Below are 72,089 nucleotides of genomic sequence, written 5' to 3'. Positions count from 1 at the left end.
AGAACGCTGGTCCATTATTGGACCCTATTACCTTAGGCAGGCTGAACCTTGGAAAAATATCTTCTAGGATCCTTTTGACCACCATCTGAGCCATTTCTTTCTTCGTGGGGAAGGCTTTGACCCATTCTGAAAAAGTATCTACAAAGATTGGAGATATTTAAGTCCATACCTTGCTGGCTTAATTTCAGTAAAGTCCACTTCCCAGAATTGTCCTGGTCTCGTTCCTCATATGCGCTTTCCTGCAGGAAGCTTGGATGGGTAAGCATTAACTAATTGGCAGACCTGACAAGCTCTGGTTACCTGCTCAGCTATTTCTTTCCTCTGTGAGTCAGTCAATAGAAAGTCCTTTCTTTGGTCCTTTCAGAGTGCCTGTAACTTCTTTGAGCCTAAGTGGGTGAGCTGGTGTACGTCTTTGACATAAAGTTGGGCTTTTTGAAATTGTAAACTTGGCTCTGTGGGGTCCCAGAGTTCTGTATCTGTATCCTCAGATGAAAAGTTGCCTGAATGTTCTGGCGTAGCCAAGTTCCCTGATTGTTGTTCCCCTGGTGTGGAAAAAGTTGACAGGGTCACTCCGTTTAGGGCTGCCAATTTAGCTTCCTCATCTGCCCTTCTGTTTCCAACTGCCACAGGGTCGTTTCCCTTCTGGTGCCCTGGACAGTGCACTATAGCTAGTTCCTTAGGGCCCTGCACTGCTGAGAGAAGGTGGAGGATCTCATCTTTGTTCTTTATTTCTTTCCCGGCTGAGGTTAATAGCCCCCTTTGCTGGTAAATAGCCCTGTGCACATGAGCAGTGGCAAATGCATAGCACCTATCAGTGTATATGGTGGCCCTTTTGCCTGTTGCTAGTTCCAATGCTTTCGTAAGGGCAATCAGTTCTGCTTTTTGAGCTGATGTCCCTTCTGGGAGACCAGAGGACCAGATGACATTAGTTTTGCTAACGACTGCTGCTCCAGCCCACCGCTTACCATCTTGGAGGAAGCTGCTGCTGTCTGTAAACCATACGACTTCAGGGCGAGGCAGTGGCTGATCCTTCAAGTCTCATTGTATACTGGTTTCCTCTGCCAGTATGTATTGACAATCATGAGCGACGGGTCCTGATGATTCTTCTGGCAGCAGTGTAGCCGGGTTGAGTGGGGCAGGGGGTCCCAGCGTTATTCTATCTTTGCCAAGCAAGAGGCTCTGGTAGTGCGTTATTCTGGAGTTTGATAGCCACCTGTCTGGAGGCTAACGGATGATGCTCTCCAGGGCATGGGGAGCTATAATGGTTAGCTTCTGTCCCAGAGTTAATTTATCAGCATCTTTTATTAGAAGGGCTGCCGCTGCTATAGCTCTTAGGCAATGGGGCCACCTGCTAGCCACTGGGTCCAGTTTTTTTGATAAGTATGCTATTGGCCTTTTCCAAGGTCCCAAAATCTGAGTGAGCACTCCCCGTGCTATTCCTTTCTTTTCCTCAATGTAGAGAGTAAAGGGTTTTTCTACATCTGGGAGTGCTAAGGCCGGAGCAAATAGCAGCACCTTTTTGATATTATCAAAAGCTTGTTGGTGCTCAGGGGTCCTTTGGAACTGGGCATCCCCCTTTATCAGCAGGTATAAAAGGGCAGCCAGACTCAAACCCAGGAATCCATAACCTGCAAAAGCCGGCAGTCCCAAGAAACTCTCTGAGTTGTCTCTTATTAGATGGGGGCATTATCTGCACAACGGTTTGTTTTCTGGGCTCAGTGAGCCATCATTTGCCACCCCTAAGAGAATAACCCAGGAAGATTACTTCTTGCTGGCAAATTTGGGCCTTTTTGTCAGAAGCCCTTTATCCAAGCTGAACAAGCTCAGATAATAGTGCTTGGGTCCCAGACTCACAGTTCTCCTTGGTGTCAGCTGCCAGTAGCAGGTCATCCACATATTGGAGTAGGGTGACTTCGGGGTGTGCAGTTCTGAAGTCTTTTAGATCCCTGTGGAGGGCCTCATCAAATAGAGTGGGGAGTTTTTGAACCCCTGTGGGAGTCGAGTCTAGATTAGCTGGCCAGATGTTCCTGTTTCTGGGTCTACCCACTCGAAAGCAAACAGCAACTGACTGTTCTTATGTAGGGGCAAGCAGAAGTAAGCATCTTTTAAGTCCAGAACAGTGTACCATTTCTGCTCCGGATTCAGAGTGCTAAGCAAATTATATGGATTAGGTACTGTGGGGTGAATGTCCTGCACTCTGTTGTTGATCTCTCTTAGGTCTTGAACAGGATGGTAGTCCCCAGTTCCTGGCTTTCTTACTGGTATCATGGGGGTATTCCAGGCCGATTGACAGGGGCTTAGGACCCCAAGAGCCAGGTATTTCTGAATATGTGGCCTTATCCCATCCTTAGCTTCTTTGCTTAGAAGATATTATTTAACACTGACTGGAGAGGCAGAGGCTTTTAATTTTACTACTATTGGAGGTTGTTTTATGGCTAGACCTAACCCAGCAGTTTCTGCCCAGGCATCAGGATAATCTTTCATCCATTTCTGGGGTAGTTTGCCTGTTTGATCAGTCCTAGGGGGTGTGAAGAGTTGATGTTCATCTTCTACTGACATAGTCAAAGCCGTGACTATGGGAGTTTTTACTGAAGGATTTAGAAACTCCACTTGGGGACCATCAGGGTTAAAGGTTATTCTAGCCCAGAGTTTGGTAAGCAGATCCCTGCACATCAATGGGGCTGGGCATTCTGGGATTACTAGGAAAGAGTGGTGGACTTTTCCCTTTCCTAGGTCCATAGTCCTCTTAATTGTCCAAGCCCAATATCTGCTGCAATTAGTCCCTTGAACTAGGGACCTTTTATTTGATAGGGGGCCCAGTGGGGTCTTAAGGGCTGAGTATACTGCTCCTGTATCCACTTCAACGTTCACTGGGGTCCCCTCCACTTCAAATGTTACCCTGAGCTCGGGGAGGGGATCCGAGCCCCGACTTTCCTAGTCATCTTCTAGAGTCAGCACTGCAGGCTGGTGTGTCTACTTCTTTTGGGGGCACTCTTTGGCCCATTGTCCTTTTTCTTTACAGTAGGCACATTGATCTGAGGCCAGGGGCAGCCTTTGGTGTGGGTCCAGGTATCCCTTCCTGTCTCCCTGCTTTTTAACTTCTGGCCTATTTGCTGCTGTGACCAGGACCTTAGCCAATGCCTTAGTCTGCCTTTTGCTCCTTTCATTCTCCTTTTGTTCCCTTTCTTTTCCTCTCCTCTGTTTCTTCTCTTCCTCAGTTTCCCTCTTATAATATACTTTCTCAGCTTCTCTGACTAAATCTCTTAAGGTCATATCTTGTAATCCATCTAAAGGTTGTAACTTTCTCTTAATATCTAGGGCAGCCTGCCTGATGAAGGCTATTGCAACAGATGCCTTTTGGTCCTCTGCCTGAGGATCAAAAGGATTATATCTCCTATATGGTTCCATAATTCTCTCTAGAAACATAGAGGGAGACTCATTAGGCCCTTGGATAATCTCTCTTACCTTGGCCAAATTAGTCGACCGTCTGGTGGCTGCTCGGAGACCCGCTATTAGAGCCCGGCGATAAGTGGACAGATGCCCCCTACCTTCAAAGGTGTTGGGGTTCCAGTTGGGTCGGTTTAAGGGGAAGCCAGCTTCAATGATGTTGGGAAATTGGGTTGGTCGCCCATCTGGTCTTAGAATATTCTTTGTGGTTTCAAAGAGGATTCTCTCTCGTTCCTCTGTCATGAAGAGAGTCCCCAGGAGTTGTTGGCAGTCATCCCAAGTGGGCTGGTGTAAAAACATAGACTCAACTAAACCTGTGAGTCAGGTGGGGTCCTCAGAAAAAGGGGGATTGTTATTTTTCCAGTTATATAGATATGAGGAGGAAAAAGGCCAATATTGGTAGGCTTGCATTTCCCCCCCATGGCCATCATTAATCATGGGCCCGTAGGGTCGGAGGGGGAGGATCACAGCTTCAAGGTTTTTAATCATTTGCCACTGGCAGGTTCCTTTAGCCGGCCCAGCTTCCTCCAGGGGAGGAGGGGCTAGGGCTGCTGAGGGGAAGTCCTCTGGAGGGCACGGGTCTGGCCCAATTGCCTACAGTGGCGGAGAGGCTGAGTGAGAGGTGGGAGGATCATTTGGAGTGTTGGGGGTTGGGGAGTGAGGGCAGGGGATAAGGAGGGGGAGGAGAGTCCAGTAAAGTTAAATCTTGTGACTCAGGGAGAATGGAGGGAAGAGGGGGAGGAGCAGAAGGTTTGAGTGATAGGATCATGGGGGAAGAGGTAGGAGTGGGGGCAGGGACAAGGAAAGGATTCACCCATGCAGGAGGAGATTCACAGAGGTCCTGCCAGGTTAAGATATATGGCTGTTGATCTGGGTGGCCACGTGGCCCTGGCTGAAAGACAATATCTCTGACTTTTCAGATTAGAGGGAAGTGGAAGGATCCTTCTGGGGGCCATCCGACTCCGAGGGTGGGCCATTCTAAAGTACAGAGAGTCTTCCAGGTCTGGCATTTTACTGAAAAAGAAAGATTCTGGGTCCTTGAGAGGACTTCAGTCCAATGATCAAGGGTCAGGGACAGAGGCATGGAAGTGCTTTGTCCCATAATGGGTGATACACAAACAGTGACAGTAACGACACAGAAGCGACACAGACAATAAAGACAAACAGTAAACATTTAACACGAGTCCGAGACAAAGATTAGAACTGAGTAGCTGGCAAAACCTGATGGGCTAGACAATAAAGACAGACAGTAAACTCAACACGAGTCCGAGACAATGAACAGAACTGAGTAGCCAGCAAAACCTGATGGGCTGGCAAACCAAATCTGAGCAAAATATAACCGAGTCGAGGAAACTACTGTTCCTCAATTTCCCGAGTCCTCTGGAACATCCCCCAGGGACGTGGCCTGTGGCTCTGTGACACGTCTGTCAGCCACCGTCAGAGAGAGCTCACGCTCTTCACTGACAGCCACTTTGCCAAGCCCTAACCTGAAACCTGAAACCAGAAAGAGGCGCCTTACTTACCCCGAGAGGAGTCTGTTGGGGTCTTTCGTCCCCCGCTGCCGGACATCTCGCCGGGGCCTCCAGATGTAAAGCTCCGGCGAACGTCGGAGGAAAAGACCACCAAGAGACTGTCTCATGCAACAGCAAAAGGGTTTATTGGGGGTCCAGCATGCTGGGGCTCAGAGCTCACTTCAGAGGAGCAAAGAACAAAGAGCTCTGAGAACAATTTAAGCAGAGTTTATATACATTTTTTTGGAGAGGGCAAGGACTTTACATACATCATAGCATCCCTTAGTAAATCATCACATACCGCAAGAAAATCAAATAACAACTCTAAAACATAATTAGCACATTCACTGGCGGGAACAGGTTGGGTGGGGGTGATTGGTCAGTACTAAGAAGGGGTATACATTCAAACTGATTGGTTTAAGCCCTGAGGTATATACATGCGGGACTGCACGATTTCTGAGGAAAGGTGGTTGTTCTCGTTTAGCAACTAGGTGGTCAGGGGAGATTTCAACACACATCTAATGGGCAGTTCCGGGAATTGTTTTACTGCCACATGAATTTCAGCTTCCGAATGCAACTTAAAAACTTTTCAGGACAAACCTTATCCTTTACATTTCAATTTTTTTTATCCTTTCAGGATGAGGCTCCTATTTACATAGGCAAACCCTTGGCCCATAGTTAGGAGGGGCACTGGGCCATCCCATGCATTTGTCATGGGATCCTCCTGTGAGACCATAGGTAGATGGGAGATCCCTGTGAGGGCAGCCCAATGCTTATGGGCTGCTGTTTCTGTAGAAAATTTTGAACTTGAAATTTAAAGAAAATCTAAAGTAAATAAGGTTTTGTTAAAGGTATTGTGAGGGGACTTGGTGTAATGTCTCCCCTGTGTTTTGTAGCATGGTCTTTAATTCCTTGTGTATATTTTTATGATTTCTTGAGCCTCAGGGTTATAGGGAATCCCAATTAAGTGCTGTATATGCCAATCATTGAAAACTGCTTGAATTGTCTTTCTAGTATAGGCTGGCCCATTGTCAGTTTGAATAGACATGGGAATATTCATAATTCCAAAACATTTAAGTAGATGAACGATGACCCTTTTGTGGTTTCTCCTGTGGAGGCTGTGGCCATTACACAGCCTGAATAGATATCAATGATTACATGAATATGTTTTAAATTTCCAAAAGGTGCATAATGATTGACATCCATTTGCCATAAAGCATTAGGTCTTAACTTTTGGGGATTCACTCCAGCAGGTTGTAAAGGTCAATGGGGAGAAAGGGTGTGTTTTTGCAGTCTCTGAATAGCTGTTTGCAAGCTTCCTTAGTCCTGCTTTTGTACAACTGCCATGGCTGAGACCAGCAGAGGGGCTTGAGCTGCTTGTGTCTCTATATCCTGGGTAGCCAAAATACAGTCTTCCAATGTTCCATTTTGTACTGGCGCCACTGCTACTCTATTATCCTTATTTGGATTTTTCAGTTTAACTCCTTGGCTAGGGCTTTCCTACCTCCTACATGAGACACCTTCCCTTGTATGCCTTGTTTACTCTGTCAATAAACTATGGCAAGTCTTCTGTGGCTTTCTACCTTAAGCCCTGTATAGAAACTGTACCTCTCCCAGCTAGTAACTTCCTCCAGGCCCTTAGAGCACAGAGTCACACCTGATTGAAATAATTTGGTGGACCTGTAGTTTGTACCAGAGGTGAACTGTAGATTCCTTCCCCCTGCAAGCATTCAGCTGGGAGGTTGACATTTGTGGTATGGTTATGATCCCCCAGCTGTTCATATTCAACATAGAAAAATACCATCCACTTCAAAAATGTTGTGAGCTCAAGAGCTGCTCTGGCTAGGTCTTTCTACTCTTGAGGGCAATTAAGTTTAAGACTCCCTGATTGAAGCATTTGCTCTGCAAGCAACCCCCAGGACCCATCCTCTTTTACTGCCTTCTTTAACTCCTTCAGGGTACCCAATCTGTGTGGATACCAAAGGGCAGGGTGCTGTGTTGTGGGGGCAGTGTTGAATGAGAAGTCTTGTATTACCTTACCCCATTTTTCATCTCTTATTTTACATAGATCTTCAGAAGGACCTCTGGCCTCTTGAAATGGTTTCTGGGAGATCATAGCATGAGCCTGTCTGGCAGCCTGGTAATTTCTAAGCTATCATAGTCCCTTGCTGGCTTTGGCATTGCCTCATAAGGAAGCAGTTGCCATTGACTTAGGAAAGGATATAAGCTTTGCCTGTCAGTAGAAGGCACACTTGCACCATTTGTGGTTACTTCTTCCTGCACCATGAAGGCTAGCTGTCTATCTCCTGAACCTGTTGTGGTTGCTGGCTTTGAGGTAGATTTTCAACCCTGCTTTTTTCCCCTTGCCTGCCTCTCACAGCCTCATCTTCTCTCAGGGCCATCTCATTTGGCAACTTCTCTCAGTTTGCCAAATGGCTGTCACAATAGGAAAAAACAATGTAGTGGTAAAGTATATCCCTGTCTCACTTCAGCTTGCCACACATTTACCATTATCTTGTATCATATTGTAGGATCAAAAACATCAGTAGTGATAATCCACAGGCCAGTATCTATCACTACATCCCAAAGAATAGGGTACAGGAGAGTTTGCCTGTAGAATCACTAATGAGGACCTTCAGAGACAGAGCAGAAAGCAGGTCTGGTTTTATTGCACAGTTACCATGTATATATACTTGGACAATAGCTAAGCAGATTGCAGGCAGCCAACAATACAATTTCTGGCCAACTGTCCTTTCAATGACCAATCGAGGAGTGGGCCCTGGAGCAAGCTCTTGGACTGCAACACATGGCCTCACACCCATGGCTGTGCCTATAGGGTAAATGGTCTGTTACTCACCCACTTAGCATGAGGGGAAAGGCCTATCACTCAGACGCCCTTACTGTATGCCATGTATGCAGTACTCCATGCACTTGTCTCCACACCTGCATGTACATATAAACTTATTTGTTCATTAAAAATCAAGCTTAATTTTTATCATAGTTTCTTTTGCAATTTTTCATTGATGGTAAGTATGAAAGAAATTAGAGATATAATCTTTAAAATTCTTGATAAAAAATTGCAAGTATCTGTTTCAATTACAAACCTTAGTATAACAATTTATTGTCCAGAAACAAGACCATATTTTAATTAGTAATTATGATAATGTCTCATTTGGAAATATTTTATAAGAAACAGGAACTATCATTTATCTTCTCCTGGGAATATTTTGAAATTTTAATCATTCTATTCATGAAGTATATTATGTATATTCTATTTTGTTTTATTTTTTCATCTACAACACAATCCTTAACAACCTTACAAGGTTATGAAACATACTCTAGCAATAATGAAAAATATGAAAATTATATAATCACAAGCCAGGCCATAAAGCATAGTATTGCAACATATTTATTCAATAGTTCTTGCTGTGCTTAGTTGGTGGTAAGGCCTTAATAATGTAGCCTTGAAAAATCAGATATAGAAGTTGTTATGTGACTTATTTTGTCAACTTAGTTCATTGTTAAAAGAAGGAAAATGCATATCTGGAATGACAGGAAGTGTTTGCTAAACACATATTTGATAGAGAATTTGCATCCACAATATCAAATGAACATTAAAACACAATTATTAAATAATTTGATTAAACAATTGAAATAGACTAAGTGAGAATATACCAAGGTGGTGGAGATGTCTGTCACAAAATAATGCGTAGGTAGCATGCGGAATTCTGGATTCCATGTCCAGCGCTGCCCAAATCAACAACCACAAAAAATGCTTAAATTTTGCCATTTTCCTGTCAGAATATAGGAAAACATTAACATTCTTGAATTATCAGTTTCATACATCTTTTTGGCACAGATGGATTTATCTATGCACACTAAACATTGGTCTTCTCACTTCAACTGAAAAAGCCCTGATGCACATGGTAGGAAATCATGGGACAGAATATCCTGTCCTGTATAACACAATTCTGTATAGTACAGTGGTTGAAGAAAACAATGTTAGCTTCACAGGCACTGAGTAAGAAACATGCTCTTCCAGTTGTTTTGCCTTGGGAACTCTCAATTAATTTTTCCTAGCTTTGGGTTCCTTATGTGTGAGACAGGGATGGTGGTTCTGGAGGGTGATTGTGAGCATGAGATGAGGGAAGAAACATAATTTGTACCATGACTGGCAAACAGTCTCAACTTCCTTGGTTGGGTCTTATGGTACTGAGTGACAAAAGGGCCCTGTTGATATCATCCTGTGATTGTCTTCACAATGCCTTACAACTGTTATGTGAAGAAAGACAGTGTTTTGGATCAAATGAATCAGTAAACCTCTGAAGTAAAGGAAGAACTATGAGTTTTCTGTCTTCATGCACCATCTTCTCTGAGTAATATGAACACATTTTCTACTCCTTCCTCAAAGCCACTGAAACATGGAAGAGAAGAAATGGAGTTTTAAAAATAATTGGAGTTTAAAAATAATTAACTCACAAATACAAAAAAATAAAAATGGATTTGTCTCTGTGTCTTATATTCTGTTCCACTGGTCTTCATGAATGTTTTTAGTGCCTTTTTTTTTTTTTTTACTATACCTTAGTAGTATAATTTAGGGTTTGGTATTGTGAAGATGCTTTCTGCTTCACTTTTCTTGCTAAGGAATGCTTTGGCTATTCTGGGCCTCTTATTTTTCCAAATGAATTTCCTGACTGCCTTTTCTATTTTTTATGAATAATTTCATTGGAATTTTAATGGAAATTTTATTAAATCTGTATAGCATTTTTGGTAGGACTTGGTTGAGAGTCTCTCTGGTTCTGGGCTTCTCTTTAATGATGTCTTCAAATTCATTGCTTGAAATCTATCTGCTTAAATTTTCTTTTTATTCTTGATTTAATTTGGGTAGGTTATATGTCTCTAGAAATTTGTTGATGTCTTCAAGATTTTCTATTTAATTGAAGTAGAAATTTTCAAAATACTTTCTGGTTATTGTCTATGTTTTAGTAGTGTCTGTTGTGATATTTCCTTTTTAATCACAAATTTTATTAATTTGAATTTTCTCTCTTTCTCTTTTGGTGGTCTGGCTAAGGGCTTATCAATTTTATTTATTTTTCAAATAACCAACTTTATGCTTTGTTGATTTTCTGAACTTTTTATTTTAATTTAATTATTTTCAACTCTGATTTTAATTACTTTCTGTCTTCTGCTTTTGATGTTGATTTGTTCTTGTTTTACTAGGGCTTTCAGATGTAATGTTAAGTTATTTATTTGGTGACTTTCTATTCTTTTAAAGAATTCACTCAATGCAATAACTTTTCCCTTTAGAATTTCCTTTTAGTGTCCCAGAGATTTTTAAGTTGTGTCACTATTCTCATTTACCTCTAAGTATTTTTTGTTTAATCCCTAATTTCTTCTACTATCCAGTGGCCATTCAATAGCATATTATTTAGTATCCAAGTGTTAGAGTACTTTCTATTTTTTATTTGATTTCTAATTTCATTCCATTATTAATGGTAGAATGTAAGCCACAATGCAACAGAATAGAAGACACAGAGACAAACCGACATAAATGCAGTTATCTCATACTAGACAAAGGTGCCATAAACACACATTGGAGAAAAGATAGCCTATTCAACAAATGGTGCTGGGAAAACTGGAAATTCTTATGTAGTGAAATGAAATTGAACGTTTATCTTTCACCCTTCGGAAAACTCAGCTCAAAGTGGATCAAGGACCTGGAGGCATTAGAACAAAGACCCTATACTTCATAGGAAAAAAAATATAGGCCCAACTCTATTTCATTGGCTTAGGAATTGACTTCCTCAACAACACTCCTTAAGTACTCAAAGTAAAATCAAGAATCAGTAAATGGGATGGTATCAAACTAAAAAGCTGCTTCTCAGAAAGGAAAACAATTAAGAACTTGAAGGGAGAGCCTATAAAATGGGAGAAAATGTTTGCCACTTGCACCTCAGACAGAGTATTAATCTGTAGGATTTGTAAAGAACTAAAAAATTTAGCACCAAAAACAAACAAACAAACAAAAATAAAACAAAACAAAAAAACAAAAAACAACAAAACAAAACAAAACCAAAACCAAAAAAAAAAATCCCAATAAATAAATGGGCTAAGGAACTGAATAGATAGTTCACAGAAGAAAAAATACAATCAATCAACAAATATATGAAAAAATGTTCATCATCTCTTGCAATTAGAGAAATGCAAGTGAAAACTACTGTAAGATTTCATCCCATTCAAATCAGAATGGCAATTATCAAAAATACTAGCGAAAATAAGTGTTGGCGAGGATATGGGGGAAAAAGTACACTCACACATTACTGGTGGGACTGCAAATTGGTGCAACCACTCTGAAAAGCGGTATGGAGATTCATCAGAAAACCCAGAATGAAACAACCATTTGACCCAGCTACCCCACTCTTTAGCTCATACCCAAAGGACTTAAAATCAGCATACTACCGTGATGCAGCCACATCAATGTTTATAGCACCTCAATTCACAATAGCCAAACTATGGAACTAACTTAGATTCCCTTCATCAGTCAAATAAAAAAAAATGTGGTATATGTACATAATGTAATATTACTCAGCCTTAATGAAGAATGAAATTATGGTATTTGTTGGTAAATGGATGGAGTTGGAAAATATCATGATAAGCAAAATAAGCCAATTCCTCCAAGAAAAAAACCAAAGCTTAAATGTTTTCTCTTATATGTAGATGCTAATTCACAATAAGGGGAGAGAGTGTGGCTAGGGAAGAATAAAGGTAGTTTGGATTAGGCATAGCTGATTGAAGGGAGGGGAGGGAATATATAGGTAAAAAAGATAGTAAAATTAATCAGACATTATTACCCTATCTACATGTATAAAACCACATGACTTGTGTAATTCCACATCATGTACAACCAGAGGAATGAGAAATTATACTTCATTTATCATGAAGTTCAATAATGTGTCAAAGTACATTCTACTGTAATGTATAACTAATTAGAAGAAATTAAAAAGAGCAAAACAAAAATAAAACTGCACTGAGATTCCTTTCTACTTGAGGTAGAATGGTAATTATTGAGAATACAAGTAACAAGTGTTGGTGAGGATGTGGGGAAAAAGGTACACTTATACATTTTTGGTGGGACAGCAAATTGCTGCAACCATATGGAAAGCAGTATAAAGATGTCTCAGAAAACTTGGAATGGAACCATCTATTGATCCATTTATCCCATTCCTCAGTATATACCCAAAGGACTTAAACATCAGATGTAATGTCTTATAATGCAATCCCAAAGACTTGTAGGAGCATACTAGAAGTGGTTAGTGACTCTTCCTTAGACTTTTCTTTTTGTAGCTCTGCAGGGCATCATGAGATTGATGATGGGAGACACACACTAATCTCCACTGGGGATCAGGAATTCCTGGCGGAAAATTATAAATTGAGTAGAATTTGAGTCTCAAAAGATCCAGAGTAAGGTTTGCTGTACAAGATGTAAATACTGGCTCAGTAATTTCCTTGGAGGGAAATCATGAAGGACAACATAATTTTAAGTGCTACTAATCAATATTCCCAGAACTATGGAGCATGTAATAGGTTTTCATCTGAGTGAGGTGACAATTTGAAGTCTCATTACAGAGCTGTTGTTTTCTTTTCTTTTTGTTATTCTTTTTTTTTTCTGCAAGTAAGAGAAACTTCTGGAGATATTCTTAGATACAAATTATAGCATTTTCCCTGAGGACTTCTTCTTGCATGTCATGGTCAGATCTGAGCTGATTGCTAATTACCTCCTCAGCCCCAGAAATTTTGTCTCCCCTGAGGATGGTGGTGATGAGGATCCTTAAGGTTTATGATAGTGGGGTATCCAGGGGAATTAGTTGAGCACTGAATCATACTTGTGTTGACAATTTACCTGCAAGTCTAAATCTATATAAGTCACAGATTCTGGAACACCACCTACTTTTATCTCTTTTCATTCCTAATTCTTAGAGTAGACTGAGGAGAGAAGATGCTGGGAGATCAGCCAGCATTATTCTTGGACAGAGAAACATCATGGGTGGGAGAACCAGGAGGGAAATGGAAACTTCTCAAGGATCAACATAGGAAGTCTTGCTCTTTGAAGGTCTTGTTGTGTGTCTTCAGACAACCTTGAACATGGAAACCAGCAGCTCCTGCTCTCCTTCTGGGGTCAAGGATTTGAAATTCATTGTTAACAGCATCTTCTACTCCTGCCTCTCTGGATCCTACTCCAGAAGCAATGGCTATGGAAAATGACTCCTCTGTGACAGAGTTCATCCTTATGGGATTAACAGACCAACCTGAGCTGCAGCTGCCCCTGTTCTTCCTGTTCTTGGTGAACTATACTGTCACTGTGGTGGGAAACATGAGCTTAATTAATCTAATTTTCCTGAATTCACACCTTCACACTCCCATGTACTTTTTCCTTTTCAATTTGTCCTTCATTGATTTCTGTTATTCATTTGTCTTCACCCCCAAAATGTTGATGGGCTTTGTTTCAGAGAGGAACATCATCTCCTTTGCAGGATGCATGACTCAGCTATTTTTCTTCTGCTTTTTTGTCCACTCAGAGTGCTATGTGCTGACAGCCATGGCCTATGATCGCTATGTGGCCATCTGTCAGCCTCTGCTGTACAGAGTGGTCATGTCCTCTAGGGTCTGTTCTCTGCTGATGTTGGGTTCTTACTTGATGGGGTTTGCTGGTGCCATGGTGCACACAGGGTGCATGATCAGGCTCAGCTTTTGTGATTCCAATATCATCAATCATTACATGTGTGATATCTTCCCCCTTCTTCATCTCTCCTGCAGTGATACATACTCCAATGAGCTTGTAAGTTCTGTTGTTGTGGCAACTGTTGTCATTGTATCCAGCCTCATTATCTTAATTTCGTATGGTTTGATCCTTTATAATATCCTTCATATGTCCTCAGGTAAGGGTTGGTCCAAGGCCATGAGCACCTGTGGCTCTCACATAGTAACTGTTGGCTTCTTTTACGGATCTGGGCTGCTCACTCATATTAAGCCATCATCTTCTGGGTCTGTGGGCCAAGGGAAATTTTTCTCTGTGTTTTACACTCTTGTGGTGCCCATGTTAAACCCCCTCATTTATAGCCTCAGGAACAAGGATGTCAAACTTGCTTTGAAGAGAACCCTGAAGAGGATAACAAGCTGAGCTGAACCACAGGGAATGCCTTGGTTCCAGTATCCATTGCTGGATCTTTTTTTCTACTTCTTGTTATTCCTGATTACCTTCCTTCTGTTGTTCTTCCCTTTTCTTCATCTTTTATCCTACAGCCTGGGTAGGATTTCTAATGAAATATCTGAATATTTCTAATAAAATAATGCAACGTAACCAGTAGAACTTATTCTTGGATTTGAGACCCATCCTTCATCTAAATATGGCTCCATCCACCAGATGGAGATACTGGGCTAATGTGTTTCTTATCTGTAAGTAACACTATCTGTTATTTTTTCTTATATGTCTTCTCCATTCAAGAAAACCTGATGGTTTGGATGCTTAGCAAGTTAGTTTTATTGAATTTCTGACATAATTTTGTTGATCCATGTCCTATTTTAAGGTTTTTTTTTATTTCCTATTACTGTATTGAAAGACATATAGTGATGATAAAAATTGTGGTGTGGTAAAGTAAAAATTTCCAGAATTATTCAATCTTGTAAAGAATAAATGACTTTTGTTCTAGATTTTTAGCCTCACACCTGTAATAGTACTGTGAACTTTATTGGACCATGACTTAGTCTTATGGATACTTGAGAATGGATTTACTTTTGCAAAATCAGGTCTACATACTTTTAAAATGCAAGCTAAATCTGAGTATTAGTGCAGTGGTTAAGTGTTCACTTGTACATGACCCTGGGTTTGATACTCAGTACCAAAACAAAATATAAACAAATAACCTCAAGGTATATTTGGGTTTTTATGTTTATCCTTTTAAATGTAAATCTTTCTTCTGTTCTCCAGATGAGGAAATAGTCATGAGAGATGGTTAAGGCTGCAAAGTTGATGATACAGAGCACAGTTTTTTGACTCCATTGTGCATCCTATAAAGAAATGGAAGGAAAGAAAGAAGAATTGTAGAGAAACAGAGAGAACTTCTGGAGAGTTGTTTAGACTAAGCCTAAAAGTAGGGATTATATGGGGAAAGTGTTGTGAGCCAAGATGCCAAAAGCACAGGGCTCATCTGCAAGGCTTTAATTCCCAGTTAGAAAAATCCACATCTGCTACAGAAATCTCATTTTAAAGTGGGATAAATAGGGTGAGTTACAAAACAGCATTCCATTTTATTTATTTTTCAAGATGGTGAGGCTGAGCAGTTTTGGTAGTCTTTCTGGTCAGGTATATAATGTTTTCCTTAGTAGGATATGTTGTTTAACATATGATGTCTAATACATATGATGTTATTTTATTGGAGACAAAATGGATTATATGGTAGGAAACTGCTCTACAAAATGCTCTTATAGTGTATGTTGCCTGTGGTTCATCAGTACCTACATTGAGTTTAGGACAGATGCTCTCAGTACTTATGTCTTAGTCAAGGAACAGCAGCCCGTTATCAGTGTAACTTTCATATTTATACGAAGATCACAATTTTTGAAATGTTCTTAGCATTTGTTTATATGAATATTTTTAGAGGGAAATAGTGCCAGCAAGAACTTCAGTTCACCTTGGTTAAAATGATTGCCAATTGAGCAGAGAGTAAAAACTTTACATTTATTATAATTTTTCTTACTGTTTTAATGTGTATAAAAATTTAATTTCTCAAGCATTGTCTTAATGTTTGGTGTCTACTTCTATTCATGAGTTTATATTCATTATAGCATTGTTTGGGCAGAGTTCTTAGAACAGTTTGAAACTTTCTCTGAAGTACAAATTTGAAAAGAAAAAGAATACTAATTAAAGAAAGAGAATGAGGTTATGAAACATCCATGTTTATAAATCCTGGGTCCTTAATCAAAAAGGAAAATGTGAGTCCCAGGCATAACTCATGACTCTTACTGGCATTCTAAGTACTACATTGTCATCATCAGCACATCCTGGTGGAGAAAGGATCACCTAATAGCATGGCTCAGTTTTGTGAAATCAATAGGCTTATTTTAAAGATTGTATTGCTTTTACTGACCTTGCATATCTAACTGGTTTCACATTGTAATCAAAACCACACCTAGTGAATCTGATACAATTTTCCTGTGTACATATATGAATATACCACAGTGAATCTCAACATTGTGTATATCCATAAGACTAGGATCCTTATTAGAATAAAATATATTCCATGTTTGTATAAATATATCAAAATAGATTCTACTGTCATGGAAACTAAAAAGAACAAACAAAAATAAAAAGAGAAAAACCACACTTAAGAATATTTATAATTAAAATTGCTTCCAGATTTTTTTAAAATTATATGTCAATTAGATTGAAACTATTGGAGCTGGTTTCAGTCTGGTTTCAGTGGAGTTTCAGTCTGGTTGCTCTGGAAGATTTTAAACCAGAAACAGGTTCCTGGGAGGTCAAAAGTAAAGAAATCCCACTATGACTGGAAGGAACAAGAACAATGAAATAAAATATGTTTTCTGCTCCAGTATAATAGCCCAGCCAAAGCAGATCCCCATCATTTGCACAGGGGCTGCAGCAGTCACAGGCAGAGGTACACAGCATGTGTGGACAAGAGGCCTTTGGGCTGCTGGTGGAGTTTGTGTTTTGGGTGCCCAAGGAGCCACAGGGCTGAGTCTCAGGTGCTGTCCTACACGGTGTTGGGTGGCCAGGTGGGTAACCTGGACAATAGCTTCTTCAGATGAAAGTCCCAACTTCTATCTCCCTAGGGCAGATACTTCTGCCCATTTATAGTGACAGTGTTTAAGTGTATGTGCAACAGTTGAAGTGTGATTAATCCAAATTAGTATAAGCCTTCTGTAAATTAGGGATCCTTCATTATTTTCAAATACTTAAAATGAAAAGTGAAACTAATTCAGAGTATATTCAAAGTTAAATGTGTCAATGTGAGAGAAGAGCTCTTACATTATCTAAATGTAATTCAATTATGGAGTTCTAAATGATGTTTAAAATGATTTAAACTTGCTCACATTTTAGATGTCATGAATAAATATGACATGCAGAGCCTGTCTTTCTGTGCCGATTGACCTCATAGATCAGAGAGTAGGATAATGCTGAAGAGAGGGTGGGGAGGTGGGTAGAAGAGGAAAGGTTGTGCCCAAAGGGACAAAGGTTCAGTTTGGAGGAATAGATTTTAGTCTATTGCAGGATTGTTGACTATAGTCAATAACCATGTAGTAATATTTCAAAATTACTGAAAGATAGATTTTAAATGTTGTCACCACAAATAAGAATAACTGCAGAAAGGGTTAACTTGTATGATTTTAATACCCCACAATATAAATGTAATCATAACATTACTTTGTATCTCATGGATATATACAATTTTATTTGTCTTTTAAAATAATCTTCCTTTCATCATTTATTATTGATGGTGATTATTGAAGAAATTAGAGATATAGTCTTTAAAATTTGTTAAGAATTATAAATATCTGTTTCAAACACAAAACATGATATAACTAATTATGTTCCAGAAAAAAGTTTGTGTTTTCCTTAGCAATTATTAAAATGTCTTTGGAATATTTTCTAAGAAATAGGAAAAACAATTTGTCTCCAACTAGAGATATTTTAAATTTTGAGCAATTATATTAGCATAGTATAAAATGAATATACTAGGGGTTTTTTGCCATCTACAACATAATCCTTAAAAATTTACAAGGTTATGAAACATACCCTAGAAACTTACTGCATATTATGAAACCTATGTATTCACAAACCAGGTCATAAAACAGAGCATTTTAATATATTTTATTCACCAGTTTTGATTGTGTCTAGTGGTTGGTTAGGTCTCAATAATGTAGACCCAAAATATCAGTGAAAGAAGCTCTTATGTAACTTATTTTGTCAACTTTCAATCATTGTTGAAAAAGGAAAAGCATATCTTGGAATGATAGGTAGTATTTGCAAAACAAATTTGATAGAGGACTCGTGTTCACAATATAAAATGAACATTTAAAATGCAACAGTAAGGAGTTAATTAAATCACTTAATTAACTTTTGAAATAGGTTAAATAAAAATGGACCAAAGCAGTGAACATGTATGACATAGAAGAGTGCTTGGCTAGAATAAAAAATTCCTGGGTTTCATGCCCAACTCTGTGCAGAACAGCAACAATTTCACTAAGTTGTAGAGTATCCTTGCCTTCAATCCCTAGTATGGAAAAAACAAAACAAAACATTTTTTTCCAGAACATAAGGCCATACACTCCAAAATGGACTTAATTATCCTCTTAATGTATGAATATCACACATGTGAGGTGCAACTTTGCAAGGGCTCATATCAGTGGACAAATATCAGATCTTAAAACTTTCCATAATGTATGGAAAGTAAAACAAACAAACAAACAACAACAAAAACAAAAACACCACTTTTTATAAAGAAAAGAGAAATTAGTATTGATCTCAGATTTGATGGACATCTTGAAAATTTTGAAAGACAATGTGGGTGTCCAATTAAACACTAATTGGTGCCTTGTACAACTTGCAATCAGATAAGGACCCTAAATAATGGGGTCATGAAGGAAATGGAGAGAAGAAGAAGGCCTCTTCCCTTATATCCACTCTTTAGGTGAAGATAAAAGCAGAGTGACTTGTGGGTGTAGTAAAAGATACTCATAAAACATTGGAAGAACTCCATCTGCACAGTGGGCATGCAACCTATCCTATGAATTGTAGATTCAGTGTGCTTTGATTGTATCCTGTCCTGCTACTATAAAGGAGCATGTGAGTAATAAAATGTTCAAAATCTCTGTGTTGAGTCCTACAAGTTCTTTCTTTGGGATTGGTGAATAGTACTCTGAAACACAGTCCTTGGGCTGAACAGACAGTGACTTCTAAATTATCTGTACATCCCCATGCAAAAGGACTAAATATTATGGTGCATAAAGACAATTTTGGACAAAGAATCCCAGTATAACTGCCATCCAGGTACTATTTTTCAAGAATCTAAAGTATGATGTCTTATAACCAATGTGATCCAGGAAATAAAAGATCCAGGAAATGATGAATAAAAGTAATCCCAAACATGAGGTTGACAGATTTTAAGAATTCATATTTTGTACTACAGTCAGAAGATAATCTATCAATTTGGAAGTGGGTAAAGAAACCCCCAAAAATCTTATTTAAGAAAGTAAAATTGAATACCCATGGCTAAATGTACTAAAGGGATATATACAGAAAAATTAAGAAGAAATTGGAAAACAATGAAAACAATACATGGAATAGTATGAAAACTGACACAAAAGGGAATTATGGAAATAAAACAATCACAGGATATAATGGATTAGCTGTGTACATGTTTTTTAAAGTAGCATTTAAAACAACAAGAATATTGATACAACTGAATTTATGATTATAATCATATTGTTAGTAATTGTGAGTGGGGAATAGGAAGACCAGCAATGTGTGTATGCAGTGGTGGTGTGTGGTTACAAATCCTCAAATTTTGAAAATAACTGAGAAAATGATGAGCTCATGAAGAGCAGCCTTGGGAAGCATAACAAAATCTAAATTTGGTTTTTGGCACATTGAGCTTGTGATACATGATAGATATTAAATAGAATTATATGTGATGCAGACATAGCAGAAGGACAGGTTGTACAGATAGGCCAGTGGTTTTCAAGCATGGAGGATTTTGGCACTGCAGGGTTGGAAAGCTATGGTTCACCACCTTTTCTCTATTATAAGGATCATGGTCCGCAGTCTTAAAATGAAACAGATTTACAAGAGAAAACTACAACAGGTTTATGTAATGAACATTTCATGTGACAAAGAAAACTTCAGAAATGATGACCAAGAACCCAGGGAAACTTGTTCATTCTTATGGTTGGCTTTGGAGCAGAATGGGCTGATATGTAGTAATGTAGTTGGACAAAAAGTGTATGTAATATCTGAAAGATAATGAAATATTTGAACGGGAAACCCAATTCTTGGCACCTCTTTGTGAACTTCTTCTATGTTCTATGCTAGAAGCCTTTCTCAAATGAGGCTCTTATGAACCAGTCTCAGACAAGAAAGTTCTGAGAATTTCTTCATGGCCAACTCTAATACACAAAGGCAGAGGGAGGTGAGAATACTATTTCTATGTTTCAGGACTGATTTTGGAGAGAGGAGCTCTACTTTCAATAACCCACCTCAAGAAAGAAGAATTCTTGTTGTTTTTTTTTAAATGGCCCTCCCTTTAGTTAAAAATACTCAGCAAGCCAATGCACCACATTTCGGCACATCATTCTCTGAGTACCAGTACCTCCCAATGGATATGTTTCTGACTGAAGAAATTATTGATGATCACAACTGGTGTGTGAGCTTGGGTGGGGTGGGCAGGGAGGATAGTATGTCAATCAAAAGGGCAGGGCCCATTCCACATTACACAGGATAACCACATAACAAGACTCACTCATCCAAATTTCAGTGGTGCCACATGAAATGGAGAATCTCTGAGCCACATGAAGAAACAAATGGAAGAACGGAAGGGATATTAACACTTATTACAGTGTTTTTGTGTGTTAGGCATAGTTCTAATGCTTTATGTGAATCATCTAATTAAATTTCCACAACAATGAGATAGCTCTTTTATGTTTCTCAATTGTATTATTTTTGCTATTATTGATGCTTCTGGGATGTAACTAAGGGCTTTCTCTGTGCTATGCAAAACCTCTGTCATAGAGATATCCATTTTAATGATTTCCATTTTATGGATATGCACAAGTATATGTACTATAAATATAAATGAAAAGAGGATGATTAAAAGGTTAGATTTAAGCTCAGACTGATTTGAAGATATACTCCTATTCTTTTTATCTCTTTGCTACAACTTCTCTTTTAACATCATATGTTACACACATGGTGTAACGTTTCTTAATGCAATCTCAGAGGTTTGCAGAAAGATACAAGCTCTGTATGATTCTGGAGGGCTGAGGGGGAAATTGACAAATGAGACCACACCCTAATCTGTCTGGGGATTTGGAAATCCTAGAGGAAAGTAACAAATTGTGTAGAACTTTGATTCTCAAAAGACCCAACTTTAGGTCTACTAAACAGGTAGTAATTTCTGCCTCCAGGGCCTCATCCAATTTGGGATGAAGACATAAAACACAGCAAAATTTTCTGTTCTTTTAATGATCTTTCCTGGAACCATGGGGATTCTCAAGTGAGTGAGGTGAAGTTTTGGAGGCTGGTATGAGATGGTTGTTTTCCTTTCTGCAAAGGAAGAGTAACTACAGCAGAAATGCTCAAATGGAATAATCCCCAGAGCAGCTCTTCTAGCATGTCAGAGAAAGATCTGAGGTGATTCTTATTTCCTCCTTTATCATCAGAAACTTGTCCTCTTAGGATACTCGGGAGGAAGCCCTTGAGGTCCACCATCAGTGAGACCTCCAGTGCATCAGGTAAGCCCTGAACCATCTTTGTCATGATAATTTTCCTTCAAAGTCAAAGCTCTAAAAATCATAGATTATGGAGAAAAACCACCTTTTTATTTCTCTTTTCACCCTGGATCCTTACAATAGAATGAAGAGGAAAGAAATGATGTTCAGAGACACTGGCAAGTCAGCTAGCACTCATCCTTGATGAAACATACATGAAGGGTGGAGGAAGAAGGCAGGAAATGGCAAATCCTCAAGTAGCAACATAGGAAGTCATACACGTTGTAGGCCTTGCTGCATGTCTATAGACAACCTTCAGCTTGGAACCCAACAGCTCCTGCTTGCCTTCTGGGGTCAAAGATTTGAGGTTCATTTCAACATCACCTTCCACTCTAGCTTCTAAAGATCTCACTCCAGAAGCAATGGCTATGGACAATGACTCCTCCGTGGTAGAGTTTTTCCTTACAGGATTAACAAACTGACCTGAGCTACAGCTGCCCCTGTTCTTCCTGTTCTTGGTAAACTGTACAGTCACTGTGGAGGGAAACATGAGCTTAATTGTTCTAATTTTCCTGAATTTGCATCTTCACACTCCCATGTACTTTTTCCTCTTTAACTTGTCCTTCATTGATTTCTGTTATTCATTTGTCTGTACCCCTAAAATGTTCCTGTGCTTTGTTTCAGAGAGGAACATCATCTCCTTTGCAGGATGCATGACTCAGCTATTTTTCCTCTGCTTCTTTGTGAACTCTGAGTGCTATGTGCTGACAGCCATGGCCTATGATCGCTATGTGGCCATCTGTCAGCCTCTGCTGTACAGGGTGGTCATGTCTCCCAGGGTCTGTTCTCTGCTGATGTTGGGTTCTTACTTCATGGGGTTTGCTGGTGCCATGGTGCACACAGGGTGCATGATGAGGCTTAACTTTTGTAATTCCAACATCATTAACCATTATATTGTGACATCTTCCCCCTCCTTCAACTGTCCTGCAGCAGCACCCATGTCAATGAGCTTGTGAGTTCTGTTGTTGTGATGACAGTTGTTAGTGTATCTAGCCTCACTATATTAGTTTCTTATGCTTTGATTCTTTACAATATCTTCATATGTCCTCAGCTAAGGGTTGGTCCAAAGCCATGAGCACCTGTGGTTCTCACATAGTAACTGTTGGCCTGTTCTATGGATTTGGGCTGCTCACTCATGTTAAAACATCATCTCCAGGATCTGTGACTCACGAGAAATTCTTCTCCGTGTTTTGCAATTTTGGGGTTCCCATGCTTAATCCCCTCATTTATAGCCTTAGGAACAAGGATGTCAAACTTGCTCTGAAGAGAACTTTGAAGAGAATCACAAACTGAACTCTCCAGCCTTGGTCCCTGTTCCCATTGCTGGGTCTTTTCCTGTAATTCCCATTCTTCTTAATCTTAACCACCTTCCTTCCATTCTTCCTCCTCATCTCCCTTACCTTTTATTCTACAGTTTGAGCTGCATTTTCAATGTAATTTTTGTTTTTTTACATTATGCAATGCAACTATGTGGACTTATTCTTGGAGTTGAGACTTGTTTTTAGTCCCAAGAAAACACCAGATTTTCTTTATTCCCTGTACCACATGGAGGCACTGGACTGAAGTCTTTTCTATCTGTATATAAGACTATCTAGTATTTTTTTTATACCTTCTCTATCCAAAGAAGCTGGTGAGTTGAATGCTTTTTATCAAGTTTATTTCTTTAATTTTTTACTGAGACAATACTGTAGATCTATTTTGTGCTTCAATGTTTTATTGCATAACAAATGTCTTAAAAAATAGGGATCACAAGTTGTGGACATGTAAAGTAAAAATTCCAAGGATTATTTAGGTTATTTAAAAAACGATTCTTCTTCTATGTATTTAGGCTCACATCTATAATGGAAATGTGTACTTTTGGAAATGAAAATCGACTTAGGGTCTATTCTTGTTAGTATTTGAGGACGGATGATCCCAACCCTCTTTCCAGGTTTCTTAGACCTCACCAATATTGACAATGCATTGTTCAAATGAATTTGGTCAGACATGAACCTGAAATTTTCACCACTTTGCCTCTAATCTCTATATTTTCATAATTGTTTTAAAATTTTTATAATGATATTTCTCTCTACAGATAATAGCATCATCAGTAATGTTACATAAGAAGAATTTCAATTTACTATTTTAAAAACAAAAAATAATGATACAAACCAAAAACCAAAAACTGGTTACTTAATTTAGTAGTAGAGGGATGCTTATGTATGATCCTGGATCTGGTCCCTTGAATCCCCCAACAAAAAAAGAAAAATAACAAATAAACCCCCTCATATATGGGTTTTTGTCTCTACCCTCTTAAATATAAGTCTCCTCATCTGATTCTAAGGATTATAAAATCTCTATGTGACTTGTTCAGAGCCAGAAAGCTAACTATACAGAGCTCCATTTTTATCCCATTATGCATCCTGAGAAGAAATGAAAAGAAAGACAGAATTTTGAAAAAAACAGACAAAACTTCTAGAAAGTTATTCAGAATGAGCCTAGAATTGTGTATTACATAGGAACAAAACCCTGAGCCAAGATGCCAGCATCCCAGAGTCAATACGCAAGGCTTGATGCCCTTGTAGAAAAATCTATATTTGTTGTGGAAGTCTCATTTTAAAGAGGTCACATTTCATTAGCATTACATGTACCTCTTTATTAGTTTATAATAATCATACATAACATTGGGGTTTATTTTGACCTAACTATAAATGCATCGAGTATTTTTGCTTCAATTAAGTACCCAGTACTTACATTTTCTCTCTTCTTCTTCCCTTTACTTTATTGATCTTTCAATTTATTTATATTAAAAAATTAGTACCCATAATGGTGAGAGTCACTGTAGTATATTCATATATGTATGTAGTAAAGTTAGGTCAGATTTTTTTCATGGTTTTTCACTTATCCTATCCCTTCACCTTCCCTTTAATCCCCTTCTTCTACTCCCCTGATCTTTCTTTCATTTTGATGGAATACCCCACCCCATTTATTTTCTCTTTCTCTCTTTTCCACTGCAATTTTAGACTAGTTTCTATATATCAGAGAAAACATTTGTAATTGGAGACTATAATGCTAAGAATAATAAGTCAGACTCAGAAATTCAAGGATTCAATTTTTCCTCTGATTTGTAGAAGTAGTAAATGTACTTTTCAAATCTATTAGATATTACAGCATAGTTTGAAGACAAATGAATTATTAATATAAAAAATAATAGAGAACTGTGCTCTACAAAATGTTCTTATTGTGTATGTTGCATAGAAATGTTGCAAAGATATTGTCTGATGTTCATTATTACCCTGAATTGGTTCAGGGCAGGTGCCCTTCAGTAGAAAAATCAAATTCACAGGACACCAGTCCAGCATCACTGTAATTTTCATATTTATATAAAGATATTGATGTTTGAAAACTTCCAAAACATTGATTTATATGAATAGTCTTGGAAGAAAATTATGTCAGTTATGAATTAAATTCACTCTCATTAAAATTATTGCTACTAAAACAGAATGTTAATAACTTCTATCTATACATGTATTTTTTATTATAATACATTTAAAATTTACTGTAGCATAGGCTGAATGCTTACTGTCAACTACCACTTTTCTGTTTGTGCTCACTATAGGTATGTTTAGACAGAGTTCTTAAAACTATTTTGAAAATTTCTCTGAAACACATATTTGAATAAAGATATAGAAGACAGAGAATAAGATGTAAAACATCCATGTCTATGAATCATACGTACTCAATAAAAATGTAAAATATGACTCATAGGCATAAAACAAAACTTATGGTCTTAGTTAATATTGCATTTTTGTCAGCAGCACATTCTGGTAGAAAATGAAGCTTCCAATAGTGTGGCTGAGTTTTATAAATTCTACTGGCTGAATTGCTGGCATTCATTGCAAATCTAATTGATTTAACTTGTGAATCAAATCCACATTTAATGATATTCCTTTAATATATTTAAATATTTTAATAAATGAATTTTAATTAATTTATTTAAAATTATTTAAAATTGAGTGCAGAATGTTTAAAAGTCATATAGGTAAATTAGAAGCAAAAATAATTTTAAAGCCTTTAAATATATTTGACAATCATGAGTATTTGGAAGTGAATGTGTAATTTGTTAAAACTATGGATTATATCTTTCTTATCTTCTTTGTGTTTGATAGTTCCCAATCGACACTATTTAAATTTTTAAAAACTGTCCTTAGCCCATATTAACATATATTAAAGACCTTTAAATATTTTTTAACATAAAAGCTTTATTCTATCATAGTGATTTAACTAGATAGGTAAAAAATAATTTAAAAGAGCAATATCTTGAGATTTAACTTTCAGTGAATAAATGAAACAAGAAATCTCAGAAACTTCATATGTCAGTCTACGTAGAATAGTACGTATTTCCCACCTAGTTTATTCAACCACTCAAAGTCATTGAAACGTCATCAGGTCATTTATCTGATATATTACCAACATTTTTAGGTACTTCTTAAACAGTTCTTTCCTGTCTTTCATGAGGAAAGACAAGAATAGGGTGTTCTAAGCATTGCAAGGCAGACAGAATGGTGAGTGGGCACAGGTGAAGGTACTATGCCCAGGCCAGTTGAGTTGGACCTCAGATAGCTGGGGTTTCTGTCTGGTTGTTCTAGGAGACTGTGGTCCAAAATGGGAGTCTTGGAGGTCAAGATTAAGAGCATTTGAAGTGTTTGTTCACCATGACTTAGACAGGAGCAAGAGCAATGGGATAAACTGGATTCTGTGCTTCACTGTAATAACCCAACTGAAGAGGTGCCCACCACCTGGACAGGAGCTATGGTAGTGACAGGGAGAGAGACAGAGTCCATTTTGGGCAAGAAGCCTTTGGGTTGCTGGTGGAGGATACTGACAATCACTTCTCCAGGTAAAACCCCTAACTCTCTCCCCAGTATACATGCTTCTGCCCATTTCTATCTGAGTCTTGCAGAGTGTGAGATAATTGTAGTGTGATTACTTTAAAATGCAGAAGACTACTGCAAATTCAAGGTTCTCTTTTGTTTGCTTGAAACACTTGAATTAAAAAATGAAACTGATTCCAAGTATTTGTCCAAAGCTAAATTTGTCAATAAGAGAGAAGAGTTCTACATTATTTAACTATAATTAAAGTTCAAAGTTTCAAATTGTGGTAACAAGTATTTAAAACTGGATCACTATTTTAGATTATACAAGATCAACAGAACCTCTCTTTTTGTGCCTGTTGACCTTATAGAATAGAGAGCAGGATGATGTTTAGCAGAAGAGGAAAGGGGAGATGTTGGGTAAAGGGGACAAAGTCTCAATTTGGAGGAATAAATTTCAGTCTATTGCACACACAGTATGTTGATTATAGTCAATAACCATGTATTCTATACTTAAAATTGCTAAAATAATAGATTTTAAGTGTTCTTACCACAAATCACAATGAAGATGTGAAATGATAGATATGTTAATTTGTGACTCAATCACCTCACAATGTAAACCTGTGTCATAACATCCTATTGAACCACATATACAATTTTATTTGCTCATGAAAATAAAAATTTATGTCATTTATTATTTCACAATTTCTCACTGATTGTCCAGTGCCCACCAGTCCAGGTGCCTACCCAAAGATGAATGGATAATGAAAATGTGGTATATACACAATGCAGTTTCACTCAGACATAAAAAAGAATGTAATCATGGCATTTTCTCATAAATGGATGGAACTATAAAACATCATAAGTGAAATAAGGTAGATTCAGGAAGTCAAGAACCAAATGTTTTCTCTCTTTTGTAGATGTTAGACAAAATAAAGAATAAAAGGGTGGGCGGAACAGAATCATATTAAAATAAAATCAAGATCAGTGGAGTAACGGAAGAGGATTGAGGGAAGGGAGGAAAGATGAAAATTAAAGGAATGTTAGAATTAAACTGAACAAATGATGCTATTTACATGTTTTAATATACTACAGTGAATTTTACTTTTGTGTTTATCTACAAAGCATGCATTTTAAAAGCTCTGCAAAGAAATAGAAGGAAGACCAGTAGAGTAGAGCAAAGGGAATAGGGCTTGGGAGGGGGAGGAGGATAGAGAAAGAGGAAGCACTGGAAGTAGAGCAAATTATATTTCATGCACGTATGATTATGTCAAAATGAGCATTAATTTATGTATAATTATAATGAATTAATAAAGCCATAGGAATTAAACATTGACTCATAAGTACAAAACAAAAGAACAAGTAAAAAGCCTGGAGATATACAACCACCTACAAATGTTAGAATTTAGAAAGAAATTAAGTGAGCATTACTTTCTTTGTCATTATTATGATTTCTAACACTAACACAGAACTAAGGAAACCAACAACTTCTCATTTATACTGTACCCTCTCTCATAAGCTCAAATTCCGTGGCATCATGAATATAGATGTGAATAATTGAAAAACTTAAAAAGGGATGTTTGGGGACATATTAGATCTTCAGATCTCTTCTACCTCTCCATGCAGCAGATGTCAATCTTTGCTTATGCTTAGTAAGGAACTAGAAGCTTATTTATTAAAGAAAGTGAAGCAGGGTTTCTAAATCATACCACTATATATGCATGTGTGGTAGAGTTCACTATGTTGACAACAAGGCAAAAAGTAGAGGTTTTGCCTCATGAAAATTGACACCATTAGTCTTCTTCCTCCACTCAGGTCAATGTTGAAAGCCGAAATACCTTGCTTCAGGAAGACTCAAAGATTCTTTTCTGGGGAGTCAAAGCAGTCCACCTTAGAAGACCGCTTGGAATTTCCATTAAGTATTTCTATTGGAATGGGACAATGTACAGTGAGGTGCACAGTTTTAAGTGCCAAGGCTCCACTTTGAGTTACTCATCAGCTTGTAGAATCCCTTTCTCAATGATAGGGCAGGGGCATGGATGCTGGACACTCTCAGGGAACCTATAGTAATACACATACAATGTAAATATACAGAAACATTTTAAATAAAAGACATTTTGAAGAAAATAAATCTTCAAAAACAAAAATATGGGAAGACATACTATGTTTTGAACATTTGTAATGAAAGCAAAAAATAAAAAAATTGTGCAAATTCCAGAGAAAAGTTGAGGTTATGTTCCAAATCATAAACTTAATCAATGAAAAAGTAGATGAGAAAATACTGTCCAGAAAAAATTCGAAGATTTAAGCATTTGAAAATTCCAGAGAAAGAACTCAATAAAAGGAATATATTAATGATTTATGCAATTTAAGAATTACTTTTGGAACTGAAGGCCTTGTACTTCCCAAATGGACTTAGTTAATAATCTTAATGTTCAAATAGAGAAACATATAAAATACAATATTTTGAATGTTCAAAAAAATGGAAACAAATGTATGAGTGAAAGTAAACAGTATTAGAGAGTTACTGGGCTCATATTTGGTCAATATATTGAAAAATTTGAGGAGCAATCACTTCTAAACTTCTTGGACAATGACTTCCAAATCGCCTATTTATTGTCTGTTTACAAGGACAATAAATGGGATGGTGCATAAAGACAATTTCATGCATGCAAGGTTGGTGGAACTGCCATTCCAGTCACTACTTCCCAAGGAATCAAAGCACAATGTTTTGTAACCAATGAGTGATACAACCAAGAAATTGGGATAACATATCAAGGAGAGAGAGAATCTAGGACATGATAGAGATAAAGGAAATCCCATACATGATGATGACAGATGATCTCAAGAATTCAGAATTTTTGTCATATTCAGAAGTCATTCTATCAATGTGGGAGTGGGTCAAGAAACTCCTGAAAATCTTATTTAAAAAGATGAAATTGAATACCTATGACTGAATGCAATAAAGGGAAATTTAAAACAAATAAGGAAGACATTGAGAAGGATTCAGAGAAATACAGGAGATTGTATGGAAACCAAGCAAAATGGGCATTATGGAAATGAAAACAATCACAGTGTATGATGGAGTAACACTATATAGCATTTTTAAATGTCTTTCTAATGATAATAAGGATATTTATATAACTGAATGTGATTATGATCATAGTTATTGGGAGGAGGGAATAGGAATAACAGTGATCTGGGTATGTACTGTGGTGATGGATGGTTACAAATGTCCCAGTTCTCATCTTCAATAGGTTACCAGGCTCTCATCTTCAATAGGTTACTCCTAGAGCAACCCAATTTTGAGATGGAGAGGAGCTAAAGAAGTTGCCTGAGTGAAAGTACAGATCTTGGAAAGTGATAGATCCTCTGGAACTGTGAGATTAGATGAAGATAGTGAGGGAGGAAGAGGTGCTAAGTTTAAGTTGTGCACTAGTGGCTATGCTAGTGGTGAAAGTAACTGAGAAAATGATGAGCTGAGGAAGAGCAGCCTTGGAAATCATATGAAAATCTAAATTTGGTTTGGGGCACATTGATCTTGAGGAACACAAGTAAGTATTAAATAGAACTGTGTGGAGTCTGTGGAGCAGACATAGCAGAAAAGCAGGCTGCACAGAAGGACAAGCAGTCCTCAAACAGGGAAATTATGGCCCTGTAAGGAGAGGAAGTTGTGATCCCTTTCCCCCACACCCATAAGAGTCATGGCCAATATTCTTATGATGAAAGACAAGTTAATGAGAAAAATATAACAGATTTGCTTAATCAGAATTTCTGTGACAAAGAAGCCTTCAGATATGAAGCTCTATAACCCAGGGAAGGCTGTCCATTTTTATGGTTAGATTTGAGGAAGTAAATCTGCTATGTTAGAAATGTGATTGGACAAAAGTGTATAGGCTAATGTAATATATGAAAGGGGAAACACAGCATGGCCTATCTTTTCTGATTCTTCTTGGCCTTTCTGTATCGTATTCTTTCCTCTTGGTTAAAGGACACATTCCTTTCTGGAATAAGGGTCTTAGAGTCTTTTCTCTGACAGAAAGATTTGAAAATATCCTCATGGGCAGCTCCTATACAGAAAGGCAGTGGGTGGTGGGACTAGTATTTCTACAGTTTAGGTCTGGCTTTGGGGAGACAGATTCTACTTCTTATGATCAGCCTTAAGGAAGGAGAGATTCTTGGTATTTATGGCCTGTCTTGTGGGAGAAACAAAGCAGGAGGAAGAAAAGGACGAGAAGGACAAAAAAAAGATTCTATTCTGTGTCCTCCCAATTTCTTTGTTTCATAGTAGTCGGAATTCCAATGTGTCATACATTGGTGCAATATTTTCTGATTTCCAAACAACCCAATATATATGTGATAATACCTTGAGAAATGTTTGTTGGTCACAACTAGTGTGAGCTTTTGCGTAGAAGGATAGTACTGGCAAATTATCAGCGGGACCAAATGTGCTCTGCATTCTGCTGTGCAGAGGACAGTCGATGAATAAAAAAAATCACCAAGTCCACATTAGAGTCAAACCAGAGTTGAGAAACTCTGATTTATGTGAAGAATGTGGATCAGGGGAAGGGGTACTAACACCTATTTAACTGTTTTTATATGTCAGGCACAGATATATTATGTGAATTATCTCATTTAACTCCCACAAAACAATGAGATAGGTCTTTTATTTTACTTTTATAAAACTGTACTATTTATTTATATACTCATTTATTTATTTTTGTTGGTGCTAGGATTTACCTGAGGACCTTGTGTATGCTAGTCAAAAGTTGCATCATGTTGACGACCCCTGGCCATTTTTATGAACTTCATTTTATAGATACATACAACTACATGTACATATAAATGTAAATATAAATGAACAAGGTTCATAGAAATGATATGTATCTTCAGTCTCAGAGTTTGGTAGGGAACGTCTAGATTTAAACTCAGACTTGAGACTACTCCTTTTTAAAACTTTTTTAATACATCTTTTCATTGGTAGAGTGTTATACAACCTAGAATCTTGATGTAATCCCAGAGGCTTGTAGAACATACTAGAACTGGCAAGTGATTTTGCCCTGGACTTCCCTCTTGGTGGCTCTACAGGGCATGAGGAGACTGACAGAGGGGACCACCCATTAATCAGCCTGGGATCTGGGATTCCTGATGGGAATTTATAAATTAAGCAGATTGTGAGGTATTGGAAGATCCAGAGTTAGTTTTATTATATAGGATGTAACACAGGCTCAGTAATTAACACCCTCAAGAGGCTTATCCAGCTTGGGAGGAAATCTTAAAGGAGAACATTATTTTCTGTGCTTCCAATAAATATTCCCCAGAACCATGGGACATGAAATAGATTCTCATTTGAGTGAGGTGATATTCAGAGACTTATATAAAGTAATTATTTTCTTACTAGTGAATTGAAATTTTCAAATAGAAACCATGGCTTATTCAATAGAATAACTCTTCTAGGAAGTCAGATGCAGATTTTAGTTGATGGCAAGTGCCTCCTTCACCATAAGAATCTTTGTCCCCCTCAGGACAGTGGGGAGGAAGCCCTTAAGTTCCAACATCAGTGAGGCCTCCTTGGGAACAAAGGTGAGCATTGAACCATGTTTGCCATGATGATTTCACTTCAAACCCAAAGCTGTATAAATCATAAATATGGAGAACACTAGTTATTTCTAGCTCTTTTCAACCATAATCTTTAGAGAAGAGTGAGAGGAAGAAAGGAAATGATGTTCAAGACATTGAGAAGTCAGCCATTATTCTTTTTGAACAGAGACACACATCATGAGTGGGAGAAGCATGAGGAAATGGGGACTCTTCAAGAATTAACATAGGAAGTCATGCTCTTTGGATGCCTTGCTGTATGTCTTCCGACGACCCTGAAACCGCTCCAGTTGTGTAAAGAATAAACGTTCATTGTTAACATGATCTCCTACCCTCGTTTCTACAGATTCCATCCATGAAGACAATGGCTATGGAAAATGACTCCTCTGTGACAGAGTTCATCCTTCTGGGACTAACAGACCAACCTGAGCTGCAACTGCCCCTGTTCCTCCTGTTCTTGGTGAACTATGCTGTCACTATGGTGGGCAACTTAAGCTTAATGAATCTAATTTTCCTGAATTCACACCTTCACACCCCCATGTACTTTTTCCTCTTTAACTTGTCCTTCATTGATTTCTGTTATTCATTTGTCTGTACCCCTAAAATGCTCCTGTGCTTTGTTTCAGAGAGGAACATCATCTCCTTTGCAGGATGCATGACTCAGCTATTTTTCTTCTGCTTTTTGGTGAGTGCAGAGTGCTATGTGCTGACAGCCATGGCCTATGATCGCTATGTGGCCATCTGTCAGCCTCTGCTGTACAGCGTGATCATGTCCCCTAGGGTCTGTTCTCTGCTGATGTTGGGTTCTTACTTGATGGGGTTTGCTGGTGCCATGGTGCACACAGGGTGCATGATCAGGCTCAGCTTCTGTGACTCCAATGTCATCAATCATTACATGTGTGACATCCTTCCTCTCCTTCAACTGTCCTGCAGCAGCACCCACGTCAATGAGCTTGTGAGTTCTGTTGTTGTGGGGACAGTAGTCATTGTATCCAGCCTCATTATCCTAATCTCTTATGCTTTGATTCTTTATAATGTCCTTCATATGTCCTCAGCTACGGGTTCATCCAAGGCCATGAGCACCTGTGGTTCTCACATAGTAACTGTTGGCCTGTTCTATGGATTTGGGCTGCTCACTCATGTTAAACCATCAACTGCTGGGGCTGTGGATGAAGGGAAATTTTTCTCAGTGTTTTATACTTTTGGGGTGCAAATGCTGAATCCCCTCATTTATAGCTTCAGGAATAAAGATGTCAAACTTGCTCTGATGAGAACCCTGAAGAGAATCACAAACTGAGTGATGAAATAGGACTGTCCCCAATTCTTCATCTTTTTCCCCATTGGTGCTCTTCTTCACCCCATTCCTTCTGTTCTTCCTTCCTTCTCTTCATCTTTCATTCTACAGTTTGGGCACGATTTCTATTATAATTTTGTATTTCTCAGCATGCAGTATAACTACGTGGGCTGACTCTTGGACTTGAGCCTCATCCTTAGTCCCAAGGTATCTATCTCCAACAGGGTCTTTATTCCCTGTACCAGATGTAGACATTAGGCTGATGTCCATTTCTTTCTAGATGTAACACAATCTAGTACTTTTTAATATGTCTTCTCTGTCCAATGAAATCAGTGAGTTGAATGCTTTCTTACAAGTTCATTTTTTTATTGCTCTTCTGATATGATTTTGTAGATCTATTTCCTATTTCAATAGTTTATTTCATATAACTGCACTAAAAGAGAAAGAAATAACCAAAATTGTTGACATGGTCAAGTATACATTTCTAGAATTATTCAGTTTATTTTAAAAAATGTTCTTGCTCTAGAATTTTATACTCACTTTATTTGACAAAGTTTTCATTCTTATGGTTATTTGAGGATAAATGAGTCTCAGCTCTCTGCCCAGGTTTGTTTGTTTGTTTATTTATTTATTTATTTGTGGTGCTGGGGATTGCACCCAGGGCGTTGTGCATGTTAGGCAAGCACTCTACCAACTGCACTCTCCCAACCCTGCCCAGGTTTCTTCAAATCCCACCAATAATGACAATGTCTTAGTTAAATGATATTTTCTTATACATAGAACTGAAATTCTCATCAGATAGTTCCTGATTTCTAGATTTTGTCTACCATATTTTAAAAAAATTAGAGGATGACATTCCTCACTATAGTTCTCAATATTAACTATAACAGCATTTTTTTTGTTTCACCTCTCATATAAGAATTCTCCTTGGAAAAGAAGTTCTATTTGCTACTTTCAAAAATACGTAACAATAGCTGGGTATTTAATTTGGTAGTAAAGTATATACATGTACATGATCCTGGGTTCAATCCCTAGCACCAAAAAATAAAAAATAAAAATAAATGAAAAAAAGAAAAAGGAAAACCACCAAACAATACCAACAAAACCAAAGAAGCAAAACCTACCCCCTGTTTATGCTCACCCTTTTAAAGGTAAGTGCTGCCCAGTTCTGTAGATAAGAAGATAGTCTTGTGACATAATTAAGACATCAAAGCTGATGATACAGAATACATAGTTTGACCCAATTGCACATCTTATGAAGAAGTGAAAGGAAAGTATGGAGAATTATGAAGGAACATAGAGAACTTCTGGAGACATGTTCAGAACGGGCCTAGAAGTGGGAATTATATAGAAGCAATGTCCTGAACCAAGATATCAAGAGCATAGAGACAATCTGCAAGGCTTGATGCCCAACCAGAAAAATGTGCATCTACTGCAAAATCTCATTTTAAAGTGGGATAAAGAGGGTGAACTACAAAGCAACATTCCATTTCATTCTTTAATAACAGTAATTACTTCTTAAGGATTCTGAATCTGCAGATTTTAGGTCAAGCTTTTCTGGTGAGATTTGTAATTTTTTTTCCTTAGTAGTATATGTACTTTAACAAATCTATTATATAATATATTTGGAGATAAATACATATTATTTATCTTAAAGCTATATAAAACTGTGCTTTAAAATTGTTCTTATTGTGTATATTGCACAGAAGATATGCTATCTATTGTTGAACACTATTTAAGATGGGTTCATAGCAAGTGTTCTGTGTATATATATCTTAGTTGTGGAACAACAGTCCATTATCACTGTAATTTAATTATTCATATGATGATAGTGAGTTTTAAAAAGTCCTAAAACATTGGTTTATGTTAATTAGTTTAGAGAAAAATGATGCCAGTTAGGAACTCAAATTCACTCTGATTAAATGTATTGTTATTAGAGCAGAGATGAGAATTTATATTATTGTGATTTAATTTTACTGTTATTATTAAATTGAATTTCTCAAGCATAGTCTGAATACTTAATGTCTACTTCTATTCTTCTGTTTATATTCATTATAATGATTGTTTAGACAGAATTCTTAAAACTGCAAATTTTTCTTAAGCACCTACTTGAATATAGACATAAAATGGTTTTTAAATATAGGAAATAAAATGTAATATATATTATATTTTATATGCATATATTATATATACCTAAATATTTCTTATCCTGTTATCATAGTTTCTCTATAAACATATTTCAAATTGGAAAGACATGATATTCTCCAAATTCTATCCATTTACCAGCAAATGCCATCATCATTTCATTCTTCTTTAAGACTGTGTCAAGCTCCATTGTGTATATATACCACATTTTCTTTATTCATTTCTCTGTGGACAGGTATATAGGCTGGTTATTGTGAATTATACTGCTGTAAAGAAAGTGCCTGTATCCTTACAGTATGCTGATTTTATTTATTTATTTATTTATTTATTTATTTATTTATTTATTTATTTATTTATTTAGAACAAAGAGTAGGATACCTGGGTCATGTGGTAATTTCATTTCTAGTCTTTTGAGAAATCTTAATACTGCTTTCCAGAGTGATTGTACTAATTTGAAGTACTACTAACATTATGAGTGTACATTTCTCCCTATATCCTAAAATCAGCATATTATAATGATACATACATACTGATGTTTATAGGAGCACAATTCATAACAGCCAAGTTATGAACCAGCTTGGATGCCCATCAGTGGATGAATGGAGATTAATGGTTAAAGCAAATATGGCATATATACATAATGGAGTTCTATTCAACAAATAAGAAAAATGAAATGATGTCATTTGGTAGTAAATGGATGGAACTGGAGAACATAATACTAAGTGAAATAGGCCAGACTTGAAAAGTCAAGGTTCAAATATTTTCCCCATATATGGGAAACTAAAGAGAAATAAGACATCAAAAGGGGATCTCATGAAAATATAAGGAAGAGCAATAGAGTAGAAGCAGGGAACTGAGGGTGAAGGAAGAACTGGAAAATAAATTTGACCTAATTGTGAAATGTGAAAGTATGAAGAAGTCACAATTCAGTCTGATTTTTTTATGTAACTGTAATGCACCAATTAAAAACAAACAAGGAAGCAAACAAATAAATAAGTGGAATATCAATTGAGTAGAGGAAGGGGGTCAGGGGAAGTGAGGAGGAAAGGAATGGGGATGGAACTGGGGGTTGAAATAGATAAAACTACATCATAAGCACTTATGATAAAATCCTGCAATTATGCAATGCACTAAAATAATTATTAAAAGTACACTAGTATAAAAATAGAAAACAGATACTAGTACACAACTCTTTAGAATGATTAAAATTTGAAAAACTGACAATTCCAAATTTTGACAGGATATATGATAATAAGCATCTCATTCATTTCTAATGATAGCTAATAGGAATCCAAAATGGTCCAGTTACTTTGGAGGAGACTCTAGCAATTTCTTATAAAGTTAAACAGTATTATTGTACAATCCATCTTGTTCAGGATATTAACTTAATTGATTTGAAAATAACCTTCTACACAGAAACTTGATGTGAATGTTAATAATAACTTTATGTTTGCCCCAAACTCAAAGTAACAAAGATGTTCTTCAATGGAAATAGAGAAACAAATTGCAGAATGTCCTTACAAGAGAATTTTGAAAGAAATGATCTCCCTGAATTCCCAAAAGGCATGCAGGTGTCTTAATTGCACATTGCTAACTGAAAAAGCCGGTCTGAAAAAGCTAGATAACAGGCACAATTTTTAAAAAATTTTTTTATTGGTTGTCCACAACATTACAAAGCTCTTGACATATCATATTTCATACATTAGATTGAAGTGGGTTATGAACTCCCAATTTAACCCCAAATGCAGATTGCAGAATCACGTCGGTTACACATCCACAATTTTACATAATGTCCTATTAGTAATTGTTGTATTCTGCTACCTTTCCTATCCCCTACTATCCCCCCTCCCCTTCCCTCACATCTTCTCTCTCTACCCCATCTACTGTAATTCATTTCTCTCCTTGTTTATTTTCCCATTCCCCTCACAACCTCTTATATGTAATTTTGTATAGCAATGAGGGTCTCCGTTCATTTCCATGCAATTTCCCAGGCACAAATTATATGGCCCAATAGGAACAAAAAAACATCTGTAAAAACAGTGAAATAAGAATGGTTGCTAGGGCTTTGGAGGGAGCAGGAAGGGAAAAATAGAGAAACATGGAATTTTTATGTCAGAATTCTTCTGAATGATACTGTCATGATGGCTGCACAACACAATGCATTTTTTCAAATCTATATAACTTCACAGCACAAAGAGTGAACGTGAATATATGATTCAAAATTCAAGGCATCTCAAAAAGAAATGCATATTATGAAAAGAGAATCTAATTGTATTACATATTCATGAAACAATTTCACTGAGGACGGTAGGAGAATAGATGCTGACTTAAATAATGTGGAAAATGAATGGAGTATGTAAAGCTACAGGAAAAAGTTATTTTGTACAAGCCTGTTGCTAATGAAATTGTTCTTGTTGAGCACAGATTAGTAATTCTGAGACAGCTGTACCCGTATAGTGGAATAGAACAGCTATGTAAATAGATGATGAAGTGGGAGCCAATTTTAATTCTTGGAGTTGGAATTTAAAGATATCCAAGAAGAAGGGCTAGAATGCTCTATGTGATAACATATTACTATTAAAGACATTAGTAAAACTCTAATTTTTCTTAATATGCAGCTAGAAATACAGATAGTTTCATATGGAAACATTTATAGGTATGTGTTTATGCATGCGTTAGTATGCCAGTATTTTTCTTTATTCTTCCAACTAAGGGAGCCTAAAAGAAATGAAGTGCTGATAACAATGAGCACACCTAGAAATCAGCTACTTTTATTTCTTTATGTTTAAAATATTTTTTTAGTTGTAGATGGACACAATACTTCCATTTTATTTATTTATTTATATATGGTGCTGAGGACTGAAATCAGTACCCCACACATGCCAGGCAAGTGCTCTGCCACTGAGCCACAACCCCAGCCCCAGCTTTTTTTTTTTTTTTTTTTTTTGATAACATCATTGTTCAGTAAAAGCAATCAGGCTTTTTGTAGAAATGGATGATTATAGGATGGAGCTTCAGCCTCTTATAATGTCAGAAAGTAAAGAGATGCTCAATACTACTAAGAGTTTTGGCGTATAGCTCACTACTAAGGTATTTGCCAACACATGAAAGGTCTTGGATTCTATTCCCACAAAATAAAGCCCTATACAACAACTTCCAACACACACACACACACACACACACACACACACACACACACACACACTCAGTGTGGGGGTGGGGCATCCTAAAGAGGCACAGGAACCAACTAAAAGAGATTCAAACAGTTAAAGTGTTGCTGGAGTCCTAGGTCAGAGGGGTAATAAAATTGGGAAGTCCTAAACTTGTGGAATATTCTTTATGGGTGAAATTGAGTGAGGAGTATAACAAAAATTGAGTATCACTTTAGCATGTTCCTATGAAATTATAAGCATTTCAAAATAAAGTTAGAAAATTGATGCCCTGTTACATGCACAAGCACATGTTCTTATATACAGTAAATTCTAAAGAAATGTTTTCTTAAAATTATAGCCCATGAATAGTGATTTTGTACATATTTGATTTTAAACTATTGACAAAAATATATTGAGTTAGAACTTTCTAAAATAATTAAATTTGTCATGAAAAATTATTCTTATTTTGGTTCATATTATTATTAAAATACCTATGACAATGAGTACTTTTTTCCTATAAAATATACACACTTTATTACTGATTATTTAAGGGACTAAATTTTTTTTAAAATGAGCATAACAAATAAACTTAACTAAATTATACATAAGGTTTTAGTAAAACTATTATACTCCCTAGATTCATGATTAGTGAAAATTTTAATGATTTTAATTATATTTACATCTTCATAAATAACAGCAGAGGCTCCTTTACTGTGTGCCCTTGGGATTCAAGAGCCCTTGAGGGGAGGACCATGTCTACTGTCGTCAACTAGTATGTAAACCCAAACACCAATGTTTCTTTTCTTCCTCATTTATCACCATGGGGTGATCTCATCCTAAGGGACCACACATTCCTGAATTTCTGATCAGGCCCCAAAGAACTATAAGTCCTCATCAAATGCAATATGTTCTGTGATGTGTTGGCTCTGATGTCAAGCCCATGGCTTTTCGTTATACCCTTTTGGAAAATTTATAACTAGAAGTTTCATCTATATTTCAGAATGAGTCTTGGAACACTCAGATTGTGAAATCTGTGTTCTGATACCTTTTTCAGTAAGGAGGAAGAATCTTGCAAAGCAAGTGATCAGCTCAGATACCTGGAAGCCAGTTCGTCCTCCAGGACAGTAGAGGTGAAATATGTATAAAGGGTGATCACTTGAGTTCTTTAAGTGGAAGGAGGTGAGTTCCTCTGCTCTCTATCTCTCACTCTCCATGTGAGTAAAGAATGAGTAGAATTATTACACTGAATAACAAAAAATTTAGCAGCATGGAGCCCTGGATCTACTGCTTGCATTTTTCTCATCTAGATCTTGCTGTGTTGGCTTCTCTCTCAGTTTTAGGAGTATAACAGGAACACACCAACATACAGCCCTTTACAAATACTGCTGTGTGCTATACATACAGAGTTTACATGTTGTAAGAACACAGCTGGGCAAATTTTTCAAAATTAACTAATATAATCAGCACTCATATAAATTATGATTCTGCTTCATCTCCTCATATTTGATCTTTGAAAACACATTTGTCATCTTTTTTTCTGGCCTCTGTGTAGTCAAGATGCAGTAGAAAAATATGTGTACCAACACTGAGGTATATGTCATTCTGAATCTTAAGCTGCCAAGGATCTTCTCCATACCTGTTATCAATTGTTGACTTTATGGATTCTTGTAGTATGGTATATGGGAACTCTACAGACTAGGGGATACTCCTTTCTAGGATGAATAATATTGATACATTCTCTTCCCTAAAATAATTCTTCTGTTAGTTACCACAGGAAAACTGAGGTGTCTAGTTGAGTAATGGAAATATGATTAGAGTCAAGTAATTGAGGGAAGAGATGAAATGGAGGGAGTTTGGAGAGAGATATCCCCACTACATAGCTCACCAGCAGGTGGGTTTGTGTCACAGTGGTTCCACCTTTCTACTAGCCAGGACAGGAGCAATTATTTTTTCACTTTCAGTAAATACAGAAAATTAGAGATGATTGAAATGTTGAAAAGGAGGGTTTATTCATATGACATGAAGCCAGGGATAATTTACAGGAAATCTGCCAGTACCCTCCCCATCAATGACAAAAGCAGATACATGGGTCCTCTATTAATGAAGATTTGTTCTGTTCTCCCAGACTCTCAACAAAGAGAATGCTGACCGGAAATGACTCCCTGGTGACTGAGTTTGTTCTGGCTGGATTAACAGATCTCCAGGAGCTTCAGCTTCCCCTCTTTCACCTGTTCCTAATGATCTACATTGTCACCATCGTGGGCAACTTTGGCTTGCTCACACTTATTGCTCTCAATTCTCACTTGCACACCCCTATGTACTACTTCCTCTTCAACCTGTCCTTCATTGATCTCTGTTACTCTTCTGTTTTCAGCCCCAAAATGTTGATGAACTTTATCTCCAAGAGGAATGCCATCTCCTATGTGGGGTGCATGACTCAGCTGTTCTTCTTTCTCTTTTTTGTCATCTCTGAGTGCTACATGTTGACCTCAATGGCCTATGATCGTTATGTGGCCATCTGTAACCCATTGCTGTATAGGGTCACCATGTCCCAGCAGGTCTGTTCTGCATTGTCTCTTGCTGCCTATGTGATGGGATTTGTTGGTGCCGCTGCCCACACGGGCTGCATGCTTAGACTGACCTTCTGCAATGCCAATGTCATCAACCATTACTTGTGTGACATACTCCCCCTCCTCCAACTTTCTTGCACCAGCACCTATGTCAATGAAGTAGTCGTTCTTGTTGTGGTGGGCATTAATATCTCAGTCCCCAGCTTTACCATATTGACTTCTTACATTTTCATTCTCACCAGCATTCTTCACATCAAATCCACTCATGGAAGATCAAAAGCCTTCAGTACCTGCAGCTCTCACATCATTGCTATTTCTCTCTTTTTTGGATCAGGTGCATTCATGTATCTTAAATATTCTTCTCCTGGATCTATGGACCAGGGAAAATTTTCTTCTGTTTTCTACACTAATGTGGTTCCCATGCTCAACCCTTTGATCTACAGTTTGAGGAACAAGGATGTCAAAGTTGCACTTAGGGAAGTCGTGATTACAATTAAAAAGAGAGACAAATTGTAATTAGAGGAACTAATTGTATAGAGAAATTGAAGGATCTTAAAACTTCTACTGGTGTTTTTCATGAAGAGATTTTGCTCATGTGATTTCTGCAGATAGTGTTTTATGTGGTTACACCTGTTGTTTTGACATTTCTCTTAAAATCTCATTGTTTTGTTTCTCTCTCTCAAACACTTTTAGCAATTTTTAAAAAATAATTAATTGTCAAGAGCCATCTGTGGGCTGTGTGTGGACTACATCCGAATTGCAGTCTAGTGAATAGGAGCATCTGGTATTTAGAAACTTCCAGTGGAAATTTCCTCTGGAAAATACCATCCAGACACATTGTGAGTTCTACTGAAGCTCTGCCTGGTCCCACACAGCATTGGAGAATGGATGACTTGCTACAACCTCCCAGACACACGGCCTATCAGAGGTGGGTGTGACCTACCAAGATGTCAATCAACTTGCTGACTGCAAGACACCATGAAGAAAGATTCCATATCTGAAACCTTATACCTGCCTTTGACATACTCCCTTAAATAAACCCTGAGAGCCATTTTCTAATTACCTAGCACCAGCTCCTGTGTGGGCTCAATATTTCAGGTATTTCATCCTTTAAAACTATGTTTTCTGACTCTGTGTCTTAGTTCTTCACTATTGTTCTATATTTTAATCTCTTAGGTGGCTTACATCCTCCTGAGCAGGAAGATGAACCCCCTAATGGGGCACTTGATGCCTCCCTGTAATTAATAACATGTTTGCAAAGCAATATACACTCTGGTGTTTTTCATTAGGATTAAATACAGACACCATATTTCTTCTGTTTCTGCATTATTTCCAGGGCTCTTCTTAATATGAAAATGTATAGAAAATTTCATAAGTTACAAAAGTTTAAAATTATGGAGTTCTCACCTAAATATAGAAATATGACAAATGACATATAGAAATGACATATATGATTTGGGATAAGGTTTCAGGGGTGGAGTCTTGCTTCATGGTGTCTTGGTAGATCACACCCACCTCTGATAGGCTGTGTGGCTGGGTGGTTGTAGCAAGTCATCCCATCTTCAAGGTGTGTGGGACCAGGCAGAGGCTGATAAGGCTCACAATGTGTCTGGGTGGTCTTATCCAGAGGAAATTTCCACTGGAAGTTCCCAAATACCAGATTCTCCTATTCACTAGGCTGCGATGCAGATGTAGTCCACACACAGCCCATGGATGACTCTCAGTAATTAATTATTTTAAAAATTGTTAAAAGTGCTTTAAGCATTTTCATTGTTATCGATATTGTGATAGTCATGAGAATATGGTGGAAAGTCTTCATTTCTTATCTCTGTAAAGCTTGATACAATAAGATAGATAAAATAGAAGGAATTTTTGGATTTCCTTTCCTCATTATTGTTGCTTTTTGTTACCCTTGTGAATGGAATAGCAAAACTTGTATCACAGGACACTCATTTGTGAGAACCTATATCACACATTTATTGTTGAAGAGTGTATACACACCTACACCTTTTACTAACAAAGGCAGCATTAACAGAAGATGATTAGAGACATAATATATGTGTACCCCAAGATTCCAGTAAGGGGTATGGTAGTTCATATTATTTATCCTGCATACATTACAATCTAAAATGGCTTCCAACATTTTCATAAGAAGCATACCATTCTCATAATAACTTTTTTTTCTCTTTTGATCACTAACAAAAATGTACTGTACATTAAGTTAATAGAACTATGTTAGCCAGTGGTTTACTTATCCAATCAGGGTCATTAGGAAAAATATATGTTAGTATTAATAAACTATATTCTTATCATCATTTTGTGAGCTTACTTAAACTTTGTATCATAAATAAGACAAAAAACACTTTTAACATAGGGGCTGTTTCATATCATTTCTGTATTCCTCCAACACTTTTGTCATCTTCAATTTAGATTGTTACTATAGAGACATTAAGAAATGTTCATTTGAAGAGTGTTGTTTGGTTAACAAAAATTATAAATTTACAATTATGATTAATGACTATAAAATGTAATAAACAATAGGAATAATAATAAATAATAGAAATTTTGAGTTTTAATTTCCTTTTTGGTGGTAGAATGTCAGCTTTATAAAATCCTCCTTAGCTCCTGTCAAGAGAACCAGCGGTGAGGAACATAGTTGGCTGAGAAATCTATAGCTAATACTCCTCTGGGTGAACCATAGTGCTCAGGCAGAGGCCATGCTTATTCTGAGAAGACTCACACAATGGTCCAGAAAGGTGAGTGGGAAGTGCTGGGGCTGGCTGATTTCTGCCTAACACAGGTCTCTTTTGATAGGAATCTTTGCTTGCAGACTTCCTATCATTCTCACCATGACCTTTTAGTACTGTACTGCAGTGTTGATATTTTCTACCCAATTATTTCATTTCTTTGTCCTTTCTAAGGTGACACTTTCATCTTGGTCTGAGTTGCTCATCAATAGGTTCTGTTCTCTTCCGTTTTATCCTTCACAGACATTTACCATAATAAATACCTTACATGTCTTATTTCTGGCATCTTCTTCCAAGGGGATATTCCTGGTCTCTATATAAGGGAATGCTTTGTTATTTAAGGCCTCAGAACTAGAGTCCAGTTTTTAAACTGATTGCACATCTTCTGAAGAAATAGAAGGAAAAATGGAAAATTGTGAAAGACCAGGGATAACTTCTAGAGAGTTGCTTCAAAATGAGCCAAAAAGCAGAGGTTGTTTGAAAATGATGTCCTGAGCCAAGATGCCAATACCAGAGAGATGATCTACAAGACGTCAATGTTCAACTAGAAAAACGTACAGGTACCTACAGAAGTCTGCTTTTAATGTGTTTAAAGTGGGTTAAGAAGGGTAAGGTGTGAAGGAACATTTCATCTTGATCTTTTAATGACAGTGATTATTTTTCTGGGATAGGAGTTTAGGTCAAGCCTTTTTTTGGTAAGACCTGTCAATATTTCCATTGTACTGAAAGTCTTTTAGATATTATGCTAACATTCAGAGTAACTAAAATAGGTATTCATAATAAAAATAATAGAAATCTGTCCTCTATAAAATTTTAAGATTTCTTATGTCGAAAGAAGATAAATTGAAGATAAAATGAATAAATTTCTTGAATCAGTTTAGAGCAGATGTTCCTCAGTGACTATATCCTTGTCAGGGGAAATGGCTCATTATCATTGTAATTTGTATATTTATATGAAGATATTATAATTTTTGAAAAATTCTAGAATCGTTGGTATAAACGAATGCCCTTAGAAGACAATGAGGCTTCTTTTCAGTATGATTAAAATTAATACTATGAGAGCAGAGTTTGTTATTTATATTCATTATAATAATTTCACTATTTTAATTTAAAAAATACTCTGCAAACAGATTCTGAATGCTTAGTCTCCAATTCTACTTTTTATTTACATTCATAACAATGATTTGTGAAACAAAAAGCTTAACACTGGTTTGAATTTTGTTTTGTGGCACATATTTTAGTAACAACTTCTTATGTGTTTATAAAGACAGAATAAATGTGTACCATCCATGTCTATAAGCCCTGGGCAGCTGGTCTGAGCACTATATTGTATTCTGAAGCATAGCATGGTAGACAATGAACCAACAAATAACCTGACTCAGTTCTGTGAAGATTGTAGTCCCAAATGGGGCTCTTGGGAAGTCGAGAGTCAATAGGTTCTATGTGACAGTGCTTCATATCTTTAGTAGGCATAAGAACAATGAGATAAAATGGCATCCTTGCTCCATTCTCATGATCAAAGTGGTGCTGCAGCAGTCATAGGCAGAGGGGACAGAGCCTACAGTTGGCAAGAGGTCTTCGGGCTGCTGTTGGAGTTTATGATTCAGGTGTCTAAGGAGCACAGTGCTTAAACCTCAGGACCTGTCCTGCAATGTAGCTGGAGGCCAGGAAGCAAATCCATGACAATCACTTCTTCAGGAAGAAGCTCACACTTCCATATCTCACGGGCACATAACTTTTGCCATTTCTAGCTACTATTAGCTGACAGAGGTCTAATGGCATCTGATATAATTGCAGAATGTTTACTATAACTATCCGCAACCTTCTACTGATTAGAGATCTTTAGTTATTTGAAATACTTGGAAAAAAGTGAAAGTGATTCTAAATATTTGTTCAAAGTTAAATAAGTCACTGAAAGAATAACTCTTACATTATTTAAATATAATTCAATTTCAAAGTTTCAAATGGTCTTAAAAATTATTTAGCCAGGTGAGGTGGCACATAACTTGTAACCAGTAATCCAAGCCACATGGTAAACTGAGGTAGATGAACTGAAAGTTCAAGGCTAGCCTAAATAACTTAGTCAGACCCATCTCAAAATAAAAAGTAAAAGGTGCTAGGTATGTTGCTTAGTGGTATAGCACTGGGGTTCAACACTCAGGATTGCAAGAAAGAAAAAAAAAGAATTTAAAGGAAAAGATTTAACACTCAGACATGTTTTTAGATATGTTATAGTTTAGATATGAGGCATTCTCTAAGAGCTCATGTGTAAGACAGTACAAGAATATTCAGACGTGAAATGACTAGATCACAAAAGGTATAATTTAATGAATGGATTAATCCACTGAAATGGATTTGCTGTGTGGTAACTGTAGGCAGGTAGAATGTGGCAAGGGGACATAGGTCACTGGGAGCATGCTGATGGGGCTTATATTTTGTCCCTGTTGAGCAGAGCTCTCTGTCTGCTTGGTGGCCATGTCTTGAGCTTCTTTTACTGCCACGTGCTTTTGACCTAATGTTCTGCCTCACCTCAGGTCCAAAGCAATGCAGTTGGCCACACATGGACTGAGACCTATGAAACTGTGAGCCAAAATAAAGTTTTCCTCTTCTATGTTCTAAAACTATGTTTTTCTTTTCTTCACCTTCATGAAAATGGAGCATAATATCAAGCTTTCAAAGTTAAATTCCTATTGACTTTGAGAAATTGAACATACTGGGTTTGAAAAAAGGAATGAACAAAGATATTGTGGCACATCTCAGTGAGAAGGATGACCACTGGATGTACTTCCTTATAATTGAATCAGTGTGATGTAACTGTTATGCAAATGGAAGAAAGGAAGGAATAAATTTTTCAATACAAGGAGAAGCTTAGACTCTCCACATTCATTCAATGTTTGTCCATAGATACACTGGAGCTAATAAAAGCTAAATAATGACCTTCATCCTAACCTCTAATTACAGCCTGCTTTAAAACTCTTCTCACAATATGATTTTCTAAAATGTGAACTTGGAGCATTTCATGTTCTTGCAACTCCTAAACAAGAGTTCTTAGCATTTCCATAGAAAATACACAATTTAATGAATCACCAAGGTCCTCTTTAAGGTTGTTACTGAAGGAATGTCTGTAGTGTGGAATGTTTCAAGTTTCCCCCAAGGAATTTTTGTTCCTTTAGTAATTTTGGGTAGTCTGAGAATAATAATGGAGACTCATTTTTCAGCAATAGTTGGGTTTTCTATTATCTTGAGTAAAATATAAAGTGTAATCTTAAATGTAAAATAATCTTGGGAGCTCCAATTTTTCCCCCTTGCTTTTGGTTTCTTAGTTTACTTCCTCACTGAGTGTACCAACCCATGACTTAATTGGAAATGACCCACAAACACTTTTTTCTTGTTCTAATCTTTCTCCCGAGCTTCATTTAACCTTATTTATATATCTCCTCCTCCATACTTGTACTAGGACGCCATTTGTTCAAAACTGAATGTATAATTATAGCAATATTTCCTGTCTTTGTGAGTTCTCTCTGTATTAACACTCTAATTTACCCAAACACCTAGAGCAATATGTTGGGAAATTTTATTGTCTATTTCCATCCTCTTTGTGAGACATCCTGATGAATCTTCTCTTATAATGTCTCCTGTTTGTTTCTTGGAATTACAATTGTACTCTAAATTAGGCCCCAACTTCCTAACAAGATTGCTAAAGTGCAAGAAATAAAATTAAGAATTAATAAATGGGATGTGTGTGGGCTCTCTCTTGTGCAGCGAGGCGGTCCATGCAACAGGGCAGAGGAGAGTGTGGCTGTGGAGTCACTATTCAAGACCTCCAGAGACCACACAGGGAGCAGGTCTGATTTTATTGCAGTTAATATATATATATATATATACACTCAGGCAGTAGTTAAACAGATTACAGGTAGCCACCAATACAATTTCTTACTAACTGTTCTTGAAGTAACCAATTGAGGAGTGGGCCATGGAGGAAGCACTGGGACTGAACACATGGCCTCATGCCCAGGGCTATGCCTACAGGGTAAGTGGCCTGTAGCTCATGTGCCTAGCATGAGGGGAGTGGCCTGCCCCTCAGATGCCCTTAACGTATGCCATGTATGCAGTACTCTATTCACTTGTGCCCACAGGTATGGACTCAAACTAAAAAATTTCTTCTCAGAAAATAAACAATCACTGAGGTGAATAAAGAGCCTACATTTGGGGAGCAAACTTTTGTCATGTGCATATCAAGTAGAGCACTAATCTCCAGGATATATGAAGAACTCAAAAAACTTAACACCCAAAACCCCAAATAATCCAATTATCAAATGGGCTAAGGAGCTGAATAGGCACTTCTCAGAATAAGATATACATTTGATTAACAAATATATGAAAAAATGTTCAACTTTTCTAGTAATTAGAGAAATGCAAATCAAAACTACTCTAAGATTTTCATCTCATGCCAGTCAGAATGGCAGTTACCAAGAATGCAGACAACAATAAGCGTTGGTGAGGATGTGGGGGAAAAGGTACACTCCTGGTAGAATACATTCCTGGTGGAATTGAAATTGGTGCAACCACTCTGGAAAGCAGTATGGAGATTCCTTAGAAAACTTGGAATGGAGCCACTATTTGATCCAGCTATCCCACTGACAGGGGCAAGAAGGAAGTTCTCCTTCAAAGAATAGCCTGACACAAGAAACAGCCCCCTGGGAGACATCCTGCCTGGGAGACATCCTGCAGCCATCTATCTCCCTGAGACATCCTGCGGCCATCTGTCTTCCTGAAACATCCTGCGGTTATCTCACCTTGTGCAGACATCCAACAACTGCTGATAAGAGAGCTTCCCCATCCCCAGCATATAAATACCTCTGTGTGAACAATAAAATTTTGCAGCTTGATCAGAACTCCTGTCTTGCTGTCATCCCTCGTGTGTGTCTCTTGTCCCTTCATTCCTCCCTGCCTAGGTTCGCAGCCCTCGTTGATGTGTCCTGCCTGTTGGAACATCCCACTCCTTGGTTTATACCCAAAGGGCTTAAAATAAGCATACTATAGTAATGTAGCCACATGAATGTTTATAGCAGCTCAATTCACAGCAGCTAAACTGTGAAAACAACCTAGATGCCCTTCAGTAGATGAATGGATAAAGAAACTGGTATATATACACAATGGAATATTGCTCAACATTAAAAGAGAATGAAATCATGGCATTTGCAGGTAAATGGATGGAGTTGGAGAATATCATGCTAAGTGATGTAAGCCTATCCCCCCAAACCAAAGGCTGAATGTTCTCTCTGGTAAGTGGATGCTGATCCATAATGAAAAGTTGTATTGCAATTTTTGTGTATAATGAATCAAAATGCATTCTGTTATCATACATTCCTAATTAAAATTAATTAATTAATTAATAAAAACCACAAAGTGTTGTATGATGCATTTTGTTTTTATTTTTGCTTTCTTAGTGCTGCAGATTGAACTCTGCAATGATCTATCACTGAACCAAATCTCCTGCCCAACTTTATTTTTTATTTTGAGACAGGGTCTCCTAAGCTGAATTTGAGAACTTCCTCAGCCTTCTGAGTCGCTGACATTATGGGCATGTGACACCAGGCCTGGATTCTTTCTTTTCTCCTCCTCTTCCTCTTTCTCCTTTTTTCTCTTCTTTTTTGTAAATCATTCATTGACTGCTATAATTGCCTCTGCAGCTTATCTAACCTTTGTCTCTCTGATGCTAGTCATTTCTACAGGTGCCACCACATAAATCCTTATAAGTCAGCACTGTGGTTACTTCTGTTCTTTGCCAAAAATAAATAAATAAAGACCTAAGTGGCCTCCCATAGGGAATACTCCTGCATTTGGGTACCTGGGAGCTTCCTACACTACACTGATTCGTGGTCTGATCTGAGTCCAAGCTGCAGTCCTGTAAGAGAGATGTTGGGAGCTCAAGGAGGGGCTGTGCAAGTCCTCAGGGTGACATTCAGGGAGTGGGGAGACTTCAGTCTTTTTCTGAACTCAGTAACTTGGATCTGGAGTGCCCCTAGATGACTTTTGTGGGTCCAGCACTGGCCTTTATGTAAACATCTTACTGATATTTTTTTCTGTCCTTCATTCTTATCTACAACTAAAACCATTGGCACTGTATAAACCTTTGCCAGGGGGCAAATTATCTGTGTTGTATCCAGTACAAGTTCCAAGAATAATAAAGAGATCTTCATTAATTCTTTAATTCTACACATAGAGCATTTACTGATGTGCCAGGTATTGCTTTAGGTGATGCAGAAATAGCACTAAAGTAAATAGACAAAATCCCTGCCTTTTGGGAGCTTAGACTCTAACATATGTAGGTGCATGTATTGGGGGAAGACACAACAATAAGAAAATGAATGTATGGTATTTCATCTAGTGATAGGTGAAGGGAAAATTCTATTTGGATATGGATAATTTTTTCTTGTATTTCTTTTATGGGGATGTGTCCCATTTGGTGGGGAATCAAAATATATGCAAAATGGTATCCTACCAATAAGTTATTTTTTGGTAGATAATTTCTTTTAGTTGTGAAAACTAATTTGTAGAGAAAACACTGGAGAAACACAGGTCTTCTTATTTTTAATCAGGTCCCTAGGATTTCCACACTTACAAAATCCCCTTGGGATCTTTTGGCATCAGTAGATGCTATTTACCTAACCTCATAGGATAAAGAAGACTTTAGGTAAAGCCACCATCAGAAATCATGATCTGTACCTTAGGGTGTTTCAGAGTTTGAGGTATGGAGGGTTGTGCTCTGAGTCTCTCTGTCCATAATTTATAGCAAACAAAAGCAATACCAACAAAAAAATGTGTGTTTTCTGGTCTGTAAATTCATCAGAGCTACCTGCCATTCATAAGAATAGAGCAGAAGTTCTATAAAGAGCCTCTCCTGACGACCTGACACAGAGGGTTGAGAGCTGAATTGTACCCATCATGCTATTCTTCTAGAGCTCATCTCTGGAAGCTGGTGAGTGTTTGAAAAGCCTCATCTTCTCTCTGCTGAGCTCACCATTGACTTTGAGGTAGAGGTGGGAGGTGGATTGTAAAGAAAGAAGTTTAGCTGAGATGAAGTAGTCATTGCCTTCCTGACCTTTTTCCCCTCAGAAATTGCCTATTTCAAAGTGTGAAATATGATATGTCAAGAACTATGTAATGTTTTGAACAAAGAACAATAAAAATTAAAGAAAAAAACCCAAATAAACAAAAACAAAACTTTACAGATTCTCTAAAACTTATAAAATGGAGAAAAGACAGAAAAGGATGAATGAAGGATTTAATTCATCTTCTATTCTGGATCTCCATCTCACTGTGTTGGGACTGGGTGGAGAGAGCTGGCTTCTCCTTTTAATGTTACTATTTCTCTTTTTCTCACAGACTCAGTCCAGGGAGGAATGGCCTCAGGCAATGGCTCCTCAGTGACCCAGTTTATCCTGCTGGGTTTAACACAGCAGCCAGAGCTCCAGCTGCCTCTCTTCCTCCTCTTCTTAGGAACCTACTTGGTCTCTGTGGTGGGGAACCTGGGCTTGATTGTTCTGATTGTTCTGAATCCTCACCTGCACACTCCCATGTACTACTTCCTCTTCAACCTTTCCTTCATTGATCTCTGCTACTCCTCTGTCATTACCCCCAGAATGCTGATAAGTTTTATAAATCAGAACATCATCTCTTATGCAGAGTGCATGGCTCAGCTCTTTTTCTTTGCTTTTTTTGTAATTGATGAGTGCTGTATTTTGACATCAATGGCCTATGATCGATATGTGGCCATTTGTAAGCCCCTGCTTTACAGAGTCACCATGTCCCATCAGGTCTGTCTCTTGCTAATGGTGGGTGTGTATGCCATGGGGTTTGTGGGTGCCATGGCCCACACTGTATGCATGATGAGACTCAGTTTCTGTGACAGCAACATCATCAATCACTACATGTGTGACATACCTCCTCTCCTGAAGCTCTCCTGCACAAGCACCTCCATCAATGAGCTGGTGGTTTTCATTGTGGTGGGTGTCAATGTTATAGGGCCTAGCATTATCATCTTCATTTCCTACACTTTGATCCTGTCCAACATTTCCGGCATCCGTTCCACAGAGGGCAGGTCCAAAGCATTCAGCACCTGCAGCTCTCATATTATTGCTGTTTCTCTTTTCTTTGGAGCATCAGCATTCATGTACCTTACACCATCTCCTACTGGGTCTCTGGATCAAGATAAAGTCTCCACAGTTTTTTATACCATTGTGGGACCGATGATGAACCCTTTCATCTACAGTTTGAGGAACAAAGATGTCCATGTTGCTCTGAGAAAGACTTTGAAGAAAAGGATGCTTTCCTAAACAGAAAGTGTGTTTGGTATAGATGCCTGATCTTCCTTAGGGCAAATGAGATATGAATCATGGAGTGAATAATAGGAAATAGAAATAAAATGAAAATAATGTAATAATATGGATAATTGTTAACTATACAAATCAGTTTATTGGCTAAGGCAACATAAGGAAAAGAATGGTCAGTTTCTTCATTCTTTCTGTGAGAAGGGAGAGTAAGTCTGTCTTACATTCTCTAGGGTATTCTCAGAAACTATAAAGTGTTAAGTAGAATAAGGTTTCATGATACTAAATCAAGAAATGGTAAGATGATGAGATCTGACTAGAATACCTCTGGAATTCTTGAGAAACTGTGTCATGGAAATATTTGACTTTTATGGAATTGGAGGCAGTCATTTAGTCTTTCACTTGATAACCCTCTTTTGGGTGGTTAAGTGGCTTTTATTTCGGAGATTCCTTTGTTTCCACAATTGAGGAAAGCCTTGTGGGTGCTCTTCTCAGGACATTTTCTCTTTTTGCTTCATTCTGAGGGGAGTTAGGTAAAGGGAGGTCAAAGATGTTCTTGTGATCTTAGTTCCTAAATCACCATTGAGGGCCACCAGGATAAAGGGACTTCCATGGGTTTGACCTCATGGAGTCCATGAGAGGACTGTGTGTAGGAAGACATGCTATTTCTTCCCTGGGAAGAAGTTTACTGCAAATGTTTATCGATAATCAGTTGCTTCGTGGATTTCACTATAAATCACTCAGGGAATCATTAATCTATTTCCAGGGTGGAGTAAAATGAACATAGGCCTTCAAAATAGAGGAGGAAGAAGAAAGCTAAATCTTTTGTGTGGTTAATATCACAAGGAATTTTATTGTTCACCCACTCTTTTCCCTTACGAGATCCTAACATGTCAACCTCCTTTTCTAATTCTTTTCCCACATAATGCATACATCTCCTAACACCTCTCTCCCTCTGCACACCAACACACCAACTTCATTTCTGTTCCTCCTTCTCAGATGTCACTGTCTCTCAGTTACTGTACCATCTGTTTCCTCTGCCTGGAATGTTCCTCTGGCACCTATCACTGAGATCTCACTTGACATGTCACCTCCTTGGTAGAGTCCATATTGATCATCTATTAAAATAGGTATACAGTTATTCTCTTCCCTTCTGAAGTAAGTACACAGTTATTCTCTCAAATGGTAAGATTGTGAGATTTTGACTAGGACACGTCTAGATATCACCATTGAGATATTTTTGTCTTTTCCTCAATAATATTTACAGTCTTGATTCATTAGCAGTGAAATCTTTCCTGCTAACATTTCACTCTCTTTTGTCTTCTGAGTTTTACATGATATAACTCTAGCTTATTTAATAACTGGCAAATGTAAACTGAGCTTCTATTCTATTTTAGACATCAAAATATTAAGGATTTGATGTTAATGAGAAAAATATAGTGGTGAAAAAATAGAAAATGCATGTGTGTGTGTGTGTGTGTGTGTGTGTGTGCGCACACATGCTTGAATATATCAGAAAAAAAATCTATAGAAAGTTTTCAGTTAAGCTGATAATAAAGAGAATAACTGTGTATTTACTTTAATGGGTGGAGTCAGGAAGGGCACTACTAAGGAAGGAGCATGGGAGCTGAGATCTCAGGGACAAAAGGAAGACAGCCACATGGACATTCCAGGAAGAGGGAAGAATTGATGCAAAATCTAAGAGACACTGACATCTAAGTATGAGCAATAGGAAAGAGGTTGGTGTGTCAGGGGTGTAATGGGAGAGGGGAAAACAATAGGATATGTATGTATTATGTGGGAAAAGAATTAGGAGAGGAGGTTGAAGTATTAGACTCTCATAAGGGAAGAGTGGGTGTTTTGAAAGCACAAAAAATCCAGGTGATATCAACCACACAAAAGATTTAGCTTTCTTCTTCCTCCTCTATTTGGAAGGCCTGTTTTTGTTCATTTTATAATCACCCTGAAAATAAGTTAACAGTTCTGTCAGTGATTTGTAGTGAAATCCATGAAATAATATAGTCTAACTCCAAACTGTCATGTCCTGCAGGAGAGATAATGGTTTCTTTTGCTAATTTTCTACACATACCAGAAGATGCATCCGAAGCTACAGAATCTCAACTGAAACAAGAATAGAAGGTGAAGCTCCCCTGATCTTGTGCTTTCACCCTCAGTACAAATGGCCCAACATGGAAAGAACACTGGAATGGGTACTACAGGATCTGCTTTTGGTTGCAGATTCCGCAAGTGTTGTGCTCTCTGTTCTCTCAGTTTTACTTTCTGCATGGCTAATATTAAAAGTGCTGTGGTGAGATTAAATAAAATGTTACATCATTACAAAGTGCTTAGTGTTCTAAAAATTAGACTGAAGTGATTCTAAGAAGCACCTGTCTTTTCACATAACTTACCCAAAATCAATATTGTACCTTATACTCAATGACATCTCATTGTTACTGATTTTCTGTCAAGGCTGATCTAGCTGCCATTGCTTGTGTCTGGCAAACGTGATCATATGTATCGATGTTGCTGTCACTGCAAGTGTGTCAGGAGCATTGTGCAGGGAGGTATTTCATTGTCATTTAAGATTCTTTTAAGTGTGTGTGTGAGTGTGCATTTATATATATATATATATATGTATATATATATATATATGTATTCTTTTATGTCTATATATGTACATACCCAAATATATGTACATATACATGAGTTTAGTTCTACAGTTTTTATAACTGTAACTTCACTATTAATTTAATGCAGCATTGAAGTATGTAGCTATCAAATACATGCAAGGATATGGTGAAAAGAGCAGTGGGTATAATTTTGTTATTTCATTTCATTTCATTTTCTACTTCATTTCTGCATTGGGGATTGAACACAGGGGTACTTCACACTGAACTATATTTCCAGAAGAACATATTTGAAAATAACAGTTTGAAATACTGATCACAAGAGTACCCTTAACCTGGAATACTGTTATAGTATCACGTGGTATGGTGAGAGGCGTGTACTGAGTTTTAGGGAGACACTGGTGTTACTCTGAGGACTTGCTGAAAATTAGTCTTGATTTGAATAAATATCCTCAGGAATTTAAAGAGTGACGTAAAGCAGTCTTTAAAAAAATTTTTTTCAATAATAGTGGAGAGCGTAATTCAATTTCATGTTTGGAAATTTGAGTTATGAATACAAATTTAAACAAAAGATCACAGGACTGCCGGTACCCCACTTCACCCTGCCTCCAGTTCTTTCATTTCATTCAGTCTCTTGTCTCTTTTTGAGCAATTCTTGTTCTGCCTGATTTAGGTGAGCAATTCCATAAACCTGGGTTATTATCATTAGAGTTCTGAATATCCTTATAAAGTCCAATGGCGTGATTTTAAAGTTATCAGAAACATTAATTTGCAGAATTATTCCACGAAACTTCTTGAAGACACGGTTTCTAGATAGGCAATTCTGCAAATTCGTGTTAATTTAGGTAAAGCAACTTAACTATGGGCAAAATTTAAAATACCCATGGTTGACATCTGATGACTATATAAAAGTGACATTGAAATTTAGTTATTCCTGTAGAATCTAATAATTTTATCATTAGAGTTATGATTGATAACTTATCAAAATGACACAACATGAGACAAAATCAGTCACGGTCATTCCAGGTGAATTGAGCTGGCACTAAATAATCACACAGACATAGAAAGTACCTTTTTCTTGGTGTTCAGTGACGACTTTGCTACTCCAGCCCCCACAAGTGAGGCAAGAGAGGCACGCTAAAAAAACAAATAAATAAATAAAACTAAAAGAAAGAGCACACCTGAAACCATCCTATTTATTGAGGCAAAGACATTTGAGAAAGTTCAAGCCAAATAAGGCAAGGGATCGGGTTTCAGGGGATTGCTTGGGGATGTCTTGCAGTCAGCAGATTGACTGACATCTTGGAAGGCCACACCCATCTCAGGTACCATGTGCAATCAAAGGCAGAGCGAGGGAAAAGGACACATATGTCCACATATGTCACATAGCCCAGTCAGTCAGAGCAGCAACATCAGTCCAGTCCAGTCATGGGCTCAAATGCTCATAGCTCACACACGGACCATGGCTGGCTCTCGACATCAAGATGCATCTGATTTTTAGGAATCTCATACATTTTTGGAACACATATTTATAATACATTATATAAGCATAAGTCTAATAATTCTCTCATAGTTCCATGGGCCTTTGGACACCCCAAATCTAGTTCTAGGTCAAAGAACTTAATTTTAAAATTTAATTTCTGGAAGCATATTAAAAATATCAAGAAGATTAGGATACTTGTTCTAGAATGATCTTGGTTATCTGTTTAGTCAAAGTGAAAAAAATTGTAAGAGAAAATTAGATTATGCAGTTTTAACAAAAACAGTTCTTTCAAGATTGAAAAGATTCACTTTTCTTGAGGAATTAGAACTTAATAAAAGATGTTACAAAAAATCATCTTGCTAAAACACAGAATCTTTCTGTCCTAGGTAAATTACCTAAAAAATGAAAAAGAATTCAATATTTGCTATTATGAATAAATAAATACACTTGAAAACCCTCATTGTTTTTAATACAGAGGATTATATTTTAGATTTAAATTAGTATACTTTTGATATAAAATTTAATTCATATATAATTTCCGATGATTTTTGACCAAATTGATGACACATAAAATTGCTTTCATGAGATTCATCTTCCAAAAACCTACAACTTGGAGCTGGGGTTGTGGCTCAGTGGTAGAGCACTTGCCTAGCACATGTGAGGCACTGAGTTCCATCCTCAACACCACATAAAAACAAATAAAATAAAGGTCTATTGATACAAACAAACAAATAAACAAAAAACCTACAACTTGCTCTGACTTCAATTTCCTTAAACTTTATTTTTCTCCTACCCTTCTTTTTCTAAACATTTTGACCACAACAAATTTTTCTCAAACAAAATTTGCTTTTTAAAATTTTATTTTAATTTTCTGTCTGTATTTTTTATTTGTTTTAATTAGTTACACATGACAGTACAATGATCTTGACATATCATACATTTGAATCAGATGGGATATAATTTCTCAATTTTCTGAGTGTACAGGTTGCAGAACTACATTGGTCATTCAGTCACATATATACCCACAGCAATAATAATGTCTATTTTATTCTGCTGTCCTTCCTTTCCCCCCCCCCTTCCCCTCCCCTCCTCTCCCATTACTTCTCTCTATCCAATCTAATGTGACCCACTTCTTCTTTTTTTTTTTTCTCACATTTTCATACCTGAATTCTGTATAACAAAGGGGGGTCTCCTTCCCTCTTCCATGCAATTCCCCTTCTCCCTCTCTTTCCCTCCCACCTCACTTCCCTATCTAGAGGTAATTTTCTTCTCATGTTCTTCCTCCCTACCCCATTTTGAGTCACCTCCCTTATATCAGAGAAGCCATTTGGCATTTGTTGTTTTGGGATTGGCTAGCTTCACTTAGCATAATATGCTCTAATGCCATCCATTTCCCTGCAAATGCCATGATCTTGTTATTTTTAAGTGCTGAGTAATATTCCATTGTGTATAAATGCCACATTTTTTTTTTTTTTACCCATTCATCCATTGAAGGACATCTATGTTGGCTCCACAGTTTAGCTATTGTGAATTGTGCTGCTATAAACATTGATGTGGCTGTGTTCCTGTAGTATGCCATTTTTAGGTCTTTTGAGTATAGTTCTAGAAGAGGAATAGCTGGGTCAAATGGTGGTTCCATTCCCAGTTTTCCAAGGAATCTCCATACTGCTTTCCAAATTGGCTGCACCAATTTGCAGTCCCACCAGCAATGTATGAGTGTACCTTTTTTCCCACATCCTCACCAGCACTTGTTGTTGTTTGACTTCATAATGGCTGCCATTCTTACTGGAGTGAGATGGTGTCTTAGAGTAGTTTTAATTTGCATTTCTCTGACTGCTAGAGATGGTGAGCATTTTTTCATGTATTTGTTGATTGATTGTATATCCTCTTCTGAGAAGTGTCTGTTCAGGTCCTTGGCCCTTTTGTTGATTGGGTTATTTGTTGTTTAACTTTTTGAGTTCTTTGTATATCCTAGAAATTAAAGCTGTATCTGATGTGTGAGGAGTAAAAATTTGTTCCCAGGATGTAGGCTTCCTATTCACTTCACATATTATTTCTCTTGTTGAGAAAAAAAACTTTTTAGTTTGAATTCATCCCATTTGTTGATTCTTGGTTTTAATTCTTGTACTATAGGCGTCTTATTAAGGAACTTGGGGCCTAACCCCACATGATGAAGATTAGGGCCTACTTTTTCTTCTGTTAGTTGCAGAGTCTCTGCTTTGATTCCTAGGTCTTTGATCCATTTTGAGTTAACTTTTGTGCAATTTCATTTTGTTGCATATGGATTTCCAGTTCTCCCAGCACCATTTGTTGAAGATGCTATCCTTTCTCCATTGCATGCTTTTAGCACCTTTGTCTAATATAAGGTAGTTGTAATATTGTGAGTTGGTCTCTGTTCTGTACCATTGGTTTACCAGCCTGTTTTGCTGCCTGTACCAAGCTGTTTCTGGTACTATTGCTCTATAGTATATTTTAAGATCTGAATAGCAATACTACCTGTTTCACTCTTCCTGCTTAGAATTGCTTTAGCTATTCTAAGCAGTAAATCTTCATATATACAATTTGATCAAATACATCTCCATTTGCTCAAAAAGGAATCATTTCCCTTCTTAGTTTTATTTAATACGTAAAATCCTTAGAAATTGAGAATCAATGCCTTGTAGATGAACGCAAATTTATAATTTCTAGAAAGATGTGCTTTTTCATTACATAAATCTTGAATGTGGAAATGCACCCAATATACTTCGCATTTAAAAATCATATAAAAATGTTAAAGAATATAAAGTTTAAACTTATGTTCAATAATTGATAATTTAATATTTTAAATAAGGATCTGGGAAACTTGGTGTCCCAAGAGAAGTCTTCTACCCCCGGGGGCCTTGGTTGAGCCACTGGAGCCAGAGAACACAGTGGGTTCAATCAACTCCAGAGAGAGATCTTGGGAAGCAAGGACAGTCACTTTGGGCATTTGTCTATGTCACCAGATTTGTTGTTTTACAGGTAAAAACAACAACAAAATGAAGAAGAAGCAGCTTACAGCAAATTTGTTGTTGCAATTGCATCAGTCACCAATAATAATAACTCAGGGCATTTATTGGTAACTGGTAATATATGTTATATGTTCTAGGTAAGAATTGAGATAAGAAGGAAAACACCTGTCCTGAGGTTACTTATTATCTTTATGGATCAGGGAGTCCTCAGACCTATTGTGCTATGTCAGTAAGACCTAGGTGAAGATATCTTATGGCTTTTATTTGCCCTGGGCTAAAGAATTTTGAGATCTCAATCTTGCAACATTTCTTCCATTCTATACATTGTTTCTTAATTCTGTTGGTTATTTCTTTTGCTGTGTAGAAGCTTCTTAGTTTGATAATATCTCTCATTTGTCTATTTTTTTTTTTTTTACTTTTGTTACTTTGTATCTTTTGGGTCCTAACTAAAAATATCAATGCCTACACAAAATTCCTGAAGGGTTTTTCCTATATTTTCTTGTAGTAATTTTATATTTTCAGGTTTTGTAGTTAGGTCTTTGAGTTGATTTTTATGCATGTGTGAGGAAAGAATCTATTTTCATTCTTTTGCATAAGTATATCCAATTTTGCCATCCCCATTTGTTGAAGAGGCTGTCTTTTCTCCACTGTATGTTCTTGGTGACTTTGTCAAAACTCAGTTGACGATATGAATATGGATTAATTTCAATTCTATCTCTCTGTGTCTTTTTATGCCAGTATCCATGGTCATCTCAGCAACCTCTGGGTGGTGTTCCTACTTCAGAAGTCCATGATTGGCTCAGAGGGTAACTGTAACTGTTCCAGCTCTGGAACACTTCCAGCCTTTAGTAGTCCAAACACCAATCTATTCTGATTCTAGAAGTTGGTTATGCTTACTTTTCTATTTGTACCAGTCCTGGAAATAACAGCTATTTTCTCCAGATTAAATATATTTGTATTTTCTCATTGTTAACCTCTTGCTTTTCTCCTTGCAGTACCTATGTAACTATTTCTCTATTTTAATTTACTTTGTTTGGAAATGTATTGCTTGCTTCTTTTTTTTTTTTTAACTTGACTTTTTCTGTTACAGGAAACATACTTTATACAAATAGACTGTCTTCCCACATCACATAATATAATCCTGTCCAATTAGTTCATGCCAAAACCCTGATGACAAGGAGTCATTAAACATAGTAATTTGATAATAGTTTGTTTCTGCTAAAAAATATTTTTAAAGTCATTCTCCCTCTTTATCTCTCTCTCTCTCTCTCCCCCCTCCTTTTTTTCCCCCTGAAGTTTCAGTTACATGTAGGGATTTATTGGTTCTCTTTTTACCACATGGTAATGGTCAACTGAAATTTAAACCAAGCAGGACCAAACAGGAAAAAAGTGTGAAGAGAGAGCCAGCCCGATGACATGACTCTACCCTGCCCATGTTACTGGAAGCCATTTACATCCTTGATTTATCAGTTGCTCACATCTTTTTGGCATAGGCTGCTTTGTAGAAGCAAGTTTGACTTAGATTCACTACTTAAATTGAAAGATCCCTGAATGAGCATGGTACAAACTTGTTTTTTATGTGCTGTATAACACAGTACTGCATACTATAGTGGTTAAAGAAAGCAATTTTAGATTTTTGGGTCTAAATATGACTTGGAACAATGAGTTAATACCTCCCAGCTCTGGGTTCCTTGTGTGTGAGACAGGGATGGTTGGCTCAGAGGGTAACTGTAAGCATGAGATGAAGGATGGTATCTAAAGAGTTTAGCACCATGACCATCTTTCTTGTCAGACTGAGGGGCCCCAGGGCAAGGCTTATGTGTCACTCAGTTTGCTTTCACAGTGACTTCCTGATCAAAACAACCAAATAAAAAAAAAGTTATTGGATAAAATAAAGAATCAAAACTCTGAAATCAAGAGAGACTATTGGTTTTAGACCACATGTACCTTCTGCTCTGAGTAGACCAGAGGTGTTTGAGACATGGGAGATTAAGCATTGGTGTCCAGGTTATAGTGTGCTCAAAGTTGTCCTGGTGATATAGCCAAAGGACTCTAGTTAAAGGTGGAGTAATTAATGTAGACATGTTTTCTCTATTCCCCTTCAAATTTATTAACATGGCAAAAAGTGATTAAAAATGGCAGGAACTCAAAATTAACAAACAAAGAACAACAATAATAACAACAAAAACATTCATGGAGAATCACAATTTCCAAATTTAAGAAGTTATAAAGTAAATGAGTGGACAATATTTGGTTTGGCATTCTCACAACTCCTGATGCTAAGATAGAAATGGAAAACCAAGGAAACTTCTGATTTACACTGTACCCTTGATCATATGCTCAGAACTCCCTGGCATGAGGTATCTTTGGAAGAAATGAAGGTGAAAAAGTCCTTCTTTCAGAAGAAATTAGATCATCAGATCCCTTAACCTCTTCATGCAGCCAAATGTCTACCTCTATTTACATTCAGTAAAAAACGAAATTTTATTCATTAAAAAAGTAAAACTGAGTTTCTCTACCAGAGGAGAGAAAATGTAAAATTCATGTAAAAATTGTTTACCGTATTTAAAACAAAGCAAGAAGGTAGAAGTTTTGACGCATGAATATTAGAAGTCTTCTTCCTTCACTCAGATCACACAATGTTGAAGCTAGGATTATATTATTCAGGAATTTTACAAGATTTTCTTTGGGTAATCAGTTTGGATAAAATGATCCAAAGGCACATAAGTAGGTATTGAATATTACTGTGTCTAAGGTAGACATAGCATGCATCCAGGCTATACAGATAGACTAGTGATTCTCAAAAAGTGTAATTTGTCATTGTGGAGATGGAAAAGTGTGATTGTTTTCTTTTCTCATCATAGAGGTCATGATTAACACTCTTACAACAAAATACAGATTAACAAAAGAAAATATTAACAACTTTATTTAGTCAAATACAGGACCCACAGCCATTATCCAAAGAACAGGGAAAAGTTTTATTTTTATAGTTAGGTTTGATGAAAAATGGGGAGTCAACCATATTACCAAAAGCACTATATAGATTTAATGCAATTTCAATAAATATCCCAATGACATTTCTCATAGAAATAGAAAAAGCAGTCATGAAATTCATCTGGAAACATAAGAGACCCAGTATAGCTAAAGCAATTCTTAGCAAAAAGAGTGAAGAAGTTGGCATCACTATACCAGAACTTAAATTATTCTACTAATGTTCTTCTATATACAAAATGGCATAGTATTGGCACCAAAATAGACTTGTAAACCAATGGTACAAAATAGAGGTCACATAGACAAACCCACATAAATACAGTTATCTCATATTAGACAAAGGTGCCAAAAACATACATTGGAGAAAAGCAAGCCTTTTCAACAAATGGTGCTGGGAAAACTGAAAATCCATATACAACAAAATGAAATTAAGTCCCTATCTCTCACTATGCACAAAACTCAACTTAAAGTGGATCAAGGACCTAGGAATTAAATCAGAGGCCCTATGCTGAAGAGAAGAAAAAGTAGGCCCAAATCTCCATCATGTTGGATTGGGTCCTGAGTTCTTTAATAAGACTGCCCTAGGGCAAGAATTAAAAACAAGAATTAATAAATGGGATGGATTCAAACTAAAAAGATTATTCTCAGCAAAAGAAACAATCTGTGAGGTGAATAGAGAGTGTACAGAAATGGGAGCAAATTTTTACCCCTCACACATCAGATAGAGCACTAATCTCTTGGGTATGTAAAGAACTCAAAAACTCAACATCAAAAAAGTGAATAATCCAATCAATAAATGGGCCAAGGACCTGAACACTTCTCAAAAGATGATACACAATTAATCAACAAATATATGAAGAAATGTTCAACATCTCTAGCAATTACAGTAATGCAAAACTACTCTAAAATTTTATCTTACTCCAGTCAGAATAGCAGCTATCAAGAATACAAACAACAATAAGTGTTGGTGAGGATGTGGCAAAAAAGGTACACTCTTACATTGCTGGTGGGTTTGCAAATTGGTGCAACCACTCTGGAAAGCAGTATGGAGATTCCTTAGAAAATATGAAATGGAGCCACCATTTGACCCAGCTATCCCACTCCTTGGTTTATATGTAAATGATTTAAAAACAGCATACTACAGGGATGCAACCACATCAATGTTTATAACAGCACAATATACAATAGCTAAATTGTGGAACCAACCTAGATGCCCTTCAGTAGATGAATGGATAAAGAAACTGTGATATATATATACACAATGGAATATTACTCAGCATTAAAAGAGAATAAAATCATGGCATTTGCAGATAAATGGATGAAGTTGGGGAATATAATGCTATGTGAATAAGCCAATCCCCAAAAACCAAAGACTGAATGTTCTCTCTGATATGTGGATGTTGATTCATAATGGAGATGTCAGGGGAGCATGGGAAGAGTAGACAAACTTTAGATAGGGAAAAGGGGAAGTAGAGGAAGGGAGCAGGTGTGAGGGTAGGAAAGATGGTGGAATGAGATGGAAATCATTATCCTAAGTATATATATGAAGACACAAATGATGTGACTCTACTTTGTAAGCAACCATAGAATGAAAAATTGTGCTCCATATGTGTACTATGAATTGAAGTGCATTCTGCTGTCATGTGTAACAAATTAGAATAAATAAAATTCAAAAAATATGCAGTCATGTAAAATTAATGAGATTGGACAAAAATAGACCATCTAATATACTGGGTTGAAAAAGGAAACTCACAAATCTTGTCTGTGCTGTTTCTTCTTTGCTCTCTATGTGGCATTCTTTTTTCTTGATTATGAGAGAGAATGTCTTTTAGAATGAGAGTCTTATGATCTACTATCTGATCAGAAAGGTCAGGGATTTCTTTGTGTCCAGCTCATATACATACAGAAGGGTGGGAAAAGGTTTGAATATATTTCTAAGTCTCATGATTGGCTTTGGGAAAGAGGGGCCTTAGTTTCTATGGCATGCCTTTAAGAAGAGGAATTCTTAGTTTCTGTGGTTTGCTTTGGGGAATCAAGGGGAACAGAAGGAAGAAAGATGGGCGACAGTCAGGAAGAGACTTCTTTCTGAGCCCTTCCAATGTCCTTCAGTTCAAATACCCAGTATGCCAAAGTGCATTGGAAATCATTCTCTGAGTTCCAAAATTATCAAGGGGACATTTCACAATGTCTGGGGAAAATTTTGATGGTCACAACTAGTTATTTTCTTTAAAGAGTTTTTATGTGGGAGGTGGGACAGGATAGTACTATCATCTAATGGGCAGAAGCCAGGAATTCTGTGCAATCTACACTATGCAATATTAGCCCCACAAAAACCTACCTCATCAGTCAAAAGTGTTAGGATTGAGAAGCCCTACTTTATAATGAATGTGTATGTAAAACAAGTGAAGGAGTTAAAGGTAATATCACCTATCAGTCATTTTTTACATGCCAGACATGGATCTGATATGGTCGTCTAACTTAATTCCCACAACTCAATTAGGTAGGTCATTTGTGAGCCTCATTTTGTAGATATGCACATGTATATGTAGAAACAAATATAAACAAGGAACAGTGAAGTTTTATCACTTGTCAAAAGTTTTAGAGTCATTGAGTTGAAAAGTCTATTTAAACTCATGCAGACTTGAAAGCCTACTTTTATTCTTTCAGATGCTGCAACATCTCTTAAGATGAACTGCCCAAGCATGTTGAGTGTTAAAGTTATGACCCAATGATTATTAACACAATCCCAGAGGCTTGTAGGAAAGGAATAGAAATAGCAAGTCCTATGCCTTGGACCTTCTTCTTGAAGAGCTGAGCAAGGCATAACAAGAAGAGGGACTCTGGGAGCCACCCAGTACTTTGCCCTAGATATCAGGAATTACTGGGAGGAAATTGTAACTTGAATAGAACTTTGATTCTCAAAAGATCTAATGTTCTGTTATTCAGGACGTAAACACAGTCTCAGTAATTTCTTCTCTCAAGTGGCTCATTCAACTTGAGAAGAAATCACAAAGGACAGCATAATTCTCTGTGCTACTAATAAAGTTTCCCAGAACCAAGGGGCAGGAAATAGATTCTCATTTAGGTGAAGTGATGTTTTGGAGGATATTTAGCCTTATTATCTTAATCTCATATGCTTTGATTCTTTATAACATCCTTCATATGTCCTCACCTAAGGGTTTCTCCAAGGCCCTGAGCACCTGAGGTTCTCACATAATAACTGTTGGCTTCTTCCCTGGTCTGCACTGCTCATGTATGTTAAACCATCATCTCCTAGGTCTGTGGACCAGGGGAAATATTTCTTAGTGTTTTACACTTTGGGGGTTCCCTTGCTAAACCCCCTCATTTACAGCCTCAGAACAAGGAAGTCAAATTTGCTCTGAAGAGAACCCTGAAGAGAATCACAAACAGAGAAGAACCATTGGGGGTGCCTTAGTTTCTGTCTCCATTGTTGGGCCTTTTTCCTTCTTTTCCTGCCCTTCTTTACCACCTTCCCTTTATTCTTCTTCTGTTTTTCTTCTTCATTCTATAGTCTGGGAAAGATTATGTAGAATATCTTTTCTTCCTTAAGCATAAAATGTAACCAAGTGGGATAATTTTTGGACTTGAATTTTTCCCTAGTCTCAAGGTGTCTCCCATCTGTCCTATATTCTCAGTACTAGACGGAGGCACTGGGCTCTTTCCTTTCCTATCTAAAAACAATCCCCGCCTTTGATTGTTTTCTTGCCTGCATCTCCATCCAAAGAAATTGAAGAAGTTGGATGCTTTCTCATAACTTATTTATTCCTTTTCTAAAACAATTATTTAAACTCTTTCCTGTTTCAAATATTTTATTACTTATACAAGCATTTAAAGAGAAGTGATGACAAAAATTGTGAACATGGCAAAGTTGTAAAAATTTTGAAATCTTTTTCACCATTCTTTTGGTAATGGTTCTTATTCTGGGATTTTAGTCTCCCACCAATAATGAAATTCTTTACTTTATTGGGCTAAGGTTCTGTTCTTATTGTTATGATTGAGTTATACCACTGCCCACTTATTTCAAATTTCACCTACAGTATGAATGGATTGCTTATTTAATATTTTGTCACCAACAGAACTGAAATTGTCACCTATTTATTTCATGTATGTGTAGATTGGGCCTGGGATTTTGTTTCAAAATTGCACAATATTTCTGATGTAGAACACAGTCATGTTTAATGTCAAGGTTCTTTTTATCCAGCTGCATATTAAGGATTAGTTTCTGCAAAGGAAGAAGTATTTTTTTTCTTTTAAAAACACAAACAAAAATATGTGGGATGAATCTTGCTGTATTGGGATTTATTCGTTCAATGTGTAAATAAATATGACTACTCCTTTGTGTCTCTTAAAATAATAATTTGACTCAAGTGTCCATATCATGGGCCACATTCTTGACAAGTCCTATTATGCTTGATTTCTTCTTACCCTGCTCTCTGGATGAAAAATGGCTATGTGACTTGCATTAGGCATAGAGCTAAAGATGCAGAACCCAATTTTTGAACTTATTGCGCACCCTAGGAAGATACAGAAGGAAAGAAAAGAGAATTGTGAAGGAAGAGAGATATCTTCTGTAGAGTTGTTTCAGTATGAGCCTGACAGTGGGAGTTCTATGAGGCTGATATCCTCAGCCAAGAAGCCATAGCACAGAGATGACCTACAAGGCAATAAGAGGGGATTTCTGAGATGCCCTAAATTGAATTACAGGCCAGAGATGAAAGAAAAGAATGGATAATAGGATGTTAATTTAATTGGCAATTTCAACTGAAATAAATGAAGCAAAAGAAACCAAAACATAACCCCGCTTCACTTCCCTTTTCCACATGTTGAAGATTAGCCATCAGGGCAAGTTTCTATTCTGCTTTCAGAACAAACCAACTAAAAATAAGCAAAAATTTCTTTTGTGTTGAGAAACTAATATGACTCCATTTTTTGAGAAACCAGCCTCTACCTCAGAGCAAAGACTATCCAAGGAAGGGGACATGACCCTTGTCCTTGGGAAAACCCACAGAGCACTCCTAGGCACATACCCATCCTGCTGAGTTGTTTGTCTGCAAATAACAGGAGAGATCTGTGGAACCAGGTGTCCCTGACTCAGTTAGGCTAGGTGAGGACTCATAGCAACTCCTAGCAACCACCAATCAGCATGAGACAGGAAAAATACCTGGGATGCCAGATGACCCCCCCACTAGTTTATGGTGGTTAATAACATGTTGGGAAACCATGTAGTTTAGCACATACATCTCTCTTGGCTTAAACCAATCAGTTCAAACAAATTGAACTAACAAATCACCCCTACTCAATTTGTTCCTGCCACTGAATGTGCTAATCAATGTTAAGAGTTGTCATTTGACTTTCCCGTGGTGTGAAATGATTTGCTGTGTGATGTTGTGACACATAGAGTATCCCCGCAAAACCTATAAAATCTCACTGAACAAAGGACCAGGGCTCACTCCTTGGGACTGCTCCATTGAAAACGGTTGTGAGTTCAGGCTCGAGCTTGCAATGAAGACTCTTGTGTGATTGCATCGGATTTGGCTCCTGGAGGTCTATTGGGGTCCCACAAATCTGGCATTACACCATGGCTTCTTAGATTGGTGGACATTTCCCCAACTGTTTTCTGGCTATGCTTCTGTTAGTTTAGAAAATCTGTCTTCAGACTGGTTCTTTTATTTTTGGTTAGCATCTGTAATACCTAAATAAATCCTTTCATCTCAGAGATCTTTTGGTCTCAATGTTGATTTAACTAAGTCTTTGATGATTAACTAGAAAAATGAACATGATCCTTTAGGAGTCTGATTTTAAAGTGATATAAATAGGTTGAGCTATAAAAAATGTTTTATCCCAATATTTTTATATTAGTGAAATTTTTTTAAGAATGGTGAGGCTGAAGAGTTTGGGACAATCCTTCTGGTTAGACATATAATGATTTAAAAAGTAGTGAAGCCAGAATTAGACAGGCAGTCAGTATAAATTGGTAAATGGAGTCAGGTCAGATCAAGGAGGCCCGAAGGGATTGAAATGTTAATTCCTTCAGAGCCCTTCCTCTACCCTTAACAAGAATCTGTCCCTGCTCCTGCCTGTTGCTATGGTAACCTGTCCCAGGAATTTCCCCTTCCTACAGGGAGCTATAAGGTTAATTAATGTGTCCTTGGCTGCTCCATCCTGCCCTTCCCCCTTCAGCCCAACAGTTTCCCACCTTTTGGCCATCCCACAGCATTCCTGAGCCTAGTCAGTATGCAAGGAGAAAGATAAGAGGAAGAGAGCAGGAGAACAAAGGAAGCCTAGGACATATTAAAAGGGCAGAAGCCTAGTTTCTTATGATACCAGGATACCAGCTATGGCCTCCTTCTCCCTCCCAGAGGTCTGTTACCCCCTTTTAAAAATAAACCCTGCTTTATGTGCTTGCCTCAGCATGCTTCTCTAATGTTCAAACTTCAACTTGTGAGGGAGCAGAACTCTTCACCAATAACCGGCAGTATCAGGCAGTACCAGTAAAACATGCTTATAGATATTATGTCATCATTTGTAGACAAAAAGAGTTTTTTTTAATAAAAGAAAATAATGCATTACAAAATTTTCTTATGTAGACAATGAACTATCACTACCTTGAATGAGTCTTGGCAAATACTTTTCAGCAGATGTATCCTAGTCAGAGGACAATGGCTCATTATCATTGTAACTGTGTGTGTGTGTGCAATAAGAATTAAACCTGGGATCTTATGCATGCTAACTATGTAATCTATTGCTGAGCTATGCCCCCATCCATTGTTATTTTGTGTTTATACTAAGATAACATGATTTTTGAAAAGTTCTAAAAGGTTGGTTTATAAGAATAACCTCAGAAGATAATGATTCCAGTTAAGATCTTTTATTTTAATTTGACCATGATTATTGCTATTAATTCAGAAAGTATTTGCACTTATTATAATATTTCTCATTATTACAACGTGTTCAAAATTTTATTCCCTCATCAGAGTCCAGTGTCTACTTCTATTTTTTTTTTTTTTTTTTGACAACATATCACAGTGCTTGATTAAAAAGAAAGCTTAACACGGTTTGGTTTGATTTTTTGCTTTAAAATACATCTCTTATTAAAGACACATTATCATCCCATAAAGATACAGAATGAACTCAGCAATAAAAGAGAATACAATCATGGCATTTGCTGTTAAATGGGTGGAGTTAGAGAAGATAATGCTAAGTGAAGTTAGCAGATCCCGCAAAGCCAAATGCCCAATGCTTACTTTGATGTAAGGAGGCTGATTCATAGTGGGGTAGGGAGGGGGAGCATGTGAGGAATAGACAACTCTAGATAGGGCAGAGGAGTTACAGGGGAAGGGAGGGGGCATGAGGTTATTAATGATGGTGGAATGTGATGATCATTATTATCCAAAGTACATGAATGAAGCCATGAATTGGTATGAATATACTGTGTATACAACCAGAGAAATGAAAAATTGTGCTCTATATGCGTAATAAGAATTGTAATGCATTCCGCTGTCATATAAAATTTTTTTTAAAAGATGATAGAGAAAAAATATAATCGGAAAAAAAGACACAGAATGAGATGTTGTTTAACATCCATATTTATAAACCATTTGTTCTTAAATGTGAACAAATGTGAGTCATAGGCAGCACATAACCTGTGGTCTGAGTACAATATTGTAGGCAGCAGCACAGCCTGGTGGAGAATGAATCAGCAAATAGGCTCAATTCTGACATCAATAGGCTCATTTTATGAGTCTAATTTCTAGTTTTGACTTTACACATATAGTTAATTTAATATTTTAATGATTCAATAATATTTATAGACAGCATTATTTAAACTTTAGGGTAGAATTTTAATGTTAGTATTGTATGGATATGAGGTGTTCCCCTCAAAGCTCCTATGTTAATGCAGAAATATTCAGAGGTAAAATGATTAGATTATGAGAGCTGTAACCCAATCACCCCATCCTACTGTTACCGCTGTTGACCCATGACGAGTCCTTGCTTCCCCGATGTTGAAGAATAACACCAAAGAAGCACGCCGAGGCAAGGTCAGAGTAGAGATTAGAAGTTTATTAAAGGACAGCAGAAAAGACTTCTCCCGGAGGAAAAAGGGGACCCAAGAGGTGGAATCCAATTGGCGGGCAAATGTGTTTCCCTTTTTATAGGTTTGGTGATGGAATGCAAGGGGGAAGGGTTAGGACACAGGTGGATCTAATTATCACCTTTTGGGATGGGATTATCTCTTCTCTGGGATGGGCTATCTCCCAATCTGTAGGGGCTGTTTCCTGGGCTCCATTAACATTTCTTTGAGGTGGACTTTGGCCTAGGGCCATCATCAACATTCCATGAGTTGTCCTGTGTTTTCCTCAGTCATTCCCAGCATGGCCTCCATGTTAGATTTCAATCGATATTAGACCCGATTTACCTAACTACACTGACTACCTAATTTTAAATCTGGCTTCACTACTTTGAATGCATTGACTTGGTGGTAACTGTAGGCAGGTGGGGCATGGCTGGAGGAGATGGGTAACTGGGGCATGCCAGTCTCCCCTCCCTCTGTTTCCTACAATGAATGCAATAACACTCCTCCACCTTGCCCTTCTGCCATGATGTTCTGCCTCACCTGGGCCCAGAGCAAAGAACTTGGTCAAGCACAAACAGAAGCTCTGGAACCATGAGCCAAAATAAACTCCCATTCATATACATGGCTCGTGTTGTGTCTTTTGGTCAGAGCAATGAAAAGCTGACTGACACAATAAGTAAGTTATATGTGAATTAATATATGATATTAAATTTAGAACATGTAATCTCATTTTACATTTTATCGAATGTTTAGAAATATTATATGGGTAACTTGGTAAAGATATGGATATTTTCCATAGATCTTATTCTTCTATTTTATCATAGTTTCTCCATATGCACAATTTGAATTTTTTCTCTTACCGCATATTAACATGTTAAAAAACACATTCTTTTTTTTTTTTTAACACAAAAGCTTTGTTACATTAAGTATAAAAGGCTTTAATATATTAAATAACATTTACTTGAAAGGGGACTGTCCTAAGATTTACCTTTCAGGGAAAATGACATTAAAAAAATTCAGAAACTTAGTATTTGGTGCTCATAAAATGGTGCTTGCTTACCCATCAATTTTATTCCATCACCCAAAGGAATTGAAATGTTTTCAGGTGGCTCTTTTTACATAGCACTCACGTTTATTAATTAATGGAAGGTTTTTAGATGTTTCTCTCCAAAATTTTCTTTCTTTTCTCCCTCATGAATAAAGATTGGGAAAGAGCTTTCTAACCATCACAAAGCAGACAAAATGGAAAATGGGGAACAGGTGAAGGTATTGATCCCAGGCCAGTCAGGTTTGATGTGGTAAAGCTGGAATTAGTATCTGGTTGTGCTGGCAGATTTAGGCTCAGAAAGGGGCCCCTTGGAGGTCAAGAGTAAGGAGTTCTGGTGTGAGAGCATAACATGGCTTTGGCAGGAGCAAGAACCACAGGATAAGTTAGTATTCCTGCTCCATTCAAATAGCTAAACAAAGAGGTGCCCCACCACCCAGAGAGAACTACAGCAGTCACAGGACAGAGCCCATTGTGTGCAAGAGGCCTTTGGGCTGCTGGTAGAGTTTGTGTTTTCAGGTGCCCAGGAAGCACCAGGCTGAGCCTCAGGTGCTGTGTGGTCTACAGTTTAGCCTGTGCCCCATGAAATCAGACACTTCTCTCCATTTCTAGCTGGTGTGATCTCATAGTAAGCTGATACTCATATCA

General features: G+C 37.3%; 4 protein-coding genes and 2 pseudogenes across 5 annotated transcripts; 5 read left to right on the top strand and 1 right to left on the bottom strand.

Annotated features, from left to right (window-relative positions):
* Window positions 1-2,370: 2,370 nt before the first annotated feature.
* On the bottom strand, window positions 2,371-3,936 carry LOC144376698 (uncharacterized; annotated as a pseudogene).
* A 9,267-nt stretch (window positions 3,937-13,203) lies between these two features.
* Window positions 13,204-14,136, top strand: LOC101959777 (olfactory receptor 8C8). The gene has a single exon (XM_005339512.1). The coding sequence runs from the start codon at window positions 13,204-13,206 to the stop codon at window positions 14,134-14,136; it is 933 nt and encodes a 310-aa protein (XP_005339569.1).
* Window positions 14,137-21,880: 7,744 nt separating this feature from the next.
* On the top strand, window positions 21,881-22,811 carry LOC101976873 (olfactory receptor 8C8-like; annotated as a pseudogene).
* Window positions 22,812-32,315: 9,504 nt separating this feature from the next.
* LOC101959483 (olfactory receptor 8C8) lies at window positions 32,316-33,266 on the top strand. Its single transcript, XM_005339511.3, has one exon. It carries the CDS (start codon window positions 32,325-32,327, stop codon window positions 33,264-33,266), a length of 942 nt encoding a protein of 313 aa, XP_005339568.2. The 5' UTR covers window positions 32,316-32,324.
* Window positions 33,267-40,701: 7,435 nt separating this feature from the next.
* Window positions 40,702-41,646, top strand: LOC101976597 (olfactory receptor 8B3). Its single transcript, XM_005339559.2, has one exon. It carries the CDS (start codon window positions 40,702-40,704, stop codon window positions 41,644-41,646), a length of 945 nt encoding a protein of 314 aa, XP_005339616.1.
* A 7,444-nt stretch (window positions 41,647-49,090) lies between these two features.
* LOC101976308 (olfactory receptor 8B3) lies at window positions 49,091-52,216 on the top strand. Of its 2 annotated transcripts, XM_021719575.2 has the most exons (2): window positions 49,091-49,115; window positions 51,309-52,216. In XM_021719575.2, exons 1-2 carry the CDS (start codon window positions 49,091-49,093, stop codon window positions 52,214-52,216), a joined length of 933 nt encoding a protein of 310 aa, XP_021575250.2. The 2 variants fall into 2 exon arrangements, with proteins under 2 accessions (XP_021575250.2, XP_005339615.2); XM_005339558.3 differs by lacking the exon at window positions 49,091-49,115 and having other exon boundaries at window positions 51,278-52,216.
* The last annotated feature ends 19,873 nt before the right edge of the window (window positions 52,217-72,089 follow it).

The sequence above is a fragment of the Ictidomys tridecemlineatus genome, chromosome 4 (genome assembly GCF_052094955.1).
Source record: "Ictidomys tridecemlineatus isolate mIctTri1 chromosome 4, mIctTri1.hap1, whole genome shotgun sequence".
Classification (NCBI taxonomy): domain Eukaryota; kingdom Metazoa; phylum Chordata; class Mammalia; order Rodentia; family Sciuridae; genus Ictidomys; species Ictidomys tridecemlineatus.
The sequence above is the reverse complement of the archived record's forward strand: the minus strand, read 5'-3'. Positions and strand labels throughout refer to the sequence as shown.

Excerpts from the sequence above, each read along its gene's own strand:
- LOC101959777 (XM_005339512.1), top strand. The coding sequence starts at position 13,204 with ATGGCTATGGAAAATGACTCCTCTGTGACAGAGTTCATCCTTATGGGA.
- LOC101959483 (XM_005339511.3), top strand. The coding sequence starts at position 32,325 with ATGAAGACAATGGCTATGGAAAATGACTCCTCTGTGACAGAGTTCATC.
- LOC101976597 (XM_005339559.2), top strand. The coding sequence starts at position 40,702 with ATGCTGACCGGAAATGACTCCCTGGTGACTGAGTTTGTTCTGGCTGGA.
- LOC101976308 (XM_021719575.2), top strand. The coding sequence starts at position 49,091 with ATGGAGTTGGAGAATATCATGCTAA. Across the intron at positions 49,116-51,308 it reads GTTGGAGAATATCATGCTAA|TGACCCAGTTTATCCTGCTG; the intron begins GTGATGTAAGCC and ends ATGGCTCCTCAG.